The sequence below is a fragment of the Oryza sativa genome, chromosome 6, assembly GCF_034140825.1.
Source record: "Oryza sativa Japonica Group chromosome 6, ASM3414082v1".
Lineage (NCBI taxonomy): Eukaryota > Viridiplantae > Streptophyta > Magnoliopsida > Poales > Poaceae > Oryza > Oryza sativa.
This window is the reverse complement of record NC_089040.1, coordinates 25,248,587-25,315,610: the sequence shown is the minus strand read 5'-3', so window position 1 is coordinate 25,315,610 and position 67,024 is coordinate 25,248,587. Positions and strand designations below refer to the sequence as shown.

General features: G+C 38.7%; 4 protein-coding genes and 1 pseudogene across 4 annotated transcripts in view; 2 read left to right on the top strand and 3 right to left on the bottom strand.

Annotated features, from left to right (window-relative positions):
• LOC4341518 (zinc finger protein WIP2) overlaps positions 1-451 on the bottom strand; it is a 3,284-nt gene extending 2,833 nt beyond the window's left edge. The window contains exon 1 of the mRNA XM_015786670.3: positions 1-451. This exon is cut by the window's left edge and continues 549 nt beyond it. Within this exon, the coding sequence (XP_015642156.1) occupies positions 1-333 (333 nt within the window). The 5' untranslated portion in view covers positions 334-451.
• A 26,156-nt stretch (positions 452-26,607) lies between these two features.
• LOC9270399 (DNA-directed RNA polymerase I subunit 1) lies at positions 26,608-41,709 on the bottom strand. Its single transcript, XM_015788054.3, has 21 exons — positions 41,463-41,709; positions 40,931-41,100; positions 39,883-40,042; positions 39,480-39,773; positions 38,218-38,445; positions 37,929-38,108; positions 37,697-37,856; positions 36,322-36,509; positions 35,403-35,666; positions 34,536-34,624; positions 34,315-34,462; positions 33,884-34,093; positions 33,495-33,794; positions 31,687-32,029; positions 30,983-31,188; positions 30,662-30,864; positions 29,713-29,914; positions 29,333-29,607; positions 28,679-28,819; positions 27,596-28,466; positions 26,608-27,454 (listed from the first exon to the last, which is right to left on the bottom strand). Exons 1-21 carry the CDS (start codon positions 41,484-41,486, stop codon positions 26,885-26,887), a joined length of 5,226 nt encoding a protein of 1,741 aa, XP_015643540.1. The 5' UTR covers positions 41,487-41,709; the 3' UTR covers positions 26,608-26,884.
• A 5,907-nt stretch (positions 41,710-47,616) lies between these two features.
• Positions 47,617-53,993, top strand: LOC4341516 (glycine dehydrogenase (decarboxylating), mitochondrial). The gene is made up of 15 exons (XM_015788171.3): positions 47,617-48,872; positions 48,983-49,228; positions 49,325-49,402; positions 49,497-49,597; positions 49,687-49,882; positions 49,965-50,090; positions 50,174-50,359; positions 51,037-51,150; positions 51,597-51,749; positions 52,381-52,569; positions 52,658-52,735; positions 52,818-52,943; positions 53,032-53,130; positions 53,410-53,527; positions 53,637-53,993. Exons 1-15 carry the CDS (start codon positions 47,682-47,684, stop codon positions 53,729-53,731), a joined length of 3,096 nt encoding a protein of 1,031 aa, XP_015643657.1. The 5' UTR covers positions 47,617-47,681; the 3' UTR covers positions 53,732-53,993.
• A 5,837-nt stretch (positions 53,994-59,830) lies between these two features.
• LOC107276169 (nucleosome assembly protein 1-4) lies at positions 59,831-63,593 on the top strand. The gene is made up of 10 exons (XM_015786897.3): positions 59,831-59,911; positions 60,003-60,098; positions 61,851-61,941; positions 62,129-62,185; positions 62,299-62,363; positions 62,522-62,709; positions 62,813-62,981; positions 63,071-63,114; positions 63,306-63,443; positions 63,527-63,593. The coding sequence occupies exons 1-10, from the start codon at positions 59,831-59,833 to the stop codon at positions 63,591-63,593; spliced, it is 996 nt and encodes a 331-aa protein (XP_015642383.2).
• A 928-nt stretch (positions 63,594-64,521) lies between these two features.
• On the bottom strand, positions 64,522-65,336 carry LOC107276929 (cytidine deaminase 1-like; annotated as a pseudogene).
• Positions 65,337-67,024: the final 1,688 nt, after the last annotated feature.

The window sequence follows — 67,024 nt, the reverse complement described above, 5'->3', positions numbered from 1 at the left end:
GGCTTCCCTGATCGGAGGGGAGGAAGGGGGAGGTGGTGGGTGGAGGTAGGAGGAGTAGAGGCCGGAGAAGGAGGCGGCGTAGGGCGGAGGCGGCGGCGGCGGCGGCGGAGGGAAGTGGAGGGGGTGGTGGGAGCGGTGGTGGTGGTGGTAGCCTCTCAAGAAGTTGGTGTAGGGATCTCCCATGGAAGAGGATTGGTAGTAAGGAGCTAGCTCAAGGTAGGAGGAGAAGGAGAAGAGGAGATAGCATAATGGATGGAGAAGAAGGCAAACTACAGTTATAAATAGAGAGAGATGGAGAGGTAAAGTAGTTGTGTCTTGTGTGTGTGTGTGCATCTAGCCCTAAAGGTGTAAATGAGGTTGTGGAGGAAGAAAGAAAGGCAAGTTCACTAGAGAGAGAGTGAGAGAGAGAGGGAAGGCAACTTCACTAGAGAGAGAGAGTGAGAGAGAGAAAGAGATGAGGATCATGCATATCGTCTCACACCTGGGCTGACATCATAGAGAGGAATTGAAAAAGGTTGATGGTGGTGGTGAGAATGAAGAGGGAACAAAAGGAAGAGGCTGGTTTTGGAAGAGTCTCTCAGATGCCCACACACAACACCATATAGTAGCATGCATGTCTGTGCTCAGTAAATGGTGATGATAATATTTCTTGGGAATTGGGAGTCATGAAGAAACATTACCTCTTGTATTTATCCATGTTCATCATGGAAGTATGGGCGCCAAATATATATCCCCTGCAATTATTTGTTGGCAGCAGACAAAAAAGTTATTCATTATTTTACTCATTAAAATTATATTTTCTGCTTGCTACACCCGTATACCCTGCAATAGTTCAGTGACCATACGTCCTATATATTAAATTATACTACCTCTGCATACATTTCATCCCAAAAAAAAAACCCTGCAGCGAGAGGATACCATGCAATGCAGGAATAGAAGTATATATAGCATCGATCATTTAATTTATCGATATTCAGGCCGGGTTAATTTGTGTAATATCAAAGAACAAAAAAATATAACATCAAATAGGAATTATCACAAAAAATATTACTCAAAAATGTATATATTTGAATGCTGAATTATTCAGTACAACGCGCACATGCCATGACATGCATGCACCATGTCGTAAACAGAGAGAGAATCACAGAGAAGAAGAGACTAGATGGCACCAAGACAAGAGATCCTTGCATATATTGCATGCTCGGCCCCCACCTAGAGAAAAGGGTTAGAGAGAGAGATATGTATATAGAGCTACTACTAGTACCAACAAACAACACCCACTACTATTCTACCGTGTCCATCATCAATAGCTGCAAATTGTTTGGAGTACTATACTACTCTTATAATGATGACGCCCTATAATACTAATATATGCAGTTAAATCTCCAAACTTTAATTAAATCACTATAATAGATAAAAATATATTGAATTCTTAAGGAAAACAATATCATAATTTGATATCAAATTCGGCATGAATACACTTGTATGAATATAACATTTTTTTACACACAAGAAGGTGGTATATATATACAATATGTATTTGTGCCAATGTTCAAATAAAACGTCGACTAAAAGAATAGAGGTAATATAGTATCACGCAAACTATAAAAGAAACAACTAATTTTGCATTGTGCTGTCGTATGCCTGCCTAGCTAGCTATCCAGCAACTTTTGCTTTGTGTAGTGGAATACTAAAGCAAAAACCTTTTGGGCCTACAGCTTTTGCAAGTCATAGATTGCATTGGTGATTAATTAATGATGGGTGTGTGTGGCTGTTGGTTTGTTTTTATATATATCTTTGTGTGTTAAATTCAATTAACGTGTGGCATGTCATGATTAATTAAATCTGCAATTCTTCTGGGCAGGGAACAGTTGATGCACCTTGACGGGCGAGCTAACTTGTTGTTACGGCTGGCTTGAGAGAATATAATTAATCCTGGAAAATGCTACATGTGTATATAACTCGGTGTGCTCGATGAGAGCTACTGGCCGTCAGGAAAAAAGAAAAGAAATAGTGGCAGTATATGCAACTATTTATGCAAGTAGTGGGACCCCTAGATAATTTAATTTCTGGCAATAGCTCAGTACATATGGTTGTGTTTAGATCCAAACTTCAGTCCTTTTCCATCACATCAACCTATCATACACACACAACTTTTCAGTCACATCATCTCCAATTTCAACCAAAATCCAAACTTTACGCTGAACTAAACACAGCCATATATATGTTGTGTGAACTGGATATATATCTAGTTGCAAACATCAGAACAGTCTCCTTTTGGTGGTCCGACACCCTGGAGAATATATGCAATTTTTTTTGGCTATATATACATGTATAGATCTGCATGGGTTAACTGGTTGGATACATAGGAAAATATAACATGAGTATATTTTACACAAAAGATACTTTCGTAGTACATTTTGTTCGACCTTTCTATTTTTTTTAGTCTATGAGATGCTTGTTGAAATTCACATTTTATATTTTAATTATGTGAGGACTACACATAGTACAAAAATTGTAATACTATAGGATAATTATTTTTGAAAAATATAATAATGTAATTTTTGTTTACCTAATTTAAAATTATACTATCATTGATTTTAAAATTAATATGTATCATATACTATCATTTAATAAATTTTACTATACTTTTCTCCAAAGCTAAAAGTGGACAAAAAATAATATCAATGGCTATCAACATATAATATCAATTGTTTTGGAAAATGTTGCAAATAACACACACTTCTATATAAGCCGGCCCATCTACAGTAATTTCACTAGAGACCACTTCATTAGTAATTATGTTAAGTAGTAGAGATGTAGGGAAAATAGTTTTTATCTATATAACTATTTAATATATCTTCTCTTTTTTATGAAGGAGCTTCCATTCTTATATGCTATATTCTCATATTTGAACATTCCTTTATATATGTATAATACCAGATATGCGGTATTCCTGACGGTTACAAATACAAGTATAGGAGGTATACTTAATCCGTAACACCGATAAGTAGAAATGTAGGGACAGTTTTATCTATATAACCATTTCATAAATATTGTAGATATATAATAATGGGGTGATAAGGATCGTATAACGCGACATTGAAGGAATAGTGATGTCGGCACTCACACCATGTTAGTAGGGTTGGGAGTTGAGTGAGCCAACGCATATTTGAATCGAGCTAAGAAGTGGATGTTTGTGGTGTAGATAGGGGTGAAAGGCACTTTGATGTTGACTTTTTTTTCTTGATGCCCTTAATTTCTAAAAAGACATATTGCAAATAATAATATTTTATTCTTTATCACCAGGAATACTATATTTCCCCACTAATATTTGTTGTGTTACCAATCATACTATTTATCAAATCAGTTATACTTTACATTTCACCAGAGGATCTATTTTTCTGTACTAACAACTATGTAGTACATTGGCCATTCTTTGCATTAATTAACCACTATAATTCTTCTGTTTTCTTAGATTGATTTGCGATTTGTTTTTTTTGGATTCTACATATTAGAACAAAGATGACAAGGAGGAAGAAACAGATGCCAATGTTTCCCTAGTGGGGATAAACCTCGCACATACTTGGACGTCTCACTATGTAGAAAACTACAATTTAACACCATGGCATTCCATTTATTATATAAAATTAAACATGGCTAATAGGTCCAAAATTTAACATTGTTTTATATTAAAAAAAGATAGTATATGATTAATAAGAGATGTGCACAGGAGATCATGTTTTTAATGTTCTAAACATTAAAAACAGAGTTATAAAAGAAAACATTGACAAATACTACACAAATTATATTAATTCGTCATTATATTATTGTGGAAAAATATTGTGGACTATACATATGTAATATATATGTATGGTTAGACTTAGTGAGATTGAACAATTCTAGCATATATATATCTGTCAGAAAGATATGGTATAATATATAATCGACCCGTCAACTAACTAGCAAACATAGGTTTTTGCTGTAAATGATATATACATGAAAATATATATACTCTGTTAATCGAACAAAAGTGAATACTTGTTAATTTTATTTTTTTTCCACAAAATATACTTGAAGTAGATGTAGGACATTATGTAGGAGTGCGCAGAAAACTTTCCCTTACGATTAGCACCTGGATTTCCTTGTTGATCTAGACTTGGCGGTTGACCGACAAAACATATTCCCTTGACGGTTTTGATGCTATTCTTGGTGGTTTTTGGCTGCTAAGGAAATTCTGGTTTTTTAGTGATATATATAAAACCACGTCCCAATTGCGGTATAATATATTTGTCATGACATTTAGTTATTGTGAGATTTAACTCATGATTTGCCGCTAACAAAATGATACATATAGTGAGGGCTACAAGCTTCATATTGTTTATAGATATATAATTGACGAGCATATATATCTATTTTTTAATTACATATATAAAGCTAACACACATTAAGCTGCTGATTCGTAATTTAGCCACAGCAACGAGAGCTAGGGAACAAAACTCTGAACAGAGTGTCAAACTAGTCATGCATGCAAAAGCTAGAGAGCAAAAAGAAAGTCCTCAATGCCATGAGTATGTATATTGTCGGTGCACCAACATGTGGGCTCACATGTTAATGTCAGGCGGCACCACTCATGCATTAGCGGTGACACTTTGGATTAATTAAGAGATATCAATAATTCATCAGAAATTAGAGACTAGTTATATAGTTAATTCTAGTCAAACCATGCCCAAACAAAGACCTTCTTTTTAGTTTGAGGAAATCGACGTATGTGGACAATATACGTCAATATTTAATTAATTTAATTTTTACATGTCATTGCGCATGCTTGTCGTATTTGTTAATTTCTTGGTACACACCTTATCCAAGTAGGGACACTACTGTATGTACAGTCTCCTAATTCGTGAGAGTTGGTCAAATCGTTCATCTGAAACTCTAAAATTTCCCTGCAAAAAAAATAAACTCTAATTAAAATTCACTGTATATATGTACAGTATTGACGCATATAGCAAAATCTGTCTAGGCCATTTCTTAATTCGCTATCTTGGAAATTTCTTATAATCGCTTTTCAGGATATATACATATATGCATGTATATCGATATTCCTAAGCTACTATAGCTAGTAAGATATATGCATCTCTTTTGGGATGAAAAATTTATAAGATTTTTTGCAAAATTCCTGCGTTATAAAAGAGCCAATAAACTGCATGTGTGTGGTAGTATTATTTACGGGTATATATATGACCCATACCATTTTTTTTATTTAATTGCATTGTTTTACTTCTTGTACGTACTCTTGGAAACATTAATTGTACAAGAAGTATGCAAAGTATGCTGGATACAATAGGAATATTTTCACAAGAAGCAGATAAAAATTGTTGTTGACAAATTAAGTACTAATATAATCAAGGAAAAGATTACATTTTCCTCAATAATGAGTGTACTCTATATTTGATCCCACACATGATAGACTGACTTTAAAAATATGATCAGGGCTATCTAGAGCTAGCTATAGCCATCTGCAGGCTGCAGTGTGGTAGGAGCAGTAATTAGATCAAAAATCAAACCTGCAAAAGGGGAGGATGAACAGCACAATCAATCAATTTCTCCCTGACTCAACTGAACAGTAGATGGTTGGACCAGCTAAACACAGCTGCTGCGACCAACATCCAGCGCCTGTGCCCGAGCTAGCTAGCTTACCTAAGCCCATAGCTAGGGCTGACATCTTGGGCCCCCATCTGGGCCTAAAGCCCACAAGGTAGTCCCACAGACAGATGGGTCCATGTTGTCATGCACACGTGTATGGAACAGATTATATATGTTCGATATAATATCTCGGTCGTTAATTTTGGGGGAAAAAGCTAGGAGAGCACTGATGGTCGCGGTCTCGGGCAAAATATCACGAGATATACATTTATATTTTCGGAGAACATGTTCTGAATAAGAAGCAATTTTGAAGCAAAAATTATTAATCAAATTTTAAACAATCATACATCGATATGAAAATCCTTATGCAGACAAGTATTACATACATGGATCTACCTTCGATAAAAATTTAGTAAGATCAAGATCAATTAATTTGATGCTACCATGCATTTTTTTGAATAATGCATGTGTCTGTGTCGTATTAAGAATGCACTCCTATGAGTATGCACGTGGTATGTGTCTGTAGTGGTGTGTATGCACACGTATATCCTATTCGATCATGGGAAAAAAATCTAAAGGGTCCAAGGATAACGAGATCTCGGCGAGGCTATATGAACAACGCATGGTGAAAATGGGGGCAAAAAAACCCCTAGACATTTACAGTTGGAACTACTCGCTTGCCTTGATCTTGAATGCCAAACAATATGACTTAATTCTTATGGTGTTTCTCACTGCAGCGTGGCCAGCCTATTAGTATTCTACAAGCTAGCTAGAATTGGTACATGTGTGGTTGCTTCTTTGCAATTGTATAGCATGCATATATTGGATCATCAGCCTATGCGTGATCACTTGTCCAAGCACACTGTTCTCACATTTCTACGACCAAATTAAGAACCATTAATTAGACATAATCCCTCCGTTTCATAATGTAAGTCATTCTAGCATTTCCCACATTCACGAAGATGTTAGTGAATCTATGTCTAGATTCACTGACATCTCTATAAATATGGAAAATGTTAGAATGACTTACATTGTGAAACAGATGAAGTATATATGAATAAAGTTTCTTTGAAGTCTATCTATGGAAAAATTAATGAGCAAATTAATTAAGACTGCATACCCCGTGTATATGCTAGAAATGTTATTTACTTACAGTTAGAGAGTAGTACCTCTCTCCATAGTGTTAATATTAATAAGGCAATTTTACCGTGCTGATGAGATAACAGAAAATTAAATAACTAAGCTGGTAATTAATTATTTTAGGCATATTTTTTTTAGTTAGGAGGAGATTTGGACTAACAATTGCTTTATTACTATATCATTTTTGTGATATAAAAGCATTATAATCATAAATAAATACTTTTGAATATGAAGCTAGTAACATCGATTTAATTTTGTGTAAAAAAATTAATAGAGTATTTGTTGTTCAAAGTCTCGTAATACGACTTATATTTTGGGAAAAAGGAAATATATATGGAGTAGCTGGTCTAAGAGGGGATCAACTACTTGCGATGGAAGGCCAGGCAGATGAACAGTGAGAAGCTTAAATGTGAACAGTAGGTGCAGGAAAGAGGATGCATCATATCGATCGCAAATTTCGCAATAGATAGATTAATTGTGCCCCTCCGATCAAGCATTCATGGGCTTGAATGGGACTCTTCGGCCGCATCTTTTCGTACCTAGCTAGCTTGCCTCACCATTCTCCTATATATATTTTCACAATTTCATCCATATATACCATTTCTTTTCCAATTTAATTAGTTATATATACAAAATATATGCCATATTGTTGTTGCATATGAATACATTGGCATATACCTCTATGTCCACACAGTACTCTCTCCCTGTGTGGGCACAATGAGTACAATCCCCATCCCTTAGATATGGCTAATGGTTGATAATCCATTAGCGGATAATTTGTGTCACATTTCTAAAATTTGTTTTTTTTAAATGTCAACAAAATTGTTTAGATTGCTTTTAAGGATATTTATTATCTTTATATTCCTTTTGTTCCTTTATAATTTTTTCACAATTGATCAACATTGTTGCAACTTTGACCATTAATAATTTAATTTTTAAATGGTTAGATTGTGATGAATGAATTTTTAATTCTTATGATTAGTATGTAATACAATTTGATAAGATGATATCTATTTAAGTATTCAGAAAATTTTTGAAAAAAAAAGGATAAATGGTCAAAGTAGTTTAAATATGAATAGTGATTGGTGACAGGGTATAAATAAGGACTGGAGGGGGGTAGTATATAACATTTAATTGATTCATTTATATTAGTCTTCCAGTTCCAGCTAATCAGCTTATCATCTCTCTTCATCGATCCTGAACAGGACCTCACAGCAAACACTAGCTACTTATTACTTATCATCTCTCTTCAGAGTAATTAATTACAGTAGCTGGTGAAACATGTGAAAGTATTTTCTCCCCTTCTTCCTACAGAAACAAGTTGGTTAACTTATTTATGTGAAAACTCGATCATATATTTAAAACTTTTTGCTGTCCACTACTTCACTACATACGTGTATATATATATAGTACTGGATGATGCAGTACGTACATGCAGATATTTTTTGGAAATTAATCAACGCGTTTACAGTATAATACATATAGATCAGTTACTTAATTATTGTACTACTTGTCCAAATGAGCGTGATAGAGCTTTTTCAAAAAGGCCATGCGGCGTCAAAAAGAACCGCGGAGAGAAAATTAGGTGTATGCCAACTAATAAATCTAACTAAATTAATAGATGCATATATGTATATCAGGCATTTGCAAGCACGCAAACAAATTTAATTTATTCATGATAAATGTGTATCCATCAGGAGGTTAATTATTAATTATTTGTTGCGTGAGACTATGTACTCACACCATATATGGCTGCTTTCGGTTGTGTGGAAGATGATAATCCAAAGCGATTTTTGAATTTCATGTTTTTTTATGAGGATGAATATATTTTTATTATAAATTTTAAGAATATTTTTGGTAATTTTTACTTGTTTTCTTAGAAATTAAATAAACAGTATTGGAGAGCGAAAGAGATAAAGGTCGAATACCTAAATTAATCATAAATCAAATTCTAAAATTTAAATTGATATGGCAGAGCCAGTGTCTACGTGACCACTCTAGAATTAAGCCTAGCATGAATTAATGTCTCGTTTATTATTTTTATAATTTGTAAATTTGTCAATAAGATTTAATCGGTAGGTTAATTAGTCTAATTCTCTGTCTAAAATGGCGAAGAGTCAAATACTTGTGTTCACTGATGGCACACTGTACAGGGAAACATGCATGATGTGTGTACACATTATACTTATGTTCTGCTGTTTTAGCCTTTTAGGTCCATGAAATCAAATCATAAAATCTTAAAACATTAATATGAAAATAATAACTAGAAATTGACATGTAAAAATGATATTGGATTTTATCATGAAAATACGTTATATGTAGCTATATTGCTTATAATTGGTATAAATATGTGATTAAAAAATAGTAAAGCACGAGTATTAATTGGAGATAATATTCATGTTGAAAGACAAAAAAAAAGAATGAGGGAAGGGAGTAGGATAAAATATGATATTAATTATCCCTTTAGTCCTTATCAAAATGTATTTTACTTGATTTAATTTAATTTGTTACTAATCTTGGCACAGTATTCCTATATACAATTAGAAATAATCCCTTATATGCCACTGAAAATTGGTCTGATCCCTTATATGCCACTGAAAATTGGCTCTTACCTTATATGCTATTGGTCTAAATTTGTGCACCCTCTCATGCCACTACCGTTAGTTGACCGTGTGTTGACCGTTAACTCTCAAGTAAAAAAAGACATATTTGCCCTCTCTAAGTTGTTAGGCATGTCTATACTCAGAAGGGTAAATATGTCTTTTTTCCCTAAGAATTAACGGTCAACACACGGTCAACTGACAGGAGTGGCATGAGAGGGTCTGACAGGAGTGGCATGAGAGGGTGTACAAATTTGGATCAATGACATATAAGGGAAGAGCCAATTTTTAATGGTATATAAGGGATCAGACCAATTTTTAGTGGCATATAAGGGATTCTCTCATATAATTCTAGTTAAACTGCCTGGCGATTTTATTTTCTATTCCAAATTAATTAACTGTAGGCAAGCTAGACATTATGGCTGGTCCTTTTCATGGAGGAATCAATTAGCCTTTGATCGAACGAGACTATATAGCTAACAATGTGCTGGAATAGCTCCAGCCTTTCACCGGCAAGTTATAGTACTGTCAGGTACAGTGCCAAATTTGTTGTTTAGTTAGTTTTTATATGTTACTTAGCGTGAATGATCACTACATTATGTATCAACAAATGCATGGCCCACGTATTTTGTTTCAAGCGTTCGTTCCTTTGCTTGTAATAGTCTATCCGTTGACATACTTTAATTATATGTTTTAAAAAATATATTTGTGTTAAACCGTCTTGTATATATATGTTTCACATGATGTACATCATCTATATATTCTTCACATTGCCACCTACTTCCTCCATCCTAAAATAAGTTTATTTTTCATCCATCTCATACATACCAATACAAAACTAAAATGATCAGAATACCCTCACTTTCTCCAATCCCAGTGCAATTATATTTCTCTCTTTATCTATTCCCAATGCATTTATTCACTATTTCCATAAACTCTGATATCGATGCAATATTTACTTAAAAATAAACATATTTCGGGTCAAATGGAAGAAGCTAAAAATAAGCTTATACTATGACGGAGGGTGTAATGGCTAAAGTAAAACGGTTTTATGATCATCTCAACTTATGCGTATGTATTTCTCTTATACTCCCTTCTTCCCAAAATTCAATCCAACAAATACAATGCTAATAAAAGTATATACGGGAGTGTCTAGATTTCAGGTGAAGAAAATTCAGTCACTTCTCTTATCCCTTGAATGCCAATCTAATGGTTCTTATCACTCCTCTCTTTTTCTTAGATAAATGGTTAAGCAATAAACTATTCTAGCCTATGTATAAAATTTAAAAACTTACCGAACTACATAAAAGAAACTTACCGTTAATAAATATTTACAGAATTACATATAAAAAATATTCAAACTAGAATAAAAATAAAGTAAAACCATATATAACAACCAAATTGCAGTTGAAAAGAGATGTAAATTTGCATATTACATATATACCATTGCAATTTTAGGTTTAGTAACGTGCAATTTTAGGTGCTTGCGTGAAATCTAGCAATACCCTAAAAGTAATAAGAAAAAATAACGGGTAACAACAATATGCTTGTACCTGTGTTACTAAACAATAGGGCAAACTGGATGTATTAAGGCCCTCTTTGTTTAGGTTTAGGCTTATTGGCCTAAACTTTTAAGTCAGCTTATTGGCTTATATAATTTATAAGCCGGTGGATTTAATGTCCTAGGTTTAGTGGTTGAGTCATACATCTACCTCATATAAGCTAAAAAAGCTTCTACAACCTAGCTTTTGGTTTAATAGTGTTAGAGTGGCTTATGGCTTCAAAAAAGCTAAACGGAAAAGCTGCTTGTTTGTTTAGGCTTAGACTTTTCGACTTATAAGTTGGCTTATAAGCCTAAACAAAGAGCGCCTAATTAACTAGCTATAGAGTATATTACACACAATTTAATACTACAATTAATCATCTATATATAAGTCATGTAGTCAGAAATTAATCAGATGTACTAGGCAAATAATGAAGCAAAAGGTTGGGATGTTGCCAATGCAAATGTCGATAGACGTACGTAAATACAGCCCGCTACTTTGTTTTATACAAACTAGCTGGTGGCCCACGCAATTGCGCGGCTAGCACCTAAACAAAATCATATATTTTTCAATATGATTTTACTTAAGATTTATTAAATAACTATCCCCGTATTTCTAATTATATAGTTTTTAAAAGTCACACCAGCTGCCTACCCCTTACTTCTGACATATCCTTCTTTATTTGCTTGCTCGGTCTACCACTATTTCTATTCATTCTCCTCGAAACCTTTAAAAATTGGATCTTATAGTTTTTTGAGTTTATTATCTCGTTGGGTTTCGTTTTTATAATTTTTAGAAGTCTCGTCGAATGATGCCACTATACTCCTCTACGGCCCATCCACCGCCTATTCTTTATTGTTATTGGGATTCTAAAAATCGAACATAACTACTATTGGAATTCATTTTTTATTTTCTAGAAGTCCCGCCAACCGCCGGCGGCTTTGCAACTGCCTATACACCCCGCACGCTGCTTCTCCTTTTTATTGTCATTGAGATTTTAAAAATCAAATATGATTATCAATGGGGTTTTTTTTTTACTTTCTAGAAGTCCTGGCAACCGCCTTGCCCATTTGCTTCACGGCCTGCCTGTCATCCCTCCTTTTAATCATCATTATGATTCTATTTGGTGTTTTACTAACAGTTTTTATATGTCGTATCAACCGTCACCACTCTACTCTTTTATAGGCTTGTTACTTAATTTATCTCGTCATGTGTTTTCGATGGTTTTTTTTTCAATAGTCTTTATTTTTTATCATCAATTTTTGTTATCTATAAATTTTATTCCTAATTGAAATATTTTTTCTTTTTCTAATTTCATAATTTATTATTTTTTCAAATTTTAATTAATACCGTATAGTGTTCTTTTAATATTTTTATTTTTTTATTTTTTGAATTTCAATTGTTTCAAAATTATATTCCTACTTGAACTCTCTTTTAATTTTTTTAGTTTTGGATATTATTTTATTTTTTATTCTGAATTTTAATTAATCTCGTATTGGGTTCTTATATGAATTCTTCTTTCAATATGCTTATTTTTAATTCCGAATTTCAGTTGATTTTAAATTATATTCCTAGTTAAACTCTTCTTTTCTTTTTGCTAATTTTAGATTTTATTTTTTATTTTTATTCCGAATATTAACTAATCTCGTATTGGATTCTTATATGGGCGCTTCTCTCAATATTCCTTATTTTTAATTCCGAATTTCAGTTATTTTTAAATTATATTTCTACTTGTACTCTCCTTTTATTTTCTAATTTCGGATTTTATTTTATTTTATTTTTATTTTGAATTTCGATTAATCTCGTATTGGGTTCTTATATGGACACTTATTTCAATATTGTTTATTTGTAATTCCGAATTTCAGCTATTTTTGAATTGTATTTCTACTTATACTCTTCTTTTCTTTTTCTCCGATTAATGTGAGATTTTCTAGCCCCCACAGCGAACGTGATGTCTCCTTTCAAAGTTGTTTTAATAATATAATAGATAGATAGATAGATATACTCCTACCACACATCATCAGCACCACATAATCTCTTTAAGGCAACAAGGTTAATTATTAGTGTCCTCCATGTACATATGCAAAATATATACGGCACCGCAAAGTGTAAACAACACGTACGATGATATTTCGTTAAAAAAAGAACATTTTACTTTCCCAAACTATTTCACTGGCTACTTAACACCTTTTTTTTTCTTATTTTACCCTCTTCTTCAATCACTGCTTTAACAACATTTCCGTTTATTTGCTTCTATTTATACGAGTCATATTTCAAGCTAAATAAATAAATATATAAAATTAACCATTATCAAAGTTTCAAAAAATTTTATAGCTATTTATTTGAAATTTAAAACCTCAATGTTTAACTTAGTCTTAGCGTTTCCAACCTATTTAAACTGTGACAAACAAAATATAAAAAAGAGAAATATGGTTAAAAGTAAGGTGAACTAGTTTGAGGTATAAAGTGAGCTGGAAAATATTTACAGTGTTAAGTGCTCTGATAAAATAACCCGGAGCATTAAAATAGACTTCTTCAAAAAGGAAAAAACACGTAATTCAGACAAAAAGAATAACACACCCTTAATTATATATAACGGTAGTCAATCATGCATATATAGTCACCTTATGTATTGAGGGACAAACACAAACTATGTTTTGCCTTATGTCTCATCATATCTATCTTTATTCGAACGTGGCGGCCAACGACATAAAGATGGCTGTGGTGTGTATGGTGTGCATGGCGCGTAGAGACGGACATGTAAAAACATCTTTCACACGCTATTCTCAAGACCCAATAATATGCACGTCTCCATGCATCGTCTTCGATCGGAATTGTCATTTCATAATATTTGCCTCATTACTAAATTAATAATGTTCTTGTGCATATAAAAAAAATATTTTTGTCACGTTTATTTTGTTCTGTTCAGACGATACTTATCAAAGTACGTACAATTTTTTGACACAATTTTTTTGTGACAACGTCATTACCGTGTGGATTTTGCCTGTTCCCGGGTGTTTCTAGCACACAGAAGACTTCCAATCTCTAGTAGTGAAATTAATGTTAATTGATCATGTATCACATAAATGATAAATTAGTCAATCAATTCCTGATCAAAGCCTGGTAAAAAAAATATCTTATATTTTTAGATGGATAGATCATTAATTTGCCCCTATTTTAATTACTGTAGCTCTCTAGTCATTTGTAGTTGGTGTACGTTATAATAACTAACATCAAATATATCTATGCTACTTAAAATGTTAATAATGGTGGTGTCCATTTTCACATTAATTGTACAACTGACATGTGAGCCCCATAATCCATACTATTATACCACTTTCAACGAGTCCTCCCATTTCACTATTGGCTGTCCTCAAATTTCAAAATCACATATTTATTCAATAAAGAAAATCATAGTATTACTTGGGCTAAATAAATGCTTATCAATTGATTTAATAAGGTAGAAACTCAATTTGTTTTCCGTTGCAATGTACAAGCTCTAGACTAGTATGTTTTAATTTAAGAAGAGGTAAGTAGTTGGTAGAATTATCGACATCCTAATTCTCATTAATATTTTTCCTCTTATTTCACGAGGAATTTTCCTTCTAAATTGTTAGGTCATTATCATACCGGTCTTAACAATGCAAATTACTTAGATAAATGTAGCAAGAAAATAAGTGACAGATCCATGACATAAATTCTGCAGTGCAATTTCCTGGACCAGATAACAGGACTGTGTACCTTTGCTTTATTTTTTCTGTACGACGAATTTTGGCACCGGCCGGGTTTAAAGCTGATCCAGGCGGAGACAGGCAGGCAGCTCATATCCTGACAGATCCATGCATATCCTTTACACTGTATAGTTCGACGAAATTACAACCAGTTATTAATTAGCAGCTATGCAAATGCAACTATCTGTGCCAATAAAAAGAAGAGAAAGTACTGCTTTATCGGTAAGGATAGCTAGCTTTGTTCCTTTTCTCCTTTTTTTTCCATTTTATATGTAGCCCTTTGCACATGTTGTTCATGTCATGCTTTTTAATTTCTTAAGTTGCACGTACCAATCAGTTCAATCCAAATTAAACTCTTAACACTCATCCTCACGTAAGGATCTCTAGCCTCAAGCGCAGAATAGAAGTAGGCTATATATTTTTTTTTTATTTTATCACGTGCCAACTAGGATTAAAACTTAGTACTTCCAGCTATAAGGCTATATTAAGTTGCATGTACCGATTAGTTCATCTAAGTTTAAATTTATGAAAAGAAGATGTGTGATTCATTTATATTCCAACACTTTTAGTACCCTCTTGAGGCCCATATCTTGGTAAAGTTCTGTGTGTATATAACCTAGCGAAAGCGAAATAGGACATGAAGTACCTACCATGACTATATTCCATCTTTTTTTTTACTTCCTTTTCTAAAATCCAGGCTGACCAAACTTTACAGAAATTAGCTATTAATATGTTAGTTGAAGGAAAACAAATTGAATTAATTAGTTATTTGAAAATCATTTCATTTGCTTTTTTATCTTAAATTAATTAATATTGTGATTAATCAAATTACGTACCTATGTGAATCTAAAATTCACTACATCTCACTACCGAACTTAAATTTATGTTTTTTTTTCTTAAATTCAACCTATGCTTTGGACAGAAATGTCTCCTGAGCTATTTTAGTACATATATATGGTACAAGACAATTATTCCACACATCCACGCACGAGGGTTGATCGGATATATAGATCATTTCAACTGTACGGTATAATTTCCACGTAGAAGTCGATCGCAAACACAAAGTACAAATAGTATAGTATCACTACGTTTTATAAATTGATTACTAATAATCGTACGTACCCTGAAGAAAAATAAATAAAGTTCATTTTTCTCCCCCGAACTCTGTCTATGATCAGTTATCAAGTACTGAACCACACCAATAAAGCCTCTAGCCTGACGGCATATGTTTCTCCTTTTATGTGGCCGGCCCGGATTCAGTGTCGATACTGTTTGTTGCAGCTCTGCTCTGATCGTTAACGGCAGATGATCATATGGTGCAGTCATATGGTGCGATGTAAATTTAATTCAGAGAAAATGCAAATGCTAGCAGTATATATATATCTCTCGTGCCATTAATTCGCCGCATTGCATTCATGTAGCTGTTATGCTTGTATTGCAGCTGCAAACTGTTAGCTATATGCCGGCCGTACGCCAAATTAATACCGTACTGGGTCACATTTTTAGTTGCTTCGACGATCGACCGAGATAATGCAGGCAGCCTGATTTTTGATATTGTTATCTGAGTTAAGAAATTCATATCATTATATTCGCATATATAGTCACTCTAGCTACCAGAATTCGATCCAGCGTGAATTCGTGATGGTGATCGAAAATTCGTTCGAAAAGATCATAATGTTTTTGGTTATCGACAAATAAAACCATGCTATCTACCAAGTTAATATATGACATAACTGACTTTTTAACATATCTTTAATCATTTGTCTTGTTGAAAACTTTTGTAGAAACATAAAAGAAATATAAGACATGCTTAAAGAACTTTTAATAATAAATCAAATCATAATTTTTTAAATAAGATTAATGATCACATGTATTAAAAGAGAAATGAGTATTTTTTTTCTTGAAAAGAGAATATCAATATTCTAAAAAAAGAGAAAGAAAATCATATGATATTCTATATATAAAAAAAGAAATAAAATCATGTATGATGTTGCGATGGTATCCCATCTTGAGCCAGGATCGCCTTAAACGCCAATATTGTTTCATGGATATATATATTCATATTACAGGGCTTGCACGCCGGTTTGCTGCAACGAATAACCAATATGGCCGTGTTAATTATATATGCGCTATGCATGTTTAGTCATGCCTTGTAGATGTAGGTGGCACATGTTCCTCCTGCAGGGCTTAATATAATGTCCCATCTATGTGCAGGAGAATTGTTCTAGACTGATTCAGATCTAATTTTGGGTAAAATTAACTTCATGTGACTTATATTAATTTATTATGGAATTTCTATTCTAATCGCTATACATAAAAATAGAGGCATCGGCGGCAATGGTAGTAAAAATAAGTCTAACCAACGTACCACCAAAAAAAAACTCTATTTGGTGACCACAAAAAAATCTATTTGGTGAAATTTCACGTAGAAAATTACGATGATTTGCATTACATATGGTTTGTATAATATTTTCTAGCTGATGTTATACTATAAATTATATCTGTTTTTTAATAATACACAACTCTTCAAGTTTAAAATTATGACCTATTTATTTAAAAATTGTTCATAACATCACAGCTAGCATTCATATATTGTGTGAAGTCAGCGTAGCTCAATTGTAGATTCCTTGTGGTGGAACCAGCCTACTCGGATTTAAATTTTAGATTTGACACGGGTGCTCACAAAAATAGCTAATTGTTTTTTCAGTGGTGGGTGATGTATCCATCGATAGCGAGACGCTCATGGTCACTTCATCAATCTCAAGATATGCCAGCACAGTCTTCCAGAGGTGCTCATAGGGATAGAGTGTGCGTGCGTGCGTGCGTTCATAAGGATGAGTGCGTGCGTGTTGTGAGCGCCTACGTTTGTACTATGTTTCTAAAAAATTGCATATATTGTTATAAAGTTAAGATTGCAATTTACAAAATTAATTACCTGGCATGTACTTAAAAACTCCTATAAATAAAGTTCTTGTCTTTTATTTAACTAGATAGTAGTTATATGAATTCTAAATTTAATTATAGTACGACACATCAGTGGTCATAAAACACTATATAAAAAACCATATGTACGAATATAATCTCTTTTAAAAAACCAGATCTTTTTTTTCAGGGCTTGTTTGGTTACACTTGGATTCAATCCGGGCCAGGAATGAGAAGTATAGTAACAAATAATTTATGATAGATGTAATGAAAGATCAGGATTTATTCCGGGCCGGGAACAAATTTACTCATTATAGGGACAACAAAACATCCGGATTAGTTCCACACCTCTTGACTAGTGGATTGATTCCCGGTCTCTTATTATACATATCATGAGTAAATTGGTTCCGGTCTCTCATTGTATCTATATAAATTTCTTACTATACTTGTCATTCCCGACCCGGATTGAATTCGGGCGTAACCGAACAAGGCCGGGGGGGGGGGGAGGGGGGGAGGGAGGGTGGGTTTGGAGGTAGTACTTTTTTTTCCATTCATGAACCCAGTACAAATACTCACAGATGGAGATATTAAATGTCGATATATGTTGTTTATTCCTTTTGTTCATCAGTTCATCCAGTAATTGTTCTTCGTCCTCCTCCATCAATGTTAGAGGTGCAACGACCATGCAATGCATGCTTGAGCGCTACAGTAGCAACAGGACGGCATGTCCCCGGCACACAGCTAGGCATCACTTAATTACCGTTTCACCAAACCATCTTAAATTCCAATGTCTTCCATGCATGCATGAGTCCATTCTCCTTTCTTCTTGCATGAACAGTGCTATAGCTGCCACATATACTCCCTCCCTTTTTATATTATTATAAGTCACTTAATTTAAATAATTAATTTATCCTAAGCCAACCTCTTTGAATTTAATCAAGTTTATTAAAAAATATAGCAACATTTCTAATACAAAATAAATATACTATTAAATTAAATATGTTTAATAGTACACTTAATTAAACTAATCCGGTGTTTCATATATCATTTTTTACTAAATAAACTTGTTGATCAGTGATTTAACTTAGGATAAACCTAAAATAACTTAAAATATAAAATGGAGAGAGTACGTGGGTAAGGGTGTGTTCTTCCCCTCATTTTCCCAACCCACCTTTCTCATTTTCCACGCGTATGCTTTTCAAACTACTAAACAGTGTGATTTATGCAAAAAATTTCTATCTGAAAGTTATTTTAAAAAAATTATATTAATACATTTTTCAAAAAAAAATTAATACTTGATTAATCATACAATAATTCGAGCTTCGTTTTGCGTGCTGGAGAGGAGGGGTTCCTAACTCTTCCTCCCGAGCATAGCCTAAATATATATCTACTGCAAATTGAAGCTAGTTTTAAATTTGGATCAAGGAAGAAGCCAACAGCCACATTGTACGTATATCTATCTATCATGCCGACCTTGCCGCCGGCGACTACTGCATATGGAGAAGACTATTATCTTCTCTCTCTATTTATATATCTAGAGAGAGAAATAGATAGATAGATAGAGAGAGAGAGAGAGAGAGATATGGAGACATGGAGATACAGGGAGGGAGAGGTAAGGAGTTGGAGCACAGTGATCTGATGCCAATGGAAGTGGTCCATCCATGCAAAAAGAATCTTATGATCGGATGCACTGTAGCGGTGGCCCAAAACATCGATCGATCAGGCCCATGCCGTGTGCCTCATCTGCCTTCCCTCTCTACTCAACAGTAGCATCTCGTTGTACACATATGCACCAGGTATAACAAAATTTAATTAATTAATTAAGAGATTTTTATTTTTTTTATCCAAGAGCTTATGATGGTTTTTTATCCTATGTGTATGTGTCAACTTCTTCGTCCTGTCCAAATAGTCCTCTACTAGTTAGGTTTGTCATTTTTCTTTCAGTGGAAAATAAAAAGAATAATCAGATTTCAGTTCACGACACTTCAAATTCTATAGAGTTGTACTGTTCTAGTAGAAAACAACAATTTTCTCAATTTGGAAACTATTATGCAAAGCTAGAGTTCTTATTATTATGTTTTGGTTTACATATACGAAATTTTGTGGAATTTATGTACTCCCAAAAAGTGATGTCCTAGAATGCGCTAGCTAGCTCCAAAGTAAGCACTATATATACCTGTTTTGATCAGTGTTCAGGGACGGAAAAGAAAATTGCAGTTGTCAGATGGACAAGAAGGTCAAAACAAGTGGGTAATTATTGGACTGCGATCGATTAATCAGAATTATGTGAACAATTTGGCATTTTTACTGTGTAAATTTAATCAGTAGGACAAGAAGATCAAAACAAGTCGGTCATTATTGGACTGCGAATTGCAATCGATTAATCAGAATTATGTGTACAATTTGGCATTTCTGCTGTATAATTAAATTTAATCAGTAGGGCCGGCACACTCCATGATCTGCTCTATGGAAACAACTAAGAAAGACTAATTAATTAAGATCACCTAAGTTGGGCTGATAGTGGGCCAGTTGTCACAACTGCTAAATGGGCTCAATTATGATAATCAACTGCTCGGTCGAATATATACAAGGAAATGGGCGATCAAACTCTATAGCATTGGTTTAGACTTTTGACCAGGCAAATATATATGTACTAATTGTCTACTCCCCTGTTTCATATTATAGTTCGTTTGATTTTTTTTAGTCAAAATCTATTATATTATTAAAACAGCTTTGAAAGGAGGTACCACGTTCGTTGTGGGAGCTAGAAATTCCCACATTAATCAGAGAAAAAGAAAAGAAAAAAGAAAAGAAGAGTCCAAGTAGAAGTACAATTTAAAATTGCTGAAATTCGGAATTAAAAATAAGAAGTATTGAAATAAGTTTCCATATAAGAATCTAATACGAGATTAATCAAAATTAAAAACAAAAATAATATAAAATCCAAAATTAGAAAAGGAAATGAGATTCCAAGTAGGAATACAATTTAAAAATAGCTGAAATTCGGAATTAAAAATAAGGAATAATAAAAGAAGAGTCCATATAAGAACCCAATACGAGATTAATTAAAATTTGAAATAAAAATAAATAAATACGAAATTAGCAAAAGAAAATAAAAGAAGAGTTCATGAAGGAATACAATTTAAAATTAGCTGAAATTCAGAATTAAAAATAAGCAATATTGAAAGAAGAATCCATATAAGAACCCAATACGAGATTAATTAAAATTGAGAATAAAAATAAAATAATATCTAAAATTAGAAAAAATTAAAAAAAAATTCAAGTAGGAATACAATTTTAAAACAACTGAAATTGAAAATAAAAAATAAAAACATTAAAAGAACACAATACGATATTAACTAATTTTTTTAAAAAAATCTGAAATTTGAAAAAGAAAAATAAGATTTCAATTAGGAATACAATTTATAAATAACTAAAATTTGTGATAAAAATAAAGATTATTGAAAGAAAAGAACATCTAAAACACATGACGAGATAAATTAAGTAACTTGCCTATAAAGGAGTAGAGTGGTGGCGGTTGATACGAGATATAAAAATTGTTAATAAAACACCAAATAGAATCCTAATGACAATTAAAAGGAGGGACGTCAGGCATGCCGTGAAGCAAACGAGTAAGACGGTTGCCGGGACTTCTAGAAAGTAAAAAAAAAACCCATTGATAATCATATTCAATTTTTAAAATCTCAATGACAATAAAAAGGAGAAGCAGCGGACGGGGTGTATAAGAGTATAGTTGCAGAGCCACTGACGGTTGACGGGACTTCTAGAAAATAAAAAATGAATTCAAATGATAGTTATGTTCGATTTTTAGAATCATAATAACAATAAAGAGTTGGCGGCGGACGGACTGTAGAGGGGCATAGTGGCATCGTTTGATGGGACTTCTAAAAGTTATAAAAAATGAAACTACAAGTCCAATTTTTAAAGGTTTGGAACTTCCAAAACGTAAAAAAAAAACCAATGATAATCATGTTCGATTTTAAAATCTCAATGACAATAAAGAAGGGAGGCAGCGGGCGAGCCGTAGAGGAGTACAATGGCAAAGCCGCTGACGGTTTGGCGGGATTTTTAGAAAGTAAAAATGAACCCAAACAATAATTATGTTCGATTTTTAAAATCTCAATGATAATAAAGAGAAGAGACAGTGGACGGGCCGTAGAGGAGTATAATGGCAACGTTTGACGGGACATTTTGAAATTATAAAAATGAAACCCAACGTGACAATAAACTCTAAAAACTATAAAATCCAATTTTTAAAGGTTCCAAAAAGAATGAATAGAAATAATGGTAGATCGAGCAAGCAAATAAAGAAGGAGATGACATAAGGGGTAGCAATTGGTGTGACTTTTAAAAACTATATAATTAGAAACATGAGGATGATAAGGTTTCGTCTTTCAAAGTCTTAAGACAATGAGATAACTATTTAATAAATTTTAAGTAAAAATCATACTAAAAAATATATGATTTTGTTTGGGTGCTAGCCGCGCAATTGCGCAGGCCACCTAGCTAGTTCTTTAGGTTTGATCAAATTTATAGAAAAATTTAGCAACATCAAGTACAACACTAAATTAGTTTCATTAAATTTAGCATTAAATATATTTTAATAATATTTTTATTTTATGTTGAAAATATTAGTATATTTTTCTACGAACATGCTTAAACTTAAAAAATAACTAACAAAAAATCAAACGACTTATAATATAAAACGGAGGAGTATAACATTGTTGCCCGCAAAGTAGAGGGGAATTTAATTGACTAGCTCGGTGGAGTTCACCGGAGCAAGAATTTTTTTTCTTTGGAAGCTTAAAAGTCTTGTACGAGAAAATTAAAGTACTACCTCCGTCCTAGATTATAAGGATTTTTAGGGTTGAACACAGTTATTAAGAAAGTTGATAGAATTAAATAAGAAAGGTTATGATTGGATGATAAGTGGAGGTAGTTAGGAAAATTGAATGGTAAAGCTAGGGTTGTAATTGGTTGGGAATAGAATCTTGATGAAAAAATTGCTATATTTTGAGATAAATCCTAAAGGCTAAAAATTATTATATTTTGGAATGGAGGAAGTAGCATACATCAGCAACCTGCTGAAGTGCGCGGTTACTGGAAGGTGGGGGGTACAGTACGTCAAAACAAGAACTACGTTAAACCGAGTGCGACTCGTAAGCTGAAGTTCGTCGGAGCAAGAATCTTGGAGAAAATTAATTTTAACAGCAACAAAATTCCAGACTGAAAATGGAAAAGGTTGTAGTCAACAATCTCCTGCATCTCTCAAAAGTGGCCACCTGCATGCAGAGCATGCATCTGGGTAGACACCATGACCCACAGAGATCGATCGATATGACCTAGATCGAAAACCCAACCGGACCAGCCGGTCATAAACTCATCATTATATATGCATCCATGCAATGATGCAATATGCAGGTAGTGCAGCCACGCAGCATCAGATCGAGGAAACTGTTGATATCGATATATACATACGGCTCCGTGTCTGAATCTTCAATTAATTTCTGCATATCTATCACCATATCCCAGAATAAATCGCCTAGCTCGCAATTAGCCCTGATCACTCTTCACCTCGATCGATCAGATCGAATTCAGACGCCAACACAGCAAGGTACAGTACTTCTTCTGCTAGCTGCGTCGTCGTCGTCGATCGATCGACCAGCCGGGGACAGCACAATTACTCTCTTCCTGAGCTTATGCAGGTGTAGAGACTAGAGACTGTTTGCCCTCTTGCCTCTCGCTCTGCAAATCTGCATCCATATCGAGATAATTAATCTAGCTAGGTAGCTGCACGTACGTACACACACGCACGCGATGGAGCGGAATGATGATGATGAGTATAGTGGATGCAGCTACCATGCATAATGCAATGCGATGTAATGCAAGGACTGTGGATGAACAGGATGCGTGGTTATGTGTTGGTGGGGTCGTTCGATCGATCGATTCGATCGCCTTGATCGCCGTCGGCGACGGCGAAATCGAATTGAACACATACACTAGCTGCTAGTACGATTAATGCACAGTAATATATCAGTCTTTGTTCTTGATTATAATTGGGTTTCTCTCTCTGTCAATATCGATCTCAGGGCACAGTATATATGATCTGACGAGCATGTGAGAGAGGCTTGGATGCTTGATCGATCATGCATGTGCTTTGCTTGCTATATTTGCAGTTGTGGGTACGAACAAAACGACGACGATCGATGATATATGTATATATATTTTTTAGTTTATTAATTAGATCGCGGCAGGTGGAAGCATTTACTTGCGTCAGATTAATTCCACACAGTCTCCATCGATCGATCTGGAGAAGAATCTGCATGCAGAGGGCCAGCAAAGCGGCAAATTTAACGGAATATTAATTAATTGTACTCGATCGATGTATACATGATCGGTGTACATACATATATGTATATTATACGGGCTACATTTTGGTTTGGTTAGTTTGTTGCGTTGTGCACAGAATCCAGCTCTTGCTAGCTAGCTAAGCTAGAACACACACCTCCAGTGAGATATAGATATACTCCATATGATTATGATGAGTGCGGTGCGTGTCGTTTTGCTGGTGAATGATACGATGGAGTTGTGGTAGTACTTAGCAAAAGGACAGATCTTTCTCATGGCGAACAACAGTGGAGTCATGCCAGCATCAGCAGCAGCAAAGGATGGCATAATGCATCGATCGCCAGCCCGTACGTATCCTCACACCTATATCCATCCATTATCGATTAATTCTTCCCATTACTTAGAGTTTATGTTTAGCCGTCGTAATTTTCTAAGCTTTTTCCCTTCTCTAGCATAAATTGGTCGGTCTAGCTGATTGCGTTGTGTAACTATAACTTTTTTTCTTCTAATATATTGACGTGCAATCCTTTTGCTTTTGCACGTTCGTGAAATCCATTATCAATTAATTCATTGCAAAATTGCGAATCGGAGAATGTGATCGAACGATCCAGGGCCGGGTGAGATATGATTGCATGTGCATTGGTGCAGACAGGCTAGCTAGCTCAGCTCAGCTGATGATAGCTGTCGGATCTCGTGCGTTGCGTCCATGGCCGGCCGGCCGTGACAGCCACCGCGCTCTGCCCCGCCGTCGCCGCTGCCGACCGGGCGGTACGCGCCGTGCCGTCGCTGTCCGTCGCCGTGTGTGTGTGTGACGTCGAGGGTACTCGCTCTGCAGTAACCGAACGACAACGGTTGGCGCATCCAATCCATGTGAATTTAGTACTTCAATTCCTCTGTCTCCAAATCCGAATAGTCCATATTCATGTTGTACTACAACACCGACGCACCTTGGCATGATATTGCCAACCTCATCAAGACGGGAAGCAACATTAATCACATCTTTCATCTATACTGCTAATGGCTTACCAGCACTCACTTACAAAATTAGGGGCAACGCCACCCAATATTCCGTCTACAACACTGACGACATCCTGACGTGACGTCACCTACCTCATAAAGACAGGGAGTAACACCTACCCATTTTCCGTCTACACCATCAATGGCTTCACGACACTTCATCATCTGCTTCAACGTGATTGGGGGCAATGCCACCCATACCCAATTTACACTGTCGACGTCATTCCGGCATGACATCATCTACTTCAACCAGATTGGAGGCCGCATCACCAAGTCTTCCATTTACATCGCTGACGACATTTCGGCATGTCATCATTTACTTCAGCAGAACCAACCTGTCTCCCATCTACATCGCCGACGGTTTTCTGGCACTTCATCACCTGCTCTATCCAAACTAGGTCTACACCAATCCCACCGTCCCTCTACATTGTCGATGGCTTCTCGACATGACATCATCTACTCCGGCAAGATCGAGGGCAACTTGGCGCCCTCATCCTACTACGGCGCCGACGGCATCCCGGCACGAGTTTGTCTACTTCACTAAGGTCAACGGTTGCATCGACCCCATCTTTCATCACCAACGTCGATGGCATCCTGACGCACCACCAACTACTTCAAAAAGTGCGTACGTGTACGCGGCTATGCCTCATCTACAAGTTGATCGAAGCAACAAACCGATCAGAAGATAAGCACGGTCAAGCTCTATCCATCCAAACAAACTGCCGGATAGTATATATCCATCGCGCGCGGCTGTGCGGAGATATCGGATCACGCAACCGTATAGAGGCTGGCGGCGCTGGGTCTCGCATACGCCGCTACCGCCTATAAAAGGCACAGCTCGTCAGCCATAAAGAGAGCAGAGATAGAGAACCACAAGGGAGAAGAAGGAGATCCATCTACTCATATGTATGTAGAACACATGTATAAAAGTTATTTTTTTCTTCACTATAGAGATGGATGTTTTTTAAAGGATAGTCCGGAAGGATATATGCGATGAACTCGATCGCCTGAGCATCATTTTTGTATAAGGAGTACCGTTGTTTCTGACCATTACCCTTTTTGGGTATCGTAAATTTCGACCGTTTCCTAGCGTTTTCACCCCCATGCAAGCAATGCAGCATCCGTCCATCTATGCGAATTTGCGATGCAAGCAATGCAGCAGCTAGCATTAATTGATAAACGGGTGTATTTGCGATGCTCGTGGTCTGCTTTTTTTATTAGAGAGAACGAAATTGTGATCGGCAGCGGGAGCTTCCGTGAAGCCCAAAGTGGGATGGGCCAGGACAGAAAGCCCGCAACGTGTCGCATCGAGGGATCCGCTGGGCGGGACACTAAAGATTCGTCTCGCAATTTATACATAATCTGTGTAATTAGTTTTTTTCCATATATTTAATACTCTATACATATGTCTAAACATTCGATATAACAGGGTAAAATTTTTTGCCAGGGATCTAAACAGGCCCTGAATCAGAGGATGCTGTCTTGCACACTCAATTATAGAAAAGATATTGCAGCTGGAGTCCTAGATATATTCCCCCTCAGCTGCCATCTTAACCTCATGCAGACAGCAACGGCAAAGTGGCTATCGGATTTGGGTTTAAAGGCAGAAAAAACAAGGGTGCTGAAATGCATCTAAAATGGCAAAGAAACCAAGATCATGCTGCTACTGCTGCTGCCAGCCTGATACTCCACACAGTCTACACAGAGACTAATGTCCATACTACTACCAAAGGGAGTATCAGTGTTCACATGTTCGTTTCCTGCTACACAAACACAACTGAGAACTGACATAACTTGCTGCACTTGCTAGCAAAAAGTACCGTATATGTAACACATTCCTACTGCTCTATGGCAGCCTCCATCAAAATTGGACTAATCCAGTAAAGCAAACAGGCTGATGATGCTACATGTATGCTTACATCGCAACAGGTTGCTCCAGGGAAAAATTCTGCAGCAAGCCAAAGGAACCCGTCCCCACCTTAACAGGTTTCCCCAGACAGACGCTTGCCGAAGGGCCGTCCAGTGTGTCAGACTCTCCATGAGAAGCTGCTTCCACAATAAACTTGGTTGCCGTCTCAAAAGTCATCTTACCAAATGGCGAGGTGCTGAACTGGCCCATCCCTAGCCTGCTCATCGGTCGGTAACCGCCGTCGAAGGTCATGAAATCCGCAATCAAGTTCAGATGCCTCATGTCAACATGGATACCATAAGCACCGAATACGCCCTTCACTTCCCCAATGATGGTTGCCCTTGCAGCCTCTACCCCATATGTGTTCAACATAGCGTGTATATCATTGGATCTGACCTCATTGATATCGAGATAGTCCACTAACTTATGGAATACTTCAAAGTTCACCCCTGCTGTTTGTAGAGTGATGGGAGTATTTATCGTATTATTATCTATCTTCTTTGGTTTATTCACTTCACATCGATCAATATTCTTACAGGCCTTGACAAAAACAGACCTAGCTGTTCTCTGAGCAATCTGGAAAAGAAATTCAAACAAGCCATCAATATAGTACAAAGCAAAGCATAATTATATGCACAGGGCGAACTATTAAGATGATTCAACCTATGTTACAATGTGAGGTGCAAAATGTAAGTTGTACTGTATATAAAGAAGTACCTGGGCTAACAGAATATGAGGTTGCTCTTGCAAAGCGTAGTGAACCTCAAAATTTAAACCTGTTGATTCATAATGAATAGTCCATTTTATGTTTTTCTTGAACTTTATGGTCACTTGCGCCTTTTCATCCTCAGCTTCATTCATTTCATCTTCGAGTCTGGCTGTTGCTTGCTTAGCTTTTAAATTTTCCCCCTTGTTGCTAGAATCTAGCACATGTCCTTCCTCAGACTCTTCTAACTCTTCATCTAATTTTGCTTGATGATCTTCACTCTCAGGTTTAGATTTGGTATCTTCTTCAGATTCACTATCCATATCAAAACCCTCTTCCTTTTCAGCATCATCATCATACTCCATCTCATCTATCTCTTGCCGTTTCCATTTTTCTGCATCAGCTCCCAAATCATCCTCATTTTCACCATCGCTCACACCATTGTCTTCATCAGTAGGTCCATTTTCAGATTCTTCGACTCCATCAGACCGTTGACTCTCCATATCATTTGACTTAACTGCCTGGATCTCATTAATTTTGTGTAGCAAATCTAAATGTTTGCTGATAGCAAGATCCATTGCATCAATAAAAACAGTTCTCAAGGTTTCATGGCACTCTTCTACTGTAAGTTCTGACTGACGTGGATATAGCCCTTGTGGGTAGAGTTTCAACTGTAACTTATACAGGGTTGAAACACAACCATTATTGTTGTGAAAAGGAACTGTGCATACTTCAATTCTCTCTACAATGTCAGCTACACGAACCCTCCTTAATTTAGCAGCAATTCGTTCAGCATCATCAATCGTCCTTAATTTAGCAGCCAATCGTTCAGCATCACGGGCCTTCTTTAATTTATCATCCATTTCTTCTTCATCATCATCCCTATATGCAGAAAATTAGTCCCTTTATATCATGCTAGTGTGGTGCAAAAGTTTAAGTATAGTTTGATCAAGATCTCTATTTGCCCCGTATCATATTCAGCAGGCAATGAGAAATGCAGGAAACATGTGTACAGACTCACGTAAATTACATAAATCAACCTAAGAGAATACTAGCATGAGCCATCTTCAAAGTAAAAAACAAATAAAGCTCACCAAGTCTTATCTTCAAGCAGAGGACACTTCATAAAAGGTGTACTAATTTTAGCCGATGCAGTCATTAGAAGTTCTTTCAAACGAGGAATACCAAGCGTAACATTCATCTCACCCCGTCCAGCGAGATGAAAAGTGTTGAGCCTGAAGGGGCGAGGCAAACAAAGTTAGTCATCTTATCACAGAAATGTTGAACAAGTTCTTAGATAAGAGCGTAATAAAGACGAATGATCAAATAAAGTGTAGTCACTACAGCAACAATGGAAGATGCCTATTGGGTGGCCTTTGGTCAAACAAAAATTAGTTCAAAGAAATTTGAAATAACGTGTATATTTTCCGAGAGATTAGCTACAAATCTAGCTTTTTTTTATATATCTCATCTTCATTTAATCTTGGCACACAAACTAATTTTTAGATATAGCTCATTTTAGTTCTCATAATCAAGTACCATCACAGAAATATCTATGCATTCTGTGGTATGTATAGTCATTATATTTTACTTAGACTATGGTTCAAAAAGTAGCCAAAACTGTTTTTTTCTCAAGAAACTAACCAGGCACTGGATACATAAATAACCTATCTAGAATACACCAAGTACATACTTGGAATACATAGTGAATCAAAAACCACAGAGAGAAAGTCTATAGAAGATCTTACGTCATCTGTGTTGATGGTTCTCCTATGGATTGAGCAGCAACCACACCAACAGCTTCCCCAGGATCTACAAGACTAGATATGTACTTGACTTTCAGTAACTTCATTAGCTCTTTCTCTTTAATGTCATAACGACCTTTCTCATTTCTTTTGGATTTTAGAAACTCCATTGCATTTTCAATCAGCTTCTCAGGCAATTCAGAAATGTATCCATTTGGATTTAATAACAGGTGCTTGTCATTGTGGCTATCAAGCTTGCCAAGGAGAGCTCTTCTATTCTGTAAGTTGGGAAAACGATAAATAATTGCATCAACAATTGCATGGACAAAAGGCACACCATATAATTAAGGCAGACATAATTTCATCAGGACTTAGTGTTTTACATCAGAAAGCTCCCTGAATTTGTCGTCTAGAAAGCTAGTTTTGAGCACATCAACTCCATCTTCTCCATAGCAAAACTGTATGATTGATCCATCAACATCACGTACTGTGTGATCATATGAGACTTTTAATGATTCGAGACTTTTGATAAGACAACGCTGAAGATAACCACTACGAGAAGTTTTGACTGCTGTGTCAACCAACCTGCAGTAAATATTCATAAGCTAAATACCAACCTACAGTAAATATGAATAATCAACCAACATCTAAAGCCAATAAGATTGTAACGATGTATTACACTAAATAGCATATTACCTCACAAACACGACTACACATCCAGTTATATGTAACAGAATTCCATGTCTCAGTTAACAGATAAGGTTAGCCATCCAAATCCAGGAGTAAAAGACTTATCATCACAGTTTATATTACATGATTTTTTTTTCAAGAGGAGAAACATAAACTTCCTGTTTATGAACATCAAAAGGCATACTAAAATACAGATGCAAAGTCATGCATGCACTGGAGTAGGCAATTGATGAATATGGATTAGATATCTATAGGTCCAGCAGACTTAAAAAGGGCAAACTATCCTGTTCAAATAAAAATATTTTGTAGTCAATAAATCTATACCCAAACAGTTATCCAATCCAACTAAAACATGGATATCCCAGAGCTGTTCAAAACATAAATTGCCTGCCTTTCACCAATGCCGCCTGCCAAAGTGGAAAGCGGCTGGTGTACGCATGAGCGCATAAAATGCCATTCAAAAATATTTAAAAAATAACGCTATTTGTGTGTACCAAACAAAGAAAAGGGGGATTCTGAGATCCCCAATAAACTCACAAGAGTGAGTAATTCATGGCAGGAAATTTTGAAGGCTATTTTCCACTCCACTCATAGCAGGTTGAGCACTCAAGGAAAACTGTTTCAAACATCAGAAAAGTTTACCCCTCTCTGCCAGCCATGCAGTGAAAATAGTACTCTTGAGGACGGAGACCAGTTAAAAATCGATCACCGATGAAACCACCAGCTCTTGAAGAAGTATCCCACGGTGGAAAGCAAGGTAACGTCTTCCCAGAAATCATTCGTGGAACACGCTTTCCTTCTAATTCTTGCTGGCCTAGCAATGATGAAATTTGTGTCATGTTGACCTAGCAACAAAATGAAATGGAAGCACATTAACCCAAGCAGGTGAAGTAAATCTAAGCATGCTCATCCAAAGAAAAGTACCATATGCAGTAAGCCCCTACAGGGGAAAAAAAAACTTACCAAACCACCTTTAGCTCCAGTTTGAGTCATAAGAGAGAGACAATTTCCAGGAAAAGGCTTCCGTAGACCATAAGGAAACACTTTTTTATTGACTTTAGATGTTAAAGTATTCAGTTCACTTGACATATTTCTATCCAATATAACAGTCGCAGATTCTCCATTCCTCCGTATAATTTTTTCGACTTCCATTTGCAATTTCATTTGATCTGTGTAATTTTAGAAATTAAACAATCAGCATGCAACTGATGGTGGCATTATAGAGAAGCATATGAAGTCGTAAACAACTCTCCCCTTGATCCTTAGAGCCTCTATTTTGATTCGAAAGGCCACATTTTCATGTTTTGACCGATAATTAGTACAAGTACATTTACTATATAAAACTATATCATACCATATTTCAAGTTTACACAATATTGGTTTTTGCAGATATTAAGAAAATACTTTATGAGAAATTAATGGCCTAATCTTGAAGTCTCTTTGGAAGTAAGGTATGCCTTATAAAATCAATCAAGGTAGTATTCTTTAGCTCGCATTGCTCAAAGTTAGTTTAAGTGCTTTAGTTATCTATTTTCCTTTAACTTCCATAGAGCTATCTAATGTCTGTGCGCATGAGTGCGTGTGAGTAATAGAGTAAGAGGGAAAGAGATTCAACATTCTCAAAAAATGGTAGAAAGTGTTTTCAGTAACGATGATATTCCACAAACCTTCATCATCACCTTCAGCTTCATGATCCTCTTTGGGATGTGTACTATCTTCAGCTTCATGATCCTCTTTGGGATGTGTACTATCTTCAGCTTCATGATCCTCCTTGGGACGTGTATCTTCAGCTTCATCACCCTCTTTGGGGCGTGTATCTTCAGCTTCATCACCCTCTTTGGGGCGTATATCTTCAGCTTTAGCTTCAGCTTTATCATCCTTTTTGGGACGTGTAAAATTTATATGCACTATTTTACTGTGTTTTTCACTTTTTCCAAGAATTTCCTCTCTCGTCATATCTGACTCTTGGGATAGTAACAGATCATCTACTCCACATGTAAATCCATGCAACTGAAAGAAAATAAATGTTCTTAATTTTACAATTACAATATCACAAATAAGAATAATCACACCCAAAATAACAAGAAAATAAAATTATAAAATAAAAGAAAGTCAAATGCAAAACAATAGAACAGCTTGAAAAAAAAAGGTGATAATAAGTAGACTATATTTTGAGACATTGGATCTTATATGGCATAGCAGCTTATGGTTGTTGATCAGAGCAAGTTTAGTCAGATTCAAATTCAAAACTAACATAACAATGTCAGCCACAATAGTGGGGCCAGACAATTACAATGAAATCCACAACTATATTTGGATATATTGATTCATTAAGCCCAGTACAATTCATAAAATATGATGACACTACTCAGCAAAGATCAATTCGGTGGTATTTAAGACAAAAGACTTGATTACAACTGAACTTTCATATGCCAACTAAAGAATAACTTTAAGTGAAAAAGGTGGATCAACATACTATTTCAGTGTAGATCACAACTATCTGGATGGGACCCAATCAACACTGCTCTTTAGTCCCAAACAAGTTCGGAAGGCTAAGGTTCACTAGTCCAAAAAATTGGTTTTAAAAACTTTGAGAGGGTATTTTGCTTGTCCATTGAGTTCTCTTACACTATATTGTTAATGTGCGAAAAAAAATATAGAAAGCAGCCACTACATGTAAATGAAATAGAAAGTGTTTCCATGGGCAAAACAAAAGTTCTATCCAGTTACTCAGCAGCTGAGTACTTCTCACATCATCCACTGCCCATAGATATTGGGTACGCATTACCATAGAACTAAACTTTCTGTGCTTGCCACTTGACAAGGGAGATATGGCCCAAAGTTCAGCCAGTTTCATTGAGTCATTTAGGGTTTGTTTGGTTCTTAGTCAAACTCGACCATGCCAAATATTTGTCATTGCCAAATTATTAGTTTGGCATAGGCTATGGGTAATACTTTGGAAGCGATCTAAACAAATTGCCAAAATTTTGGCAATGGCTAAATCTTACCGTTGCCAAAAAAAAAAAAAGGGCATTGCAAGCTATGGCAAAGAACCAAAAAGCCCCTTAGCCCCCAAAAAAAATGGCAATGAAACAAACAGCCCTTTAGCCCAAAATAAAAATAAAAAGTCAGCTCAACAAAGTGGATTAGCCTGTTCAAAGAGTCTTAACTACTGGTTCAACCCAGTATTTTATTTTCCTTCATTTAGCATCCTTAGTCCCTCTACATGTTCAAAAGTGTGATATTGTATAACCATGTTTCAGCCAACAAATGAAATGCAAAATTCCAAGGAAGAATAGTTTGGCTCTGCTGCCAACAAATCAAATGCAAACGATGTTTTAGCTGTCTCAATAAATTCAAGGAGTGATGAGGAATAACATTTTTCGTTACAAGTAATTGACCAGATACGAGCTTTTCAGTTGATTCTGACGAGCCATGAACAATGAAAATATGGAAATAACGAGTTGAAACTCACCTGCAGGACCATCGTAAACAAGCGACTGAATGATGAGAGTAGTACTCCAGCTGTCTCTGGACCATATAGTTCATGAACCGTATGAACTATCCCATAGTTCCCAAACTGGGCCTTATCTATCATGCCTTTTATGAGCTCATTGTCATGAACATACAAAACTTGCTCTGAAGGATTTATAGTTTTAACTTTATCACCATTGCGTTCTTCAGGGATTAGATATTCTTTTTCGATTCTCCCCTTCTTCTCCACAGTAAATGGAGGGCGACCTTTTGTTACATGGTTCAAGATGGTTGTTATAACCTGTATAAACAGAAGAGGTGCGCACCTAAAATTAAAGAAATTGTGAAGAACTGGAGATTGAAGCCAATGGTAACTTCAAAACATCCAACCTGTTTTCCTGTCCATAGGGGCTTTGGCTTCCAAATAGCAGGAGGTACAGGTTCGAGTGCATCATCATCCATAATAATAGATATCTTTTTACCAAACTGACCAGATCTACGAGTTGAAGAGAGCACAGACCCATATACAAGCTGATTATATTCCTCACGGCTTAGAAAGGTGTCCAGCTTTGTCAGGAGTACAGCACCAATAATGTGGTCCTACAAAAAGGTGGAATATAACGAGCTTATAATATAAAAATAACCGTTACAGCATTAATAAAAATAGTGTGATTTTTAATATATTACTGACAGGATGAGTTCACTGATTTAAATAGATAGATGCACAGGAAAGGGGAAGCCTGATTATACACCACTGAATGTGCTCAACAGCAACAGTGTGGAAGAACCGAAACATCCCAACTGCATATGCACAGTGTTACCTGAATGAGGCCTCTGACAGCATCCCCACTCCTTGGACCAATGTACTGCTTATTTGCATCAACAATGTTGATGGCCTCAGCACGAGATATTTCATCTTGTGGAAAGTGCACATTCATTTCATCTCCATCAAAATCAGCATTGTATGTGCTAAAAAGAAATACAGTGTTTGATCAACAGAAGTAGACAAATAGGCAGTGTTGCTGAAGATATGTTGTAATACCTGCAATTAGCATAGTGCATTCGAATTGTCTTCTCTCCAGGTAGCACACGAACAACATGTGCCATCATGCTGGGCTTGTGAAGAGTAGGCTTCACATCACAAGAAAAATGAAATTAGAGACATTGCAGAGATACAACATTGCAGACAGATAAAACGGGTGATAGCGATATACTCTCATAACCTCGCTGCACGACATCTTAGTAAAGTATGCTTGTAGTGTAGTAGTTGGTGGTTGTAAATCAAACTTCCAATTTGCTCTTAGAACTGGGTATCCTTTCTAGAAACAAAGTGAAGTACTTAATCAAACTGAGACATGTGCACCATTCTGACTGATCTGACCAGTATTGCTAGTTGTTACAACTGATGGACCTACACAAATGGATTTATGTAGTAGATCTAGTCTAATTATTTATGTCATCTCAAAATTCAAATCCAGTCATAAGAGTTAAAAATCCTTATTTCACATGTTATTCCCATGGCCTATTTTGGTTGTCAAATAGAATAATATAAGGATGTAGGATGTTAGTACAATTTCACAAATGCTGCCTGTGAGCCTGTCTACTGAACTATTGTGCATCAAGTAACAAGTATGGGTATTTGGAGAAGTGCTCAACAAGGCTCTAGGTGCTATTCAAGTGGTAGACCAGCGCCATACCATCAATTAGACAGATCAAGGTGGCACCCTAGGGGGGAGAGAGAGGGGGGGAATTGGGATAGGTAGACACCTTTACAATACTAATTTGGAGGGAAATCGCCTTGAAATACCAAGATTACCAAGCAGAAAATAACTATTAAATGAGACTAGTATTGTTTTCATGTATTACTGCTGAAGAAAACACAAGCTTACTAACTAGCAAATAGTTATACCTGCCGATTGACTAGTACAACATCACCATCTTGAAGGTGTCGATATACCACTTTGCTCTCAAATTCACACTTGGGATCTTTCCCTGGTTGAGAAATGGATCCTCTAGAAGCAGGTAGCATCTTAGCAATCGCACGGCGTTTGGGAGGGGCAGCTTGTAGCTTGTACATGTTGTTGTTATCCCTGTAATGGGTTGCGCCAGGATGAATGTCAGCACCATTATTTATAGCTTCTTGTAGCTTTCTGGCATTCCAGGGTGTCACTTTCTGCACGTGAAACAATATAGAAATGATGTAAAAGCTGCTCCAAGAAGGAAAAGTAATTAATTCACGGTTCAAATGGTTCCATCCCCTATAGTTTATGGGTATAAGAAATCTGGTTTCCAAAGTAGATATGTAGTTTTCAGTTAGATGACTTTCATACACATATCTCAGGCACCTACCCCTATATATTACAAGATCTCTAAATGGAAATAGAGAAGCTAGGAAGTATAACCAATCAATTGTTACAGATGACTCAATATAAAAATATAGATCATTAAGAAACAGTCATATGCAACTGTAAGTTCACTCATGTAAAAGATGGTGCATGTATTTTCATATGTAACCAGCTTAAATATAATTTGAGCTTCAAAGAACAAAGATAACATCATAGTAAAGTAGTTTGGACTGTAAGGAGTTTGGACATTTTTAGGACTTCAGTGTATAGTATCAATCTATCATCATAGTAATAGTAAAGTAACATAACAAGAATCTACAGCAATGAACAAAAAGGTGATAATTGACGTATAATACATTTGAAATAATCATATAACAAGCATAAACATATACATTGTTACTTTAACAATTGATAGTAACGAACAATTATAGGTCAATGCTTAAAAATTGATAGTAATGAACAATTATAGGTCAATGCAGGTACCTCGGGATATGTCAATCGTGTGGCAAAAACGGGAGGAATTCCAATTTCATTAACAGCCAAATATGGATCTGGAGATATAACGGACCGGCATGCATAATTAACTCTTTTACCCATCATCTTCTGTCGAAGAATCCCTTCTTTCTTTTCCAACAACTGCCTTATACCATTTGCATTCTTCTCATTTTTTGCTGTCAGGCATAAACATTAGAGACCACTCTTAACTTTTTAGTTATGGGAAAGCAAATAGTGGCACATTTATGCTTGTAACACCAAGCCAGTAGTGAAGATAATATTATATCTCACCTGTTCTTTATTTCCAAAATGGAACACAAACTTCATTAATCAAAACAAAATGCACACAAAAGATCGTTCCTAAGCATTACCTAATAAATTAATAGTTCATCTCAACACTACCAAATAGAACTAGGCACATTTTTAGATTAAATCACAATTCATAAAAAGGGAGCATAATTCATTGTTGGTGAGGTTTTTTTTTTTTTAACAATCCCTTCTCGTCTGGAAAAACATATGTAACCCAGAAACTGAAATGATAAAGTAGATAATCGACTCAACAACATCTACAGAGAAACCACTAGAACCCATATATACAAGCACGGTCAGAGTCAAGATTGTCTCTCACTTTCGAAAATGTAAAAGAGTGAGACAATCTTTTACTAAAAGAAAATTTATTATAATATTGTGTTCCACATTTTTCTCTATAGGGAATGTTCACCTTAATTCGATTTTACATGTGGCTATCCATTTAGATTTGATTGTTTCTTAATATAAAGAAGTTCAAGGGGTAATTTGCAATGGAAGTAGGTGGGATGGCAGATTCACTGCCACCACCACTACTTTTTCTTTTAAAAGGAGTATCGATTTGATTTATATGTGTATATCCATTTAGATCTGATTGTTTCTTAATATAAAGAAGTTCAAGGGGGTAATTTGCAATGAAAATAGGTAGGGTGGCAGATTCACTGCCACCACCACTACCTTCTTTTAAGGGATGCATGAATGCATCTACAAAAGAGAGAACGTAACATGCATTCATGAATCATGATCTTGCTCCAACTAGCACATGGGCCAATGATCCAGGAAGTTCATTGGTTTGAATTGAATATATTCTTCTGAGATGAATTCCGTCTTATAAGAGCGTAAGTTGTTTACAATTATGTCCAACAACAATTTTATGCAACAAAAGCACATAAGACTTCGCTGCTCTGAGGTCAAATTTCAAGAAGTTAACCAGGTAGTTATGTCTTTTTTTTTGCAGGGAAACCAGGTAGTTATGTGAAAAGATGCACCTTAGCTTTTTATGTGTTAGCAACGAAAATAAAGGGGAGTGGTCTACATTAGAAGGAGATATACTTACAAAGGCCTTTACTACTATCATACAGCACATTTACATTTCTTTGCAGATCCATCCATCTTCTAAGAACTTCCATATGATTAGAAGCAGCAATACTCTGCTGAAGCGCAAGATTGGACTCTTGCACTTTGCTGAGCAGAACATTTTGTGGATGTTCCATGATCTGTCACATAACAGAAGCGGTTAGTTACTTCAGAACAGGATTTAGTCAGTTATACCAGCAGGATGTACTTACTCCAAGACTAGAGCTAATTGAGGGGCGGAATCTGTTCGGTGCCACTAGCAGATTCTTCAAGAAAAACATCTCATAGCCCCTTCTCTTTTCTGATACACTCAATGTATTCTGTTGGAAATCACATAGTAACATGCAGAACCTTGCTTCCTTTTTCCACAAATCTTTCAGAATAGATTCAACCTGAAGCATTTGAGAAAGGACGTGCTCAGTAGTGTGGAACAAAAACTTGCATAAGGTACTGCATTGATGAAGGCTTCCTTTAAACTCAAACAGATAGCAGTATTATAACCTCTGTAGTCAAGAGATGTTTCTTTCCTGATGATGCCACCATTTCTTTGATTGTATCATCAGAAATGCGTCTTGTTTCATTGGTTGATCTTCTGGACAAAGTACCAGGTGAAGTTAGTTCTTCATCAAGACCGGAAACACCAGTTTCTCTTGAGTCATTAACATGACCATCTCCACTCAGTTTAGCATTGGCAATCGCATTTGCTCTTACAGAGGAAGAAGTTGTATCCTACAAACCACATGTAGTGAATAGTGAAGAACTATAATGCAACAGACATATCAGTTCCAAGAAGTATAAGATATCATCAAGGAAAAAGCGAAATTGCTAATGCTGCTGACGGATGCTAAATCATGCCATGCAAAGGTACACGACCTCGGCAAAGAGCATGCCTACTTACTCAACCAACCTGACCTACCCATAAATATACCGTAAAAAATTGCAAACACACCGGTCACTCTGTCAGTACCATTTGACCTAGTGTAGTGCAATAAAATAAGGGGAAATCACTTTGCTTTTTCTAATGCATACTATGAATTTTATATTCATTTAGTTGATAAACAGGTTCCCACAGAGTGGCATCCACCCCCCCCCCCCTACCCATAGCTTACCCTCCCCTTTCCAGAGGGTGAATGGAAAAGAGAAGGATAAGCTTAATGCAAGGAAAGAGATGTTATAAAACCTTACCAAAAAAAGGCTAAAATCGACTGAGAAGCAATTTTTAAATATATATATATATATATATATATATATAAAGAGTACTGGTGGACAGTACAAAATCGCAACCTATACCAAACTTTATCTCTGTTGTTTACTCTAATATGCCACTGAATCTAATCATAAAATATTGTGTGGAATTATAACATACTACAACATCCAAAATTTGCTAGATTATATTTGATGTTCATATTTACACCACCGGGTGATAACATGGGCCAATTGCATTTCTGCCACTATGGTTTAACGGCACCGTTCTATCACTCCTGTTAGGCTAATTGCTGTCATGCCACTAGATTGGAATTTTGTTGGGATACTTCCCACCCATCATTAAAAAGGAATTACACCCCCCCCCAAAAAAAAAAAATCCTTTTACAGAAGTGCCTCTACATTGCACTGCCTGAGAAGCGTGTATCGTAAGGCTGACGTCAACCAGCACCCTATCCATGGTTTAGGAAGACACGTGTTCATCTTTAAAAAATCAATGTAACCTGTGGGTTAGATGGTACTGCCTAAAAGATTTAAGCCATTAAAATCATCACGGGTACCTTGATCAACCAACCATATATAGGATTTTTGATAATTGGATTCTTTTTTTCACAATGTGCACATTTCTTCTGTCTTTTCTTCATTAGCTTTGAGAAAATCGAAAGAGCCTCCTTCAGTTGGATCGATGTCCAAGTTTTATTCTCCCTCTCCGAACGAGCCGATTTATCACCTGAAGTGGCCTCAGTTTCATCATCTTCTTTCGAAAGTACTTTGCCACCCAAGTCTTCCAAATTTTTAGCATGAGCAATATCACCTCTTACTAATAGTTCAAGCTCATTTGTGTATCTGTCTGCCTAATAAAGTAAACAGAAAATCAAATATTTTAGTGATGCGACAGAACCTTGAATGCTCCAAGATAAAGAAAATTGAAAAACAAAATAAATAAGATGAACATGGGCACACCTGTTCCTTGTTCAACCGGAACTTGTGACAATGGAAGCACGTAACCTGGAGAAGGTTTTTAAGACTCATAAAAAGCAATGGATTAAATAGTGGTTTCGCCAATTCGATATGGCCAAAATGGCCGGGGCAGCGAATGGACTGCTGACCACAACTCTTGCAGCTGTACATAAAATTTAGACATGGTCAAAAACTGAAAATTCTAATTTTCCCAAAAAAAAAAGATACATGCAAAAAGAAACTTCAAGGGTTGCATCAAATATACCCCCGAGTTAAAGTAAATGAAAACAAAAATAGTCCCTCAAAACATGTAGCATTATAGATTCAAATAAACTTAGTACCTAATAAAACTTATCTTTTATAATGATCCCAAAAAAAAAAGCAGACAGACATGAGGTAATCCTCACGTTGTAAGCACTGACAAAAGTTAATCCTTGATCAGTGATAATCCATTTTCAAATGACCTCTTAGAATTGATTCTATCATGCATAAAATCTATTTGAAATGCTATGATAAGACATCCAATGCATGAATGGTCAATACTGTAATTTGATTGAAAGTGCCGGACAAATTAAACTAACTTTTAAAAAATAAATTAAAGATCTGTTTAGTATGTTAGGGTCAGTTTGGCACAGCTCCAGCTCCACCTCTGCTGGAGCTGGAGCCTAGCCAAACAGTTTTAGCTCCACCTAAAATGGGAGCAGAGCTGGGTGGAGCGCTCTCACAAAACGAACTGGAGAGGTGGAGCTGGGTTTAATCAACTCCACTCCAAACTCAACTCTTGGAGCTAAATTTAGGAGTTAGAGCTCTGCCAAACAGACCCTTAATCTAAATTTTCTAGGCTGACTATTGAGGTACAAATTGATATCCAAAAGAACCGGAAATCTGCTAAATCTTGATGACCCTAATGTTGCAAAATAAAACACATGCTACCCATGATTGTTCTGAAGTCAAAGATTGTATCAGTTCCATGTGAGCTGATCTCTAGGATTAAGTGTAATTAACAAGTGTTCACTCGAAGCGCGATTTCAATAGTTGGATAGGTACTCACGTGTCAGTATCATTCGTGGGTCCCATTGCTGGGTCAAGTAATCCACCTGGCACAGGACAGTTCTTGGCATCGACACGATCCGACTTTGTTATCTGTTTAACACTGATCCTCTTAATTTCATCATCATTGTAGAAGCTGAAGTGGATAGAATTCACTTCCTCTGATGCGGCCTGCGCAAGAAGCAAAACCATTTAACAGCAGACCGTAAATGATCACCTAGGAATAAGGCTCAAACTGCAATATACATATGTACACTAAAAGTCCAATTAGAATCATGCGATTTATCCCCCACTAACTCGAAACCAAAAGAAAAAAAATAAGACAGTCAGTGAAAAGTGACAAGACACAAATAGGCCATGCTTTTCCTGAAAACCTTTCAGGACTGAAGCGCCCCAACCTTAATCGTAAGCATATCGGTACGCGTTCTAACACACCAAAACAAGCGCAACGAGATGAAATTTCTAGCACTGAGAAGCAAAGGGAATATATGCTACGACTTGCAAAATCACTGGGAATGATCCGGCAACCAAACCTCGTCGGGCCGCACGTCGGCCATCCTCGAGCTCGCGAGCGCGCGCTCTGCCCAGAAACAAGTGGGGGGAGGTGGCGGCGGGCGAGGAGAGGAGGCGGCGGCCGCCCCCCGCGCGGCGGAGGCGAGAGGGGGGAGGAGGAGGTGGGGATTCGCCGGCCTTGGGCCACCGCCGCGCAGTGTGGAGGGAGAAGGGAGGAGGAGGGGTTTCAAGCGGCGCTAGGGTTTAAGGTTGAGAAGCAAGAGAGTCGACTTGCCCGGCGGCGTGTTTCTCGGGCTGTAGCCCCACGAGTCCGCTCGATTGGATCGCTTGTGCTTTTGGGCCGGGCCAGATTTCTACGTAGAGAGCCGAAATACTCCTGGAACAAAGTATAATTTACGTCCCTCAGGTATAGCCCGAGTTTGATTTGCATCCTTTAACCCCAAAATCAGATATGGAGCATCCTCCAATTTCTAAAACCGACTTCCTTGATGGTTTTAGAAGCTTTTTTAATTGACGTGGTGTTTCGACTGCGCTGAGTTATCATGTGGCTGACCCCACCCTTGCTAAGGCCCAGTTGTCAACCTCGTGGATCTAGGGGGAAGTGGATGATAGAGACCATATCCAAAAGCAGGCAGCGGCCCATGTTTGTGTCGGCTCCAGGGGTGTCATAGTCGTAGAGGACGACAACGGTGAGCAATAGCGCAGGGGCAGGAAGCCACGCCACGGCATACGCCTCGAACTTGTGCCTCTTGACTTCATCGTTGCCATCACCGAAGTTGTCCTTGCCACTAGGGTGAAAAGCCTCGGCCTCTTCTCAGCGAGGCACGAGCAGCGACGAGCTCCTCCTCCGAGCTGGGCCATGACGCGATGCTTATCTTGCCCGAGCGCGACGATCTCCTGATTTTGACGACAACATGCCTCCCAGTGAGCTACTTTGACGGCACCTACTTGAAGAATTGCCACCTCTCCCCTGATCACCAGAGCCATTTCAACTAAGCCCTCCGTGGTGTTAAAAAAAAAAAACTAAGCCCTCCGTGACCGGGGAATAGAAGTTCTTCTTTGAATGCCTTCGGCGAAATGGCCCAACCTACTGCCTTGTTTAGATGGGGAAAATTTTTGGGTTTAGTCATCACATCGGATAAACGGACACACATTTGAAGTATTAAACGTACATAGTCTAATACAAAACAGATTACAGATTACGCCAGGAAACTGCGAGACGAATTTATTAAGCCGAATTAATCTGTTATTAGCAGATGTTACTGTAGCACCACATTGTCCAATCATGACGCAATTAGGCTTAAAAGATTCATCTCGCAATTTACACGCAGTCTGTATAATTGTTTTTTTATACATTCAATACTCCATGCATATGTCTAAACTTTTGATGTGACGACGTGAACTTTTTTTTTTATGAACTAAACAGGGTAGGGGTGGGCATTCGGTCTAACCGAAAATTTCGGTCTCAGTCTTCGGTCTTTCGGTCTTTGAAAAGTGAAGACCGAATTTCAGTGAAAAAATGTCAAGACTGACAAATTCGGTCTCGGTCGTCTCGGTCTTGACCGAAACTCAACAACATTTTCATATATGCAAAAAAATAATGGAAATTTTCAATACAAAAATCACAAAAAAATTCGTAAGCACTTATGAGTAAAGACTCTTATTAGGTTGCATGCCTAGAAGAAGTAGGGATGTGAAAATTAGAGTTTAATCCTATTAAACATAGTGGATTGTAAGTTGTATTTAGACATTTTTTGATAATTCGGTCTATTCGGTTACCCAAGGAGACTAACCGAATTGACCGAACAAAATTCGGTCTTTCACTACGTAGGACCGAATTTCTCGATCTCGATCTTTTTGGTTCGGTCTTTTTCTGCCCACCCCTATGCCTACGAATGCTCCCAGTAGTTTAGTTGAACCTCCGCTCCGCCGGGCGTGCCCGTGCATTAGCGAAGACAAGACAGGAGTGGCAACGCATGCGCGCAAGCGATTCGTCCAGAGTATCAGTTTCAACCCCAAGCCCAAAAAGGTTATGCTGCGCCGCTCAGGGACTTGAGCGGCAGGGCTGTCAGGGAGAGAGACGTGACGAGAAGCCCGGCTCCGCCTGCTTTTCCTGCCGGGTTCCGGTGTGACATAGGCGCACGTCCGGCCAGGCTATCCTCCTCACAGTGGCAACAAAAACAGCCTCAGAATCCCCTCAGGCCTCAACAATTAGTATGATTTAGGATGTGCTTGGTTAGGTTTTTTAACCTGCTTTTACTTTTGTAAAAGCTAAAAGCCAACTAAAGAGTTCAAAAGTCACAGCTATTTTGCTCAAAGCCAGCTTTTAGTGTAGTACAAATAAAAAGTACCTCTACCCCTACTTTCACCCGCTTTTGAGAGAAAAAATTACCCACCTCTGCCATTATGAAAAAACGGTTCGACATTCTATTCCTATCTCCTCTCGCTTCGTCACACGCGCCCGACGCGGGGATGGAGCGGCGCATCTGCCCTCCGGCCAGCCAGCGGCCGCCGTCCCCTCCCAACGCCTACCGCCGCTCTCCCCGCCCGACGCCGGCCGCCGCCCTCCCTGCCCTCCCCGCCTGACACTGGTCGCCGCCCTCCCCGCCCGACGCTGCGTCGCCTCGATGAGCTGCCACCACCGTCGCTCCTCCTCCTCGCCAAGACGCCGCCGCTCCTCCTCTCGTCCCCGCCGGCCCACTCCGCCCCCTCCCCGCTCGACGGTGGCGCCGCCCCTTCTCCTCCCCGTCTGACGACGCCCCTTCTCCTCCTGGCAAGGTAGCAACATCCCGGCAAAGCGGCGCGCGTGTCCTCCTCGCCGAGCTGACGAGCCGCCGCCGCCGCTCCTCCTCGCCGAGCCGCCGCGCGTCTGCCTCCCCGCCGCACGTCCTCCTTGCCGCCCCGCCGCGCGTCCTCCTCGCCGCCGCGTCTGCCTCCCCGCCGCACGTCCTGCTCGCTGCGCGTCCTCGCCGCCCCGCCGCGCGTCCTCCTCGCCGAACTGCCGCCGCCGCTCCTCTTTGCCATGGCCATCTCCCTTTTCTTTTTTTTTTCACGTGTGTATGACATGTTGGGCCCGCTTGTCAGCGGGACTAGTTATATCAAAAGCCACAGCTGTTGAACCAAACGAGCTTTTTCAAAAGTTACAGCCCATATTCCACCGCTACTTTTCAAAAAGTCACAGCACACAGCTACTTTTTTAAAAGCCACAGCCCAACCAAACACACCCTTATAAACTTACGTTTTTTAGCTCGACCGCCTTGTGTTTTGCTAGCAACTCGAGCAAATGCAGAGGGAATAAGAGAAATTATCTGTCTCAAGATGGTAGTAGTATGTTGCAACAGAATTCAGCCGAACTTCTTATAAACTGATCTGTTCGATTTGTAATCTATGAACATTTTTCAGTTGTTTCCATATCGACAGTTCTCTATTCAGTTTCTTCAAGTTTTGATGAACTCGATAAATTCATGCATATACAGAATATTTTGTCCCTCGGTGTGGAATAGGATTCACTCGCATTGATCATTAATTTGATCCATATCTTTGACGATTAGACCTTACTGAGTAGCTGAAGATACGTATGGGATATTTGAGAAAATGATATTTGACACATAAAACTCAGTAGAGAACACTTGAACCTGAAAAAAAAATCCTCTTTGACATGATAAGACTACAGGGAAATCTAGCCAAATAGTATTTGTGTAGATTCCAGTATTCCACATATACTAAACGAAGAAAAATCTTCCCAGGAAGTGTGGTTACCATACATGTTGTTTTCATCTCGTCCATAATTATCTGAGGCCAATCACTATTTTTCCCCCTTCCTCGTTTTTATTGAGAATCATATCACTCCACTTGGTTAGTGCAATCTTTTCTTGTTACTATTTATGATTTTTTTCTTTTTTTTTGTGGGGGTGGATGCTCACTTTGTGACACCACTTGATACATTGTGGTCGGAAATGCTGTTTGGCGATCGATCCCCTCCCCCCTCCCTCCCTCCACGGCTCCACCCCTCCACCTGGTTTCCTTTTTTGGCACTGCATTACTTTTCTATTTTAGTAAATTTATATACCTAAAATTTATACACCTCAAGTTTACACATCTAAACCAAAAGTTTATATATCCGATTCAAATTTGAATTTGAATTTAAATATTTTGTATATATAGTATTTCTATACATCTAAAGTTTATAGATCTAAAGTTTATAAGTCAAAAGTTTATATACCCATTTCAAATTTGAATTTGAATTATATCTGATTCAAATTTAATTTTGAATTCAAATATTTTGTATATATAGTATTTCTATACATCTGTATATATAGTATTTCTATACATCTAAAGTTTATATATAGTATTTCTACCCAAAGTTTATAAGTCAAAAGTTTACATATCCGAGATTCAAATTTGAATTTGAATTCAAATTTTTATATATAGTATTTCTATACATAAATTTTTCTAACTTTTGTTTTTTAAAAAAATTTGTGTGGTGTACTGTAGTAGAAATAGAAGAAAGGGAGGAGGAAGGGGAGAAGAGGGAGGCGCGGGGGGGGGGGGGGGGGCAAACCGATCACCCCCTGGCGATCAATCGCCCATTAGTCTCCCCCATTGTGGTAACACTGGGCAAAGTTGTCCGTTTGTTCCATAAACAACTCTGTGGCAGCACTTGATACCCCTAGTCCCACTGCCCGTATTGTTTGTTTCATAAACAAAGGGACATGCTATGTGCACAACCCACTTGCATTTTTGTTCGTGTGTTGAGTTACCGACTTCCCTACCTCGTTTTTCAGGTACATACTTTTCAAACTGTAAAAATGAGCTTCTTTTGCAAAAAAAAATTCCATACGAAAGTCACTTTAAAAAATCATATTAATCTATTTTTAAAAAATATATTAGCTAATATTTATTTAGTCACGTACTAATGGATCGTTCTTTTTTATGTGCGAGGAGCACACGATGTTGGTTATCCTTGCCTTTTAGTGCATGTACTGAGGTGGTGTTTGAATCCAGGGAATAAACTTTATTCCCTATTACATCAGATGTTTGGACACTAATTTGGAGTATTAAATATAGACTATTTACAAAACTGATTACACAAATGAGAGTTAATTCACGAGACAATTTTTTAAGCCTAATTAATCCATAATTAGAGAATGTTTACTGTAGCATCATATAGGCTAATCATGGATTAATTAGGCTCAATAGATTCATCTCACGAATTAGTCTAGGGTTATGAAATGGGTTTTGTCATTAGTCTAAATTTAATACTTTTAATTAGTATCAAATATACGATGTGACCAGGACTAAAAGTTTTTAGTCCCATCCAAACACCACCCGAGAATCGACAAGCTTCTTTGAGAAAAAGAACTCTACAAATGCAACCTAGAGATCTTTCCATTATTAAACTGCACTATTGTGGTGTGGTTAAATTATCCTCCTTTTTGCTTTGTAGCCTAGGAAGGAATTCATGTGGAGAAATGATTGCAACTACGCCCGTATACAAGTAGGGTTGGCTTGGCCACAGTCATACCAATATCCACTTTTATATGCAGCTCTTGCCTATCAAATTCAGCAAAGAAGAACGGTTTTTTCTATGGACGAGCCAGGCCACTCGCCGGAAGGAGTGGAACAGCGACATCCGGCCTCCCACCCGCACGGGAGATTCTTTGGCGGTTGGTGGTCCCAACCAACGTCGTCCTGGCCCTACCCCCCGGATCCACCAAACCACACATGACATTTTTTTTACTCATACAGTTAACTTTTTAAATATATTGGATCGTTCGTTTTATTTAATTTCTTTTTAAATATATAAAACTATATATATATATAAATAAAAGTATATTTAACAATAAATTAAATGATATGAAAAAAAATTAATAATTACTTAAGTTTTTAATTAACTTAATAAGATGTACGGTTAAATAAATGTAAAAAAATTAACGGCTTTAAAAATATTTAGCGTCGGAGAAAGTATTATTATTTCTTCATTCTTTCTTTCTCCCTCTACTCCGGTGAGGAGCAGCCGCCAAGTTATTGTGGAGTGAGGTGGAGAGCACGGGAGATGACGTGGGCGCTGACACAGTGATCAGCAACGGGAGGCGGAGGAAGCGGATGGCGTTTGCATGGACGAGGAGGCCAGCCGCTGCCGGTAGAAAAGGCAGTGGAGCACCCAAACCACACAGCCGCTCTTATCGGCAGGAGAGTGGAGGAGGCCCTCACCTAAACCCTCGTCCTCCAATCTCAGGATGGAGCGCGCACGCCGCCTCGCCAACCGCGCGCTGCTGCGCCGCCTCCTCGCGGCGGCGACGGCGGAGTCCCCGGCGGCCCCGTCCCGCGGCATCTCGACCCTGGCCAAGGGGTCGCGCCCGCGCGCCCCCCCACGCCCGGCGCCCCACCAGTACACCACGGGGCGGCGGCCCGTGTCGGCGTCGGCGCTGCAGCCGAGCGACACGTTCCCGCGGCGGCACAACTCGGCGACGCCGGCGGAGCAGGCGGCGATGGCGTCGGAGTGCGGGTTCGGCACCGTCGACGCGCTCATCGACGCCACCGTCCCGGCCGCCATCCGCGCGCCGGAGATGCGCTTCTCCGGGAGGTTCGACGCCGGGTTCACCGAGTCCGAGATGATCGAGCACATGCAGCGCCTCGCCGCCATGAACAGGGCCTACAAGTCCTTCATCGGGATGGGGTACTACAACACCCACGTCCCCGCGGTGATCCTGCGCAACCTCATGGAGAACCCGGCGTGGTACACGCAGTACACGCCGTACCAGGCGGAGATCGCGCAGGGTCGCCTCGAGTCGCTGCTCAACTACCAGACCATGGTCGCCGACCTCACCGGCCTCCCCATGTCCAACGCCTCGCTGCTCGACGAGGCCACCGCCGCCGCCGAGGCCATGGCCATGTGCAACGGCATCCTCAAGTCCAAGAAGAAGACCTTCCTCATCGCCTCCAACTGCCACCCGCAGACCATCGACGTGTGCCAGACGCGCGCCGCCGGGTTCGACCTCAACGTCGTCGTCGCGGACGCCAAGGACTTCGACTACGGCAGCGGCGACGTGTGCGGGGTGCTCGTGCAGTACCCCGGCACGGAGGGGGAGGTGCTGGACTACGCGGAGTTCGTCAGGGACGCGCACGCGCACGGCGTCAAGGTGGTCATGGCCACCGACCTGCTCGCGCTCACCTCGCTGCGCCCGCCCGGCGAGATCGGTGCCGACATCGCCGTCGGCTCCGCGCAGCGGTTCGGCGTGCCCATGGGGTACGGCGGCCCGCACGCCGCGTTCCTCGCCACGTCCCAGGAGTACAAGCGCCTCATGCCCGGCCGCATCATCGGCGTCAGCGTCGATTCCAGCGGCAAGCCCGCGCTCCGGATGGCGATGCAGACCCGGGAGCAGCACATCCGCCGCGACAAGGCCACCAGCAACATCTGCACTGCCCAGGTACACTACACGCACGCCACCCGTTCACCAAAATGCCTGACAGCGACAGAGGCGATAAGAGATACGATGAATTTACTAGTCGGTAGTGATAAAGATTGGCTGTGGTGTAGGCCTTGCTCGCCAACATGGCAGCGATGTATGCTGTCTACCATGGTCCCGAGGGGCTAAAGGCAATTGCCGACCGTGTACATGGACTGGCTGGTACATTTGCCCAAGGATTGAAGAAGCTCGGAACAGTGACGGTGCAGGAGCTGCCCTTCTTCGACACTGTCAAGGTCAAGGTCGCTGACGCGAATGCGATTGCCCAGGAGGCCTGCAAGAACGAGATGAACCTTCGTGTCGTTGATGCAACCACGGTTCGCTTTTCTGTTGATGTTTCCCTTGTATTGCAACCGAGTGAGTTTGTTGATGTTGAGTGTTGAGCATTCAATTCAAGTTGTGATGTGTTGCAGATAACCGTTGCCTTTGATGAGACCACAACCTTGGAGGATGTCGACAAGCTGTTCAAGGTGTTCAATGGTGGCAAGCCAGTAAGTAATCATTCAATTGGCGCAAAAATTTGTGTGCTTGATAGTGAAATTGGATCGTGATATTAAAATGATGTGTCGTTACAATCATTTTTAGGTGAACTTCACTGCTGAATCCCTCGCACCAGAGGTCTCAAGCTCAATTCCGAGTAGCCTTGTGCGCAAGAGCCCCTACTTAACCCACCCGATCTTTAACATGTATGTGATGTTAAAAGGCATGCTGCTTTTCTTCACTAATTTCTTGCAGTGTTAAAAGATAAAACTGAACTTATGTTGTGGGCTTCCAGGTACCATACAGAGCATGAGCTTCTCCGCTACCTGTACAAGTTGCAATCCAAGGACCTTTCACTGTGCCACAGTATGATCCCTCTTGGTTCTTGCACTATGAAACTAAATGCTACAGTGGAGATGATGCCTGTCACCTACCCCAACTTTGCAAACATGCACCCATTTGCACCTACTGACCAAGCCGCAGGATATCATGTGAGGGGAATTCAGCATTTGTTTAGTTTCTAAATGCAAACTGTTCATCAGATGATCTGAAATGGCTTGTTTTGTGATGAAGGAAATGTTTGATGACTTGGGCGATCTGCTGTGCAAGATCACTGGCTTTGATTCTTTCTCTTTGCAACCAAATGCTGGTGCTTCAGGGGAGTATGCCGGATTGATGGTTATCCGTGCTTACCACAGGGTATGTCATCATAAATAAGTTGGCATAGCTCTCCTGTTTTGTTTCACATTTTATATTTACAAACCATGTTATAAAAACTGCAGGCAAGAGGAGACTACCACCGGGATGTCTGTATCATTCCTGTGTCAGCCCATGGTACAAATCCTGCAAGTGCTGCTATGTGTGGAATGAAGATTGTTGCTGTTGGAACTGATTCCAAAGGTAACATTAACATCGAGGAGTTGAGGAAAGCTGCTGAAGCAAACAAGGACAACTTGGCTGCTCTTATGGTACTGTTCTTTTTGCTCTGTAAATGTTATCATTTATCTGGTCTTCTGGTAGTACTGTGGAATGCCTATGGTCTCTCTGGTCAACTATTCACTGTTAAATTTAGAGCTAGTTTTCTAATACTGTACTATCACTGCATCACCTTTTCGCTATATTTAGCGTGTTGCTTAAAGTCATAAGGCTATTTCTGTACTTTTTGTTGTTTCTAATATATATTAGGATAGAAACCAGATAGCTGCTCCATAACATGATCCCTATAGTGGCTGTATTTGTATACATTCAATAATTTGAAGTTAATCGACATATATAATAGAAACAAATCCCCAGTTAGTTTAGTTTATCTTTTTCCATATGAGCAATTTTATAGTCTTTGAGAAGGTACCATGAGATACCACTTTTTCCATTGTAAAGTTGATACCTCCTGGTATCTAATTACTAGGAGGTACCAAATTTTACACTAAATTTTTAGTACCTCATGGTATCTTCTCAAGGATTGTAAAATTGCTCTTTTCCATATAGGCTATAGTCCGCGGGTGATTTGTGAATAAGATTTTTTTTATTATGGGCATAGAAACATAATAGTTCACTCAGGTTGATTTGATTTATAAAACAAGATTTTGAAATATGTTGGCCTTATGCGTAAAGTAACAGAATGTTGCGTGGTTGCTCTGTTCACCAGGTTACCTATCCTTCGACCCATGGAGTCTATGAAGAAGGCATTGATGAGATATGCATGATAATTCATGAGAACGGTGGGCAGGTCTACATGGATGGAGCTAACATGAATGCTCAGGTTAGTTGTTTGCAGTTTATCATGCCATCAGTCTAGCATGCTCTCTTCAAGTCTTGATGGATTGGAACGCATTGGGGTGAGGCTCTATAAATCGTACAGATGGCCTTTTGGCATGGCGATGATTAAAAAAACAATTAGTTGTGCCTATGAATTATACTAAACATGTTTATGTAACAAGTCTATTTTAATTCAGTTCCAAACACAAGTATACCTTGTTTTGAAACAAACACAGAAGTACCAACTTTCATTTGCATGTTTATCTTTCAATGACCCTTATCCAATTAATTATGCTGAGATATGCTATCTTCAATAAAATATGATAAGCTTTCTCCAAGTTCATCTGATCCCAATTGAGAACTTCTGTTATCGTAATTTCAAAAAACCCCATCTGTCGAGCCAAAAATATTCAATACACTCCCTAACTAACAGAAGTTGTCTTTTTACAGGTCGGATTGACAAGCCCTGGCTTTATTGGAGCAGATGTTTGCCACCTTAACCTTCACAAGACATTCTGCATTCCACATGGTGGGGGTGGTCCTGGAATGGGTCCTATTGGTGTTAAGAAGCACTTAGCACCATTTTTACCATCTCATCCAGTGGTAGGTGCTCTGAATTCAATGTGCTGATAATCTAAACAGATTAATGCTCAATGCCCAACACTTACCTTGAAATATTAGACAAGATTGATATAACACAGAATGCTAGACGACCTTAGAAAAATTCCATCTTTACTCTTTTACAGAATTAGGCAAATTATACGAAATCATGTTACACTCTATAACTAGTCTTTTATGATGTGTTGGACTGAGTATATTTCAGAGGATTCCACACAAACATACATTTCTCTATGTCATCAACAATGCTGTGTTGATTTTTAAAAACTAGTTTCCTTGTAATCCTAACTCCTTCAACTCGAGAACTATTGCTGGTTTTATTTTCTCGCTTTCTTGGTGCCACATTAGCTTAGGTGGGTATGCTAAGTGACACCTTATTTTCATTTTATATTAACCTAAACTCCTGAAGCAAGACTTGCCTGCATCATTTTTCATATCAAAAGCATAGTACGGTGATATTATGTAAAAAAATGCTGTAGAAGTTTTTGTTGATGATAAAACTACTAAACCACATTCGGTACTAAAACCAGAAGTGTTCGTTCATAATTCCATCATTCTTTTTAACAAAAAAAAGCAGATGCTACTTCATTAACTAGATTAATTCTGTAATTATCAGATCACCACCGGTGGCTTCCCTCTCCCTGAGAAAACCGACCCTCTTGGTACCATTTCTGCTGCCCCATGGGGATCAGCGTTGATTCTACCAATTTCCTACACATACATAGCCATGATGGGTTCTAAGGGTCTCACTGATGCTTCAAAGATTGCAATCTTGAATGCAAACTACATGACAAAGCGTCTGGAGGTATATTTGTTACTCGTGATCACCTATTGCTACCTAGTTTGATTGTGTTTGAACTAGTTTTCTAAGTTTTACCATGTTACCTGTACAGAAACACTACCCAGTTCTTTTCCGTGGAGTCAATGGAACTGTTGCCCATGAGTTCATTATTGATTTAAGAGGATTTAAGGTATCTATCATAGTTATTTTGGCATTTGGACCTTGAGTTATGCATTTCAATTTTCTTAATTGGATATCGCAACCTTTTGCAGACGACTGCTGGTATAGAGCCAGAGGATGTTGCAAAGCGTTTGATGGACTATGGATTCCATGCACCTACTATGTCATGGCCTGTTCCAGGCACACTTATGATTGAACCAACTGAAAGTGAAAGCAAGGTAAAACACTAAAACACATACTATATTCCTTAGCATTGTACCAACCATTCTTTTATATGAGCTTAATGTCACATCAATTATCTCGCAGGCCGAACTAGATAGGTTCTGTGATGCTCTAATCTCAATCAGGGAAGAAATTGCAGAGATAGAAAGTGGCAAAGCAGATGTGAACAACAACGTCCTCAAGGTAAAATACTACTATACCGCTATCTGTTTTCATATATTAGATTGTAAGTTCGTAACACCTATCTATCTATATACGGGCAATTATGTTCTTACCCCCAATTCTTATAGGTTATATAAGATGTTAGTAGACCCCGTTCAATCCTAGTCCTCATGCTGTATGCAATTTTGGAGATACATTAGCATGGTCCAAACTCAAAAGTTCAAACATGAGGCGGCTGCATAGCTCTTGCATCACCAGGATGTTGACATGTGATTCTTGTTTTGTTCCGTTGTTGTGCAGAGTGCTCCTCACCCGCCCCAACTTCTGATGAGCGACTCATGGACTAAGCCGTACTCCAGGGAGTATGCTGCGTTCCCTGCAGCGTGGCTTCGGGGCGCCAAGTTCTGGCCAACAACATGTACCTACTTGCTTGCTTTCTGTGTCTCCAAAAGATCGCTCTTAATTTGCTCAACACAATTTGACACCAACCTAATCTGTATTCTGCCGTGTCTGTGTGCTCTTACCAGGTCGCGTGGACAATGTGTACGGGGATCGCAACCTCATCTGCACTCTGCAACAGGGATCCCAAGTCGCAGAAGAAGCTGCAGCTGCTACCGCATGACGATCTTCCGATAATCACCCAGATTTGTAAAACAGCACCAACAAGTCATAATGCTTCCTGTAGGAGGGAAGCATATGCTCTCTTCTCGTTCAGCTTCCCAACTTGTATATAGCTTTGTGACAGCTCCTGATTCTCTCCTCAGCTGCCACCTTCTCCTGTAATTCTCTACTCCATTGCTTCCCCATTCCCGTTCAAAGGTGAAATTAGCTTTATTGACTAGCATTGCTACACTGCTGAGTACAGGAAAAGAAGTTATGATTCATCTTGCGCATGCGCTCTATCCATATAGGGAAATAAAAAGAAAAATAGGAAAGAAAATGGTAGCTATTACTCTATTAGCTAGGAGTATTGTTTTATTTAGAGAAGGGTATTTTTTACCTGATCTTTACGTCCAACCGGATATATGCAACCTTTTTAAATTAGGAACTTAGCCTATCAAACAGGAAACTTAGCCCTCAACAAATAACTTAATCTAAAATTTGCTCATATAGATATTTGAACTCAGGATCTTGGGATGCTATTCAGGTCATTGCAACTACTAGATTACATGCCCTTTCACACTCTATTAGCTTTTGTATTCATACATAAGAATATTTATGAATATTCAGGGATGAGTGATGACATTTCATTTTGAACGGAGAATGAGTGGCACCAGTTGAGGCAGTTCTGTCAAATGGGCCTATTTATGCTTCATCTTCACAGAAGAAGCAGAAGTGTTAGTACGAAACAGCAGGATTGTGTTACTGAGTAGTTGTGTACAGTGATAGCACTAGACGTCTCCTATCACCTACAATCTGATTTAAGACGTTTCATATGTTTTGAGATTTAAACTTGGTAATACTTATTCCGTTTCATATTATAAGACTTTCTAGTATTGCTCATATTTATATAGATGTTAATGAATCTAGGCACACATATATGTGACTAGATTCATTAACATCTATATAAATGTGGGCAATACTAGAAAGTTTTGTAACCTGAAACAGAGGTGAAAAGTTCATTAAATCTAGGCACACAAAAGATGGAAATGCGCCAGAGGTGAAAAGTTCATTAAATATTATGGTAAAATTTACAATAGGATACACAAAAAACATGTAATTGGCTGATGGATAAAAAAAAACGTGACACTGTCTATGGACACTGCAAAAGTTGTGTAATTGGCAGTAGCACACCGAAAGTATTATTTTTTTCATTTTTGGGATGAAAGTGGTGAGATTTTTTTTTGAAATGCTCGGATTGCCCCCAAGTATCGACGGATTCACAGTTCTCCTCCCCAGCGCCGGCAAAGGGATGTCGGTGTCGTCCACGCGGGGAAGCTGTAGAGGAAGAGAGACGGCGGGCAGGTGCATCAATCGTAATAGCGCGCCCCCCGTTGTCTCCTCCGCTCCTCGCGCCGCCGCCAAGACGAGTCGCGTCGCGGCTGCCGATCTCAAGCAGAGCAGGGGAGGGTATCCTGGTGAGCATCCACATCCTCTTTCTGATTCGACTCAATAGTAGTTTATTCATCCAAAATGGCCACCCTCATAGCTATAGGATCGATGAAACTGGTATAAATCCTTGTTGACTTAGGAAAAAACTATTAGTATGTTATTTTTACATTTACTTTCTGTGTCAATAGCTTTAAAATGATTTGTGTTGCTGCTGCCAGAAAACATTCCGAACTTCCTTCCTCTCTACTTAAGTTGCATGAAACAATTTTTCATGATCTTACTGCTCTTTAAAGAGAACATTTTCCAAGCTAATTCCTAAATATAGAATTCTTTAAACAGTGTGCTATTTAAGTAATGATAAAACATGTTTTAAAATTTCCATGTTTGAGAAAAAAGTGAAAGAAAAATAAATATTATGAGTTGGGGACACTGAACCTGGGGCTTCCGCCAGATCCAGCTATCACAGACTGATCATGACAGTACACGGCTAGAAGAAGGACAATTGGGCAGAGGCTGAATATTACTAGCGTTTGCTCATGAAAATCTGTTGATCAATTCCAATGTTCATTTAATGATAGCAGTGTTAGTGTGTTATTTATAAATAACTTGTCAAAAACGTCAAATATGTGCTGAAGTTGCATAAGATGATTTTGTATCGTCTTAATCCATAAATAAACTTCTTGTCAATTGTCATTTCATTAAAAAAATAGTAGTTTCCTTTCAAATATGTTAGTTTTCTTGACACGCAGTATGTTCTTTTTTTTTTCTATTGACTAGTGTTGCTTTCCTGTTAATCTCGCGACACATGTATGTGAGCGGTCGTGCAAGCATGCTGAAGCAGTAACGGCAATATCCTGGGACGACGCTCTGCAACTGGGCATGAGAAGTTTCGAGCACAAGTTCTCCCGTGAAAAAAGAAAAAAAAACAGAGCAGAGGAGCCGATCACGGCCCTGAAGTCTGAATCGGACTCGCGGCGACCAGCGGGGCAAGTCCAAACTCCACACGAGCGCGAACCCGCATCCTGTTCGGCCACGTCTCCCTCCCGTGAAACCTGGGCCGTCCGCTCTATCGCTTCCCCCACCCTTTTTCGTCATAATTAATATTTGTGATGGACAAATTTGATTTGCAAATGATTTAATTAATGAATTGGTTTGAAAAGATGTGTGGATGTTGGTGTGAGTTTGTGTGACTAATTGGGTTCATATGTTGTGATATCTGTGCTTAGAACGGTTGTTTTGTCTGATTGTGTGCAGGTGACTTGAGGTCAGTTTTGGTCAATGGTGAGCACCAGAACTATGCTTAGGGAGGAGCAGAGGTTTAGTGCGGTCGAGATATCATGTGAGAAGGTAACTAGAGTCTAGATTCTTGAAGGTCAACTTCGGCCAACGATGGGGATCGGGACTAGACTCAGGGATGAGTTGAGGTCCAGACAGTCAAGAATACCGGGTGACGAAGTTGGATACAAGATGGCACACGGTGAATGGACACTGTGTAACGGTGTGGGAGAGATCTTTGCAACGGACTTCACGAGGTATGTGTGCAAGCGTTAGTGTTTGCGAAGAAAATTGGAAGAAGAATTGGAGCGAAGCATATGGTTGCTACAGTACTCGAGGTACTGTAGTGTGTAGTATGTAGTATGCACGTATGTGTTGTACATGTGTACTGCAGGTGCTTGTCGACATGGTCCAGGAAGCATATATATGCATGTACTAGTAAAAATGTCCGTGTATTGCAATGGGTGAAAAATTTTCAATTACAATATACGCTTTTCATGTATAATCATCTCGATGATAATGTTGGTATCGATCGTTGTAACTAAGACATACCCTAAGGAAAATTGGAACATCTTCAATATAATGGTTTAACCTCAACGATGGCAACCTACCAATGCATGCTTTACCAAAAAGAGTTGTATTATTTATGTGGTTGTACACATATAATCTGAAATACTCTTTTAATCTCATTCTTGCAACTAATAATAGGATCAATCAAATCCTACACTGTCTCGCATGGTCAAGTCTAGACAAAATATAGTCATCGTGCACTCTTCTCTTAACAACAATTAAAAATTATTTATTATTATTATTTTTATATGATACGCTATCAAGACTATTAGCTATACTTATCAAAGTAGTCTGATAATTGCATACAGAGTCGTGCGGGGTCACCAGTACAGGAGCAACAAGCCATGTACATAGGAGATGGAAAAAAAAGATCCTATCCTACCCAAGCCTCAGATCAATTTGATCTTGTTCCGATAAAACCAAGCCCAAGCCCATGCATCCGCACATAAAAATATTCAACAAATGCTTTGGAAAAACCAAACCAACGTGGTAGATGATACAAATGATATGAATCTTTCTCATGGAATAGGATTTTTTTTCTGAAATTGGACAAATTTTTTTCGCATTGCACGGTGCCGAACCGAATTTTTTTATAAATGCACGTATTTTCTTGCGTTGGGTTGGACAATTTTTTCGGAGCAATACTTTTTATAATAACGGTGTTTTTTTTTTGGGTAGAGTCGGACAATTTTTTCGATCCGGTTTTTCTCGCATGGATTCAGTCAGTTTTTTCCGATTCACCTTTTTTACAAACAACATTTTTCAACGGTTTATTTTGGAGTGGTTTTTTATCTCGCATTAAGTCGGACCTTTTTCAAACCATTTTTTACAAACGACGGTTATTTTTTCTCGTGTTGTGTCGGGTGGTATATTATTTTCTCGTGTTGAGTTTGGATGGTTTCTCGAACCGGATTTTTTTTCTCATTTATTATTTTTTATGGGAGTTGGGCTTTTTTTGTTTTTTACAGATGAAGCAATGTTTTCTTTTTTTTAAAGTCAGACGTGAGAAGTTCTCTATCTCTTATCTTACGGGAGTCAAAAAAAATTTTTACGGACGAAATTTTATCTCTTATTTTATGGGAGTCAATTTTTTTTTACGGACGAATATTTTCCTTTCTTTAGGGAGTCGACGTGAGAAGTTTTTTTTTAACAGCAGCCGGACTTTTTTTAACGGCCGGACTTTGTTTTTCCTATTTTAAAGGAGTCAGACGTTTTTTTTGCCTGTTCACTTTGATGCCATTTTCAACCTTACTAAATTTTGGTAAAGTTGCCGAAAAAGTGGCTGCTGCCAAATTTTGGTAAGTATATAACAAATCCTGCCAAAATTTTAGCATAGTTGCCAAAATTTCGACAATGCTAAAATTTAGTAAGGTTTTTTTTAGCATCAAACTAAACAGACCCTTTCTTTGAACGGACTGTACTTTTTTTTCTTTTTTTATTTGTGACCGTAGTTTTTTTTCTTGCTTTTTATTTTGAGTCAGACTTTCTTTTTACGGCCGACGGAATTTTTTTTTTAATTTTTTAAGTAGTAGAGATGTATATATATATATATATATATATATATATATATATATATATATGCATTTGTTCTCCTGATGATGCTAACCGAATAGGACTTGGTATAATTCAAACCAACTCTTATTCGGCCCAAACGGAAACGGACGGGAGTTTGTTTCTTATTTTTGTGAAATCGGACAGATTTATTTTTTATTTGCGGCCGTAGTTTTTTTTCTTTTTCCTTTTTCCTTAATTCTTACTTCAAGATCAATCACAAGAAAATTGCATCAAATTAAAGCATATCATCACAAATCTTGAGCACTACTGATTAAAAGAATGGATTGGCCCAAGATGTTATTAGAAAATTTCAGAGAGGTTGCAGAGTTGGAAAAAAAAAGATGGTTTCAGCGGGGGTTCTCACCAACAAGGAGTAGTGCTTGACCGTGGAAACGAGAAAATGGTGAGAGAACCTCAGGATCTTCGGCTAGGGGAGCGGGACCTCCTTGAAGAGATGTCGATGAACGAAGAGGTTGAAGATGGCGAAGTCAAGCCGCTGGGTAGGGTCGAATCCATGGACGAAACTCCTGGAGAGGTGGCCAAGCTCCGGTGTCGACACGGGGCTCGGGGAGCGGCGGTGGTGGCCAGCGCGTGGAGAGGGAGCAACACCGGTGAGGCTGGGGAACAGCGGTGGTGGGGCGCGCAGGATAGGGCGAGCGGCGCCGGCGACCCGCCTGGGTGAGGAGAAGGCGAAGCGGCGGCGGCGGCGCTTAGGCTAGGTCACGACAAGACTCACGAGCCACGACAACACAAGCGCTACTTCCGCTCCGTATTCGATTTGGAGCGGTAACGGATTTGTACTGGGCCCGGATCTGGAGTATTCGATTCCAGGCCACCCAAAACAAACAAATGTAACGGGTTCAATTAACGCTGCTAACAGATACGGGCCCAATTTTGGTTTTGGAAATCGAGGGGCGAATCCTATTGAAAATAGGAGCTCTACTCCTAGCTTGAATAGGAGATTTTTGGGTATAAATAGATGATATGTTGAGGTGAGAAGCATATCGACTTTTGTAGGTTCGTTTGTTCTTGTTCGATCCTACATTACCATCACCTTCCGCGGCTTCCGTCCTCCCCGTCTTGCTCGCCTAATCCGAAGCCCAAGTTCTCCTTGCTCGAAAACTTGCCGCCTCATCACGCCGGAGAGTATCATCGCCACCATCTCCCACCGCAGCACCATGAACGGGATCGGTGAGCATTCGCCTCTCCCCTACTTCGCTTTTTTGTCGCGCTCTTGCTGTTTTTTTTGGGTGATTCTGTGATTGGGTTTATGGCTTACTGTTTGCGGCGGCGGGTTTCTTATGCAGAGCTCTCATCGGAGGACAAGGCTATCCTCGTGGAGACGCTCAAGGTATAACCTCTTCCTCTCTCGCTGTGATGATTGCTTCAATTGGAGCGATCGTGCAATGATGTTTTGTTGATTCAGTGATGTGCTTGTGCAGAACAAGCTGCAGGCGTTGGCGGAGCAACATGTTGACGTGCTCGAGAGCCTGGCACCCTCGGTCAGGAAGCGCGTCGATGTGCTCATGGAGATTCAGGTAAAGACAAAACTGCTAAAACTAGAGAGAGCTTCAATTCGCGGCATATTTTCGTTCATCGTACTGTTTATTATGCAAACCCATTGTGGCGCACATAGTGACAATATCGTCAATGAAACGTGAGATTGACTACAAGTTTTTGCATGGTTTAATTCCCTCTTTTCCAGAGGTTTCCTTATCCATATTTTAGTATTGTTATGTTCGTGAGTATAAAACGGTTGGATTATATGCTTTATCCTTTATTATCCGTACTTTATTATCCATAGTTGCTTCTACTAGTCGCCAACCTGTGCGTTGCACGGGTTATTTTTAATGACGCTCTAAATATTAAAATTGTATGATTATTTAAACTACGATATACTGAGCGTTGTGCACGTATTAACTGTACCCAAGTAAAGACCCTTATAGAGGTTCTCCTATATTTCCTTGGAGAGGTATGTACCTCCTTAAAGAATAAATTGATTGAACTGATTATAAGATAAATAAATTTATGATTGACAATGATGAAACTTTTTTGAATCTCGTGAATCTCGGGAAGTATATATATAGGGTATACATGCCAATATTGTTTGTTACGAGGTATATACCTCCTGGATAATACATGTGCTTATATCTTAAAAACAAAAATAAAAATTAAAGAATATTTACAGACATGAGTTTTCAACCTTGTAACCTTTAGAATTAGTTTCGGTAACCCCATTTATAAAAATGATATATCTCATACTGAGGTATATAAAGGGATAAATTAAGAAATCAATATGTGAATAATGCCATATTTTGGGGAAAATGTTTCTAAAGAGTCCATGCTATCACCTATGGCTTGTTTTATTAACACAAACACTTGAGATGATCTATGTCATTCTGATTAATTAAGGCGGGAGTTCCTTGAGACCCACGAATCATCAGCCCCTGTAATGTTAGGACTGATATTATAAACACTATAATTTTAATCTCCTGGAATTTTAATTCATCTTAGAGTCACAATTTAGTCTTTTTATTAAATTATATGCTAGCAGTAGTTTAACAGTACACCAAAAAGCTCCTGCAATAGCAGGCAAGTTCAACAAATAATTAATCAATCGAGTGTTCATGATTAGAACACTAACAAATTTGGAAAGCTATACCAGACTTGCGGGGTTGCGCGGTTGCATCGACGTGCCAATGGCCTGACAGCACGCTTGGCGATATTGGTTTAGTACAGCTTCCTCTAATTATTTCTCATTGAGATAAGCAATCAGTCTTTTGACCGAGAAAATATAGCGAGCAGGGGATATCTCAATGGAGTTGTGGCGTGGATGCTGCATTAATCTCTCCGCTTGATCGTGTTGGTGGAGTCTAGATTGTATTCGATCTGCCGTTTGCGTGATAGACTACTACAGCTGGAGGTAGTTTTGATGGGCTTTGGAAGGAAGATTAGCCCACCACGTTAATTAAATCTTTAGAGCCCACCATGCTAAATATCATTGTAGATCTACGGTTCTAATTTTACGACCCGTCTAATCAATGGTCAGATATTTCTGGTTAACATAAGAGCTTCTGGTTAACATAAGAGCTTCTAAAATGTACCCAATTAGTATAAGTAAAGATACTCTAAGAAATTACAAATTATGCTCTCGTATGCCAGCGGTATCCATTGATTTCGTAAATAGATTTTTTTTTACCTTAGCCTTTTAATGTTATTGATTGTGTTATATTTGCTACAAACTTTATTCCACATACTTAAAAGTTTCTAAAACATGTTAAATGTTTCAGAGCCAACATGATGAACTAGAAGTGAAGTTCTTCGAGGAAAAAGCTGCTCTAGAAGCTAAATATCAGAAGCTTTATGGACCATTGTACTCAAAGGTAACACATACTTTTTGTTGCAATGTAATGCAATCTGGCCTTACCTCACCTATCTTTCTTTTCAAAAAGAGATGCATGTTTTATGTACAGGCAACTCTCCTCTAAGAAACATATCTTGAATTATGTTTATGAGTTTTCAATATGATGTGCTGTTCTAGTGACCTTTTTTGTGCTTGCAAATTTCCAACGTTCTAAAATTGTGAGTGGTGTTCTTGAAGTACAAGGCGAGACCGAAGAAAGAGGTGATATATCATTCTTGTTCATACTATAGGTGTTCTGGGCACGTTTTGGGTTATTGATAGATTGGGTACCCTTTTAGTTTTTTCTATAATCTTGTCACGATGCTTCCATGCAGAGGAAAAGGGTGTTCCAGATTTCTGGCTCAATGCAATGAAGAACAATGAGATTCTTGCTGAGGAGGTGAGAGGCTTTTCTAGTTTGTAAATTCCCACTTTCCAAAGTTATCAATGTTTTTATGCTGTCATTAGAACTTGAGCTAATTTATTTGTTCAGTGTCCCGATTTGCTTAGTGCTGATGATTTTTGTAATGAATATTTTTTCCTTTTCCGCTGCCACAGATCCATGAGAGCGATGAGGAAGCTCTAAAGTACCTTAAGGACATCAAATGGTGTAGAATTGATGATCCAAAGGGTTTTAAGTTCGAATTCTTCTTCTATACAAATCCCTTCTTTAAAAATCAAGTGCTGACTAAAACATACCACATGATCGATGAAGATGATGAACCCATCCTAGAGAAAGCAATTGGGTATATATCATTTTGTTCCTGCAAATTTGTGTATTTGTTAGGATGAAAAAAATCTCTCTTGCATTTCCTATTTGAATTATTCCCTGACTGCTTTATTTTTTAGGACTGAAATCGAATGGCATCCAGGATATTGTTTGACACAAGAGGTGCTAACAAAGGAGAGTTCAGAGAGCACTAAACCTATAACAAAGACTGAAGAATGTGAGAGCTTCTTTAATTTCTTTAGCCCCCCTCAAGTTCCAGATGATGATGCAAAAATAGATGAAAATACCGTAAGTTGAACAAGTAATTATTCTATATACATTGATTCCTAAAACATTATGCCCAACTTATGGCCTTTTTGGTTGTTGCTTCTTAACAGGCTGAAGAATTGCAGAACCAAATGGAACGAGATTATGACATCGCGTAAGCTATTATGCTCCATTGCATTCTTAACCGATTAGAATTGGTTTTTTTATTTTTGGAAAGGAGAAGCGATTACTATTGTGTTATTATGCATGATGTATACTGAAACACACAATTCTTTAAATTATTTATGAACAACATACTTCATGTATATATTACCTGGTTATAAATTAGCTTGCCCATGTTGCCAGATCTACTCTCAGGGATAAGATTATACCACACGCTGTTTCTTGGTTTACTAGAGAGGCTGTTCAAGACGAGGATTATGGAGCTTCTTGGGTGGATGATGAAGAAGAGGATGACAATAATGATGAATATAGTGATGAAGAAGCATAAGACATTCAATTGTCGTTTGTTCTACTGGGGTATTAGAACTTTAGATGCTTTTATCTCCATTGTTATCCCTCTATTTTGAACGGAAGGCTAGCAGAGTTGCTGGACAGCAGGGTGAGCGACCTGCGGAGTGCAAGCAGCAGTAGTTTTTCTTTTTCTTTTTTTTTAATCTTAGTACTCCGAAGTCAGATGGAGTGAAGGATATGTAACTACTAAAAGTTGATTTTCTTTTAAAGAATACTAAAAGTTGATTTTTCAACTTTTCTATGTGCTTTTTTATTTTCTATGTCTAGATTGTTGTTTTCCCTGGTACTCTTCATTTAAGAAGCAAGAGGGCCAGCATAAATCAAGGTTGGCATGCACAAGAAATTTCCTGCCAAGAAAATAACGCAAGAAAATGCTTATATTAGACAGTCTTGACCATAATTTCGTAATTGCACTTGCATTATCTAATTAAAAGAGAAGAATAGGTTTCATTGTTTTTGACTAAATGATTTTTTAGGGGCAATATCTTGTCCAGAATAGGTTAAATGTCCACCATTGCTTTATTCCGTGGGCAACTGACTACTTTAAATTCAGCCACACTAGAAAAGTTCATAAAGCTATCACTGATGTGTGTTTGAGGCTTGTAAGAAAGAAGAACCAGCTTGCATGATTGAATAATCAGTAGTGACCACAGCATGTCCCAATATAGGTCCAGCCATTTTTTCTCATGATAATTATTAGCCTATCTTGTGTAATTCATGCAGAAAAAAATATGTAAACTTCTAGCAAGAGACGGCGAAAGACAAACAAATTGCTTCCAAGATAAATGCATGCGTCACTCTAGTACAGTTCTACTTGTACATTGGCAATTTAGATCCTCTTTTATTTTTCCACTTAAATACACATGAGAACAGAAGAGTATTAATCACTCTGAACAAGTGGGTCTGATGTCAGCGTCCACCAACTAATACACAAAGGTTATTTTCTTCTCGTTTTATTCTTAACATCTTTGTTTTATAAACATTATCTCGTTCCAAATCTCACCTCCTACCCTCCCTCCCCACCCACCACGAGGATCAGGGATGCGCATCATGCATCGGACAGTCCAAAATTGTACACGTGAAAGCTGGCCTGTGGGGCCACCGCGGCCAGGAAGATCCTGGCCATCGCTTCCTGTGACACCAACGCCGCTTCCTTCTCAACAAGCGCCGCTGCCACCACGTCTTCGGCGGCGGCGGCGCCCCCAGCGGCCACCATCCCTATGATGGCCGCCTGCATGGGGCCTAGTGTCGGATTATACGCCGCGGACTCCAGGCATATCCTCCGGCGTACACCCTACCTTCGCCATCCGCCACGGCGAATCTAGACGGGCACTCGCTGTATGGCGTGTGCGCCGCCCGCGCGGCCGCCTCTGCTGCCTCCCTCAAGCGTGCCTCTAGGTCACCGTTGGCGAAGCCATTGGTGATGACAGCGGTAGCGGGGTTGCCGACGAGAGGGCTGTCGTGTGGTTTGAGGACGAGAGGGACGTGCTTGGGGAGGAGATCATGGGGCCCAAAGGGACGCGGGAGGAGGGACGACACCGTGCGCCACTTGGCGTCGGAGGAGGTGACAATGATGCGGATCCCACCAGCGCCGCGGATCTCCTGGAGGAACTGGCGGCAGTGGCCGCAGGGCATGTGGGAGATGGCGATGGCGCAAAGCTTCGACTTCCCCACGGCGGCAGCGTTGACGACGAGGAACTGCTCGGCGTGGATAGAATGGGACAGCGGGAGGCCCCGGAACTCGAGGTTGACGCTGGCGTAGATGCAGCCACTCATGCCGAGACCCACGGCACCCACGGGGAACCGTGAGATCGGGACCCGCGCGCGCCGCATCGCAGAAGGGACAAGCAATGTGAAGCGTTTTAACAGGGTCCATCATTCAGAGAGTCTCATCCTGAAGCTTGCAAGTCTCTGAGCAGTTTCATACCAATTCCCTTAACACATCTCTCGAATGAGGAAGTAGGTAGGGATTTAGTGAAGATATCTAACAGATTATCATAAGATTTTGTCGGTAAGATGTTTATTTCTCCACTTTGCTGAAGCTCATGGGGATAAAACAACTTAGGGGCAATATGCTTGGTGATATTGCTCTTGATGTAACCTGTTTGCATCTATGTGATACAAGCAGCATTGTCTTCATAGATAATGGTAGGTGATTCTGAGGAACCAATACCACAAGATTGTTCAATGTGGTTTATCATCCTGCGGAGCCACACGCATTCACGTGATGCCTCAAACAATGCGGTGATTTCAGAATGATTTGTGGAGGTAGCCACTAATGTTTGTTTAGATGACTTCCACAATATGGCCGTTCCTCCATGGAGGAATACAAAACTTGTTTGTAATCTGGCGTTGTGGGGATCAGACATGTAGCCAGCATCAGTGTACCCAACCAAGCTAGGATAGGTACAAGCTAGGATCAACAGTTTTCTGAAAGAATAAGCCAAGATCCTTAATGCCATTTAGGTACCTGAGGATTTGTTTTCCTCCGGTCCAATGACGCTTAGTTGGAGCAGCACTATATCTTGCCAATAGATTTATCGCAATTGCAATATCTGGCCTGGTACTATTTGCAAGGTATATAAGTGCTCCAATAACACTGAGATAGGGATATTCTGGTCCTAATATCTCCTCTCCTTCCTCCCGTGGTCGGAAAATGTCATTTTCTTTATCGAGAGATCAAACATATGTTATATATCATATGTATGCAACAATCAGGATAATGATGATAAATCAAATAACAAAAAAGTTATCCGAATCGTACATATTACGAGAGATGGATTTAGCAGCACCAAACCATAATAGGAACAAATACTACACGGGAAAGAGTATTTGAAATAAAAAATCAGGAAAGAAGAAGATCATGCAGCATATGAATGGGGAGCAGACCTGTGTTTCTTAGAGGCACTGAAGAAAATGATTACAAAACTCCAAACCTGAAAAATTATAAGATCATCCATTAGGGTGAAAACGGAGCGGATTCGGATGGATAGTGGTCATACCATATCATATACCATTTTTTCAAAGTGGATGCCGAGCAGGTGCGGATGACGTGCAGATGCGGATACGAAGCGGATTATTTCGAACGTTGGATTCGGTTCGGAAACGGAACAAAATTATCAGATGTTAAGTTTGTATTCAATCCATACAACAAGAGGACAACAATACAATAAGCAGCAATACGATGGCAAAACAACATCTGAACATGATGGCAAAACAATAGTGACGGTGGATGGTAGTCGATCGACAGTGGACGGGCCTGTGGCGGCGCCGGCGCACGTGAGTGGGAGAGCCGAAGGGATTAATCAAAGGGATAGGGATAGCTGGATAGGAGGTGAAGAGATCAGAAGATTGAGGGTTTAGGTTAACAGAAATGGGCTAGATAGGCCGGCCGATGTAAAATAGGCTCAATTGTGTAGTTGTGTGGCCTGAAATATGCAGATTATCCGCCAATCGTCTATCGGATAATCCAATTAAAAAATCGGATAATCCGCATCCGTCGGATATCGATGATACCACATCCGCATCCGTATCCGACGGATATCTAAAAA

What these genes read in the sequence shown, in the direction of transcription:
- LOC107276169 (XM_015786897.3), top strand. Translation starts at nt 59,831, where the DNA reads ATGGCTTACTGTTTGCGGCGGCGGGTTTCTTATGCAGAGCTCTCATCG. An exon ending in AGGCGAGACCGAAGAAAGAG is followed by an intron (nt 62,186 to 62,298) that starts GTGATATATCAT and finishes GCTTCCATGCAG; the next exon opens with AGGAAAAGGGTGTTCCAGAT. An exon ending in CAAAAATAGATGAAAATACC is followed by an intron (nt 62,982 to 63,070) that starts GTAAGTTGAACA and finishes GCTTCTTAACAG; the next exon opens with GCTGAAGAATTGCAGAACCA.
- LOC9270399 (XM_015788054.3), bottom strand. Translation starts at nt 41,486, where the DNA reads ATGGCCGACGTGCGGCCCGACGAG. An exon ending in CTGTCAGAGGCCTCATTCAG is followed by an intron (nt 34,094 to 34,314) that starts GTAACACTGTGC and finishes ACCTTTTTGTAG; the next exon opens with GACCACATTATTGGTGCTGT. An exon ending in TGCATGGCTGGCAGAGAGGG is followed by an intron (nt 29,915 to 30,661) that starts GTAAACTTTTCT and finishes TATTTACTGCAG; the next exon opens with GTTGGTTGACACAGCAGTCA.
- LOC4341516 (XM_015788171.3), top strand. Translation starts at nt 47,682, where the DNA reads ATGGAGCGCGCACGCCGCCTCGCCAACCGCGCGCTGCTGCGCCGCCTC. An exon ending in TTTTACCATCTCATCCAGTG is followed by an intron (nt 51,750 to 52,380) that starts GTAGGTGCTCTG and finishes TGTAATTATCAG; the next exon opens with ATCACCACCGGTGGCTTCCC. An exon ending in ACATGACAAAGCGTCTGGAG is followed by an intron (nt 52,570 to 52,657) that starts GTATATTTGTTA and finishes TTACCTGTACAG; the next exon opens with AAACACTACCCAGTTCTTTT.